Here is a 63372-nt window from a genome sequence, read left to right as displayed (position 1 = left end):
TATGTAACAGGGCTCACTTTTCAGTTAAAATTTAAACACCTAAGAATAATTGTGTGTTAATTACAGAGTTCAAACAATAGTACTAGAACAAAAAAAATACTATAATGGATAAAGTATTGCACTGTACATCAACAGTCAAGACAAGAGATGATCAAGTCACTGCTTCTCATAGCTTCCATAGCCTTGGCAACTCATGACTAGAGCCTAGGGAAATTACTGACGCCATAAACAAGAGTATCAAATTGTTAAGTCAACAACAGGAGTCACTGTGTACTTACGTCTCATGTGGGATCTGTCCTTAATGTGTTGTGCAATGTGAAGTAATGCTATAACTAGTACTGAAACAGTATTTTTACACTTTGTGTTTCTGTGTGGGCGCAAACTGATGAGATCTTTACTTAGTATATACTGAATCGATCTTCGGTATATAAAGATAAATGAAAATGAAAAAAAAAACTTGGTTTTAAATTGGACATTGCATAGAAAATTAATCAATTTTTAAAAAATATCATGTAGGGGCCGGCACCGTGGCTCAACAGGCTAATCCTCTGCCTTGCGGCGTCGGCACCCCGGGTTCTAGTCCTGGTTAGGGCACCAATCCTGTCCTGGTTGCCCCTCTTCCAGGCCAGCTCTCTGCTGTGGCCAGGGAGTGCAGTGGAGGATGGCCCAAGTGCTTGGGCCCTGCACCCCATGGGAGACCAGGAGAAGCACCTGGCTCCTGCCATCAGATCAGTGCAGTGCGCCAGCCGCAGCGCGCCTACCGCGGTGGCCATTGGAGGGTGAACCAACGGCAAAAAGGAAGACCTTTCTCTCTGTCTCTCTCTCTCACTGTCCACTCTGCCTGTCAAGAAAAAAAAATCATGTAGGATATCTGTCCTTAATGTGCTGTACATTGTGATTTAATGCTATAACTAGTACTCCAACAGTATTTTTCACTTTGTGTTGCTATGTGGGTGCAAATTGTTGAAATCTTTATTTAATATATACTAAACTGATCTTCTGTATATAAAGAGAATTGAAAATGAATCTTGATGTGAATGGAAGGGGAGAGGGAGCGGGAAAGAGGAAGGTTGCGGGTGGGAGGGAAGTTATGGGGTTGGGGGGGAAGCCATTGTAATCCATAAGCTGTACTTTGGAAATTTATATTCATTAAATAAAAGTTTAAAAAAAAGCCAGAGAGATTTGAACAGAAGGGAGATTTATGTTCCACTGTTGGCTTTCAGATCCCCAGAGGCCACACATAGTCCATATCATGTAGACTCTCCATCTTCAAAGCCATCTGCATTCTGCCTACAAACTGAATGAGCTTGGAAGGGGACCCTTCCCATGTGCTCTCAGGCAACAGCCCAGCCTTGCTGACTCCTTGACTTCAGCTTCATGAAAGCCTACATAGAGAACCCATAACAGCCCTCTGAACTCCTGGTTTATAGAAGTGGTGGATAATGTATTAGTGTTATTTTAAGCTGCTAGTTTGTGGTAATTTATCAAGTAGAAGGAAGGGCAGGCCAAGAGGGAGAGCTGGGAGACCAATGAAGAAGCTATGGTAGTAATCCAGAAAATAGAGCTCCAAAGATAGAGAGTAATCAGATTGTGGATATATTTTAAAGATGTGAGAAAAAAGTATTTTTAGCCTAAGAACAGGAAAGTCAGCTCAGACTGGGAAGACAAGGGAAGGGACACTTTTGTGGTGGGGAGAATTAGAAATTCCATTTGGGATCTGTGAGGTCTGAGGCAATTATTTAACAAATAGGTGGCATCAAAGCGATGAAACAAAATTAGATCACCAATGGCGTCAGTGTAGATAGACCAAGAAGAGGGACAAAGACTAAGCCCTGAGGCACTCCAGAATGAAGTGATGAGGAAAAGGAGCCACCGAAGGAGAATGAGAAGAAACCTCAGTTTCTTTATCTGTTTGATGGAGATACAAGTAGTACTTACTATAGAATCATAGACTAAGCAATGGGATTTTAAGTGATTCAAACATAGGATGCATTCAATAAATGCTAGCAATTATTTGGGAGGGGTAGAGAACACCTCTCACTCTAGCTTTTATCTTTGTCACCTCTACCACACTGCCACTTTCCTCACCCCCTCGCCAGCCACCAAACTTTGAGCTTTGCACATAACCATCACCAGATCAATATCTGCTGAAGCGAATTTAATTCTCCATCTTCGTTTTCTAAAGCCAGGATTATTTTTGCAGGCTGAGACAAATGAGAAAAATCCTTTTGGCCATTTGCAACTCCTGATTTGGGGAGCCAAGGACAAGGAGAAGGAGAGTCAAGAAACAAATTTCTTCATTTCGGCAAGCAGCTCCTGTGCTGAAGGCATAACCATTTTGAAGCCTCCACACATTTGCCTTTTCCTCCCCAACCTTACATTTTGAAGCAGTCAAAAGTGGAAACAGCACAGCAACAGAGAAAACCCCAATTTGCTGACAAGACAAGGCTGCAGATATTTAGTTTTCAAATGAAGCATCCCCATGGGTTTGCTGTTTGGAGTCATTTCTTCATGTTTTGGAAATATTCATAAATGCCCAACTCTGAAAAATACTGCCCATGGCAGGTCATACTTCTTTGACATGTGCCTGCTGGTTTCAAACACTGACCTGAACAGTGGCCACTGGGAATACATGTGCATTTGCCTAACTTCTCCTCTGAGACATATTTACTGAAATATTTTATTGCCTCTGTATGGAGAATAATTTAAAACTGCAGTTAAGCCTGTAGCGGTTAAGTAAAAGCATGCATCATTTGGATTGAATTTGTTGAGAAAGAATCAACTGTTCACTATCCACCATGAAATTTTGAAAATTCTAAGCAATTAGCTCCTTGAAAGGAAAAACTGTTCTAATTTACTCAGCTTCACAGAAATGCACTCAGAAGTGCTGTTCAAAGCTGCAACTTTTTCTGTGATTTAAGGTAACCGCTCAGTATCAGCAAAATATGTGAATTTAATTAATGGCACTGAAACAAAAGAAGCATTTCTAAAGTGCTAGAATCCAATATGTTGACTTGTTGATGTGAATTTAATTAGTGTCTTCAAGCGTAACTCCAAAAGCCCCTTTTATCTAATCATCACATTTATGTAAACCATTAGCACATAGTACTTGGTTTGAAATGTTTTGCTACATAATCCAAACTGTTGTCCTACCCTGAGAGAGCCCCTAATAGACTCAGTATGTTTTCACAGAGAAACTTTTGTATCCATATCAAGTAAATTTAGGCTCAACTATTGTGCATAAAGTAACTGAAAACCAGACTGTGAGCATGTGGAGTAGCAGTGATTTAGTGCTAATTCTACCTTTTCATCACTTTAAACATGAACAAAGGGAAGGGAATCAGGTTGTGCTGGACTAGCCAGTATCAGGAAGAATCCCAGTGAATGACTAAGCTGAGTCCCAGCGTTCCACAATGCAGGGAGTGATAGTGACTGAAGAAGCCAGTTTGTTGGGCAATATTGACTTGACAGCTTTAGGCTAAGAATTATTGTTCTTGGTGCCTCAGGAACAATTTCTCAGTACTAAGTGCATTTATCTCCAAGCTACTCCTTTTCTTTCTTTTTGTTTTCTATCCTTGGGTTTCATAGAAGACTTGTTTTTTTTTTTTTAACTTTTCTTTAATAAATATAAATTTCCAAAGTACAACTTCTGGATTATAGTGGCTTTTTACCCCGTAACCACCCTCCCACCCTCAACCATCCCATCTCCCACTCCCTCTCCCATCCCATTCTTCATTATGATTCATTTTCAATTATCTTTATATACAGAAGATCAATTTAGTATACATTAAGAAAAGGTTTCAACAGTTTGCACCCACACAGACACACAAAATATAGAGTACTGTTTGAGTACTAGTCATGCTGTTAATTCACATAGTACAACACGTTAAGGACAGAGATACTACATGGGGAGTAAGTGCTCAGTGACTCCTGTTGTAGATTTAACAATTGACGCTCTTGTTTATGGCGTCAGTAATCACCCTAGGCTCTTGTCATGAGTTGCCAAGGCTATGGAAGCCTTTGGAGTTCTCCGACTCTGATCTTATTTAGACAAGGTCATAGTCAAAGTGGAAGTTCTCTCCTCCCTTCAGAGAAAGGTACCTCCTTCTTTGATGGCCCGTTCTTTCTGCTGGGATCTCACTCACAGAGATCTTTCATTTCATTTAGGTTTTTTTTTTTTTTTTTTTGCCAGAGTGTCTTGGCTTTCCATCCAACTACTCCCTTTCCCTATCTCCCCAAAAAGAGTTTGGGTTCTAGTCTCGGTTGGGGTGCTGGTTCTGTCCCGGTTGCCCCTCTTCCAGTCCAGCTCTCTGCTGTGGCCCAGGAGGGCAGTGGAGGATGGCCCAAGTCCTTGGGCCCTGCACCCATATGGGAGACAAGGAGGAGGCACCTGGCTCCTGGCTTCGGATCGGCACAGTGTGCCGGCTGTGGCGGCCATTTTGGGGGTGAGCTAGTAGAGGGAAGACCTTTCTCTCTCACTCTCTCTCTCACTGTTTAACTCTGCCTGCCAAAAAGTAAATAAAAATAAATATAAAATGAATTTTCATGTGGTTTCAATTACTTTCGCATTGCTCTATAGGCCTGAATTTTGAGGAGGTACATTTTGGTGGTGATTTAATACTTTAGGACAGATGTGATAAGTCAGTCAGTCTTTCGAAAAGTAGGATGGGACCTTAGGCAAGTAGGTAACATGAAAACAGGGAGTGAGCCCTGGGAGCCGATAGAATTATGTTCAAATCCTAGCTTTGCCCTTACTGATTTTGTAGCCTTACACATATCACTTTCATTTCTGTACCTTGACTTACCCATCTGTAGTGTAGGGACAGTAATAGTACCCCATGTTTTAGTTTGCTAGGGATGCTATAGCAAAGTACCACAGACTGGTCTAGAGGGAGGCTTGAATGATATAAATATATTTTCTCATAACTCTAAGGGTGTCAGCATGGTTGGCTCTAAGGGTGGTGATAGAAGGAGCTGTTCCAGGCATCTCCTTTCAGCTTGTACATGGCTATCTCCCTGTTCACATGATATTCTCCCTGTATACATCTCTGTTTCCAAACTTCCTCTTTTTGTGAGGATACCAGTAATGTTGTATTAGGACCCACACTTAGGATTTTATTTTCCCTTCATTACCCCTATAAGGACCCTATCTCTAAATAAGGTCATAATCTGAAGTACTAGAGGTTAGAACTACACAATATGCATTTGGCAGGGATCACAATTTGACTCATAGCACCCCTCAAGTGGATACTATGAAGATGGTTATACATCCCTTAGCTTAGTGTTTGGCTCACCTAAGTATTCAATAAAAGGCAGCTAATATCAGTCACTGTGAATGTTCATACTTACTGTTTTTATGGTACAGATAAAATCAAGCCTGTCCACTATTCTTGGAGTCTATTTCCCTTGATAAGTAGAGATGGTCAAACTGAGAAAAGCTACATCATTGCAAATAAGAATTGAGGGGATGAAAATGAAAGCCTTGAGATAGCATAAGAGCAGAATTGCATTTCAATGGTAGGACACAGTAAAATTTTGTCATCTGCCAGTAAATAAGAACCAACTCTCAGCTTCTCAAGCAACCTTGTGATAGAGCAAAACACTTTCAAGGTAATGTAAATTCAAAAAATGTTTTAATATTGTGCTAAATAGAACTCCAGAATGACAGTTCTAGAGCCTTTCGTCACATGAACTATTTTGGGGAAGACTAGGGTTAAAATATAGCATGAAATATTCGCTCTGGCTAGAAGAACTGGCTCTGGGATGGCAAGTCTCTCAGGTTCTGCTTTCCAACAACCACAGACATAACTTGAATGCACCCTCGGAAATCAGAAAAAATAGGATATGAAAAGATCTCGGAATTCAAGAAATATAGCACAAAAATCTCACAATGGGAAAAAGGTGACTGCTATATAAGTATGAATAAATGCCCTTATACTTTTTGTTTTCAGAGATAATATTTTTTACCTACTTAAATTCTCTTTTGATACCTTCCAAGTTGGAGTCTCAAAAAATCACAAAAATATTTTTCAGTTATTTATGTATTCATAAATAAAAGACACATGGGCTGATCATAAGGAAATTAGATTGAATTTCTCATATATTTTCCAAGGACATAGTCAATTCTCATCCTATGTTTGAAAAATAAAAGAACTGTGTAGCAGACAGAATATCATCCTAGGAGTAAAGAGACTTTGGCATCTCAGCCTTGACCTGCGAATAACAAATTCCAAACTTGTGTAAATCATTTCTTCCTCTGGAATTTAGTAAAACAAAGAACTTGGTTTGAATGATTGCTATTTTATTTGATAATTAAGTCTTATATAATAGAATAAATAATACATCCTAAACTAGTAGCAGAGGCTGTGATAACTGCCAGCCTCACAGTGTAATTACATTTTTCTGTAACTTTTATGTACTACCAAATTCCACTGAAATTCATTTAGTTTTAGAAGGTTATTTTCTCTTGAAAATCTTTGTCAATCACCTTTTCTTCCCACATGGTAGATTTCCTGCTTATTCCCCATATATGTCTTTCCTAATAAATGGCTTCACCTTCCACCCCAATCTTTGTGACAGAAACCTTCAAGTAATCATTTGTTTCTCCCTCTCATAAACCCTATATCCAGTCAAATGCTAATTCCCATCCATTTCATTTGCTAAATATTTCACAGATTCATTTCTACAACTTCTACTGCCACTGACCTACTCTAAACCCCAGCACCTAAACTATCATAACAGTCTTCATTCATCCCTCCACTTCTACCCAGGCCTACCCTTTCAGTCTATCTTCCATGTTACACCTCAAGGGAACTTTTAAGAATGTAAATGTACATCTCTGCCTCAGCCCTCCAATTGTTTCCCATTGCACTCAGAATAAAATTAAAAATATATAGCTCAACTCTCTCTTTTCTCAGTTGTCTAGTTCACGTTGTCTCTCACCTTGACCTGCTTCTTCCCCTTCTCTGCTTCCTACCTCACAGACCATTCTTCATCTAGAACCAATGATTTCCTTTCAATATGCAGTGAATTTGTCAATGCCACAATTAAAATCCTTTAATATCTCCCTATTATCTACTGGGTTAAGTCCCAATTCCTTAAGTTAGCACTTAAGGACCTTTCATAGTTAGACATTCTACCTTTCCCCTAACTCATCAGCCTCAATTGTGAACACTCACTTTTACCTTTACTTTGTCCCAATGCCAGCAATTTTTTTAAAGTTTTGTTTTTGTCATGGGAACTTCCAGGCATACACAAAAGTAGAAATACTGAAATTAATCTCCCTACACTTATGAACCAATTTAAAAATATCTAATTTCTACCATTATTGTTTATCCCCTCTCCTCCCCATACCACACACCACTCTGCTTGGTGTTTACCAAACACCTTTCCACAGTCTACCCCTGCTCCATTTGGGCTAGGTTCCCTCACTTCCCAACCTGAAGTACCCTTCATGACCCATCCCAAATTTTACCTTGTCTGTGAAACTTTCCAAACCTCCCATCTGCTGTGCTCCCAGAGTATTTTGTGTATACCTCCACATATTTGTTTATAAAATAGAAATAGAAAAATGTAAATATAGCTGATATGAGATTAATATATCACACAATGTTATTGCATATTGTTTTTATAAAGTATTGACTACATAGTCTATGGTAACTAGTCTATACATGTATCTACATATACATATTCAAACTATTTGCTTCTATACCTGTCTCTCCCACTGAAGAGTAAGCTACTGGAGGCAGAGAAAGTTTTTGTCTTTTATCACTGCTTGAGTCCACTGCCTAATGTACATTTACATACTGCAGTCTCTGCCACAAAGCAACTGATCTAAAAACATTAGTTGAGTCAATACACTAATTAAGTGTAGTATCACAAGAAGCACATGGGATTTGCACTTGTACAGACCTAGATTTAAGTTGCTTTTCTAGCATTTATTTACAAGTTTTTGATGCCTCTGAGCCTCAGTTTCTTTATCTGCCAACTGGAATAGTAATGTGTAACTCCTTGGATTGTTGTGAGAGTAAAAAAATATAGTAAATGTAATCACCAAGCACAAAAGCTTGCAACATTGTAAGGTTTTGTGATCAACATCAACAAATATGCAATAGAACCTAAGGCACGAGAAATGCTTAGCACAATGCCTAGAACATTGTAAGTGCTCCATGATGGTGAGCCACCATTATTACTTTCAAAGACAAGATTGATGACAGTCATCCTGTTTTTACAAGCACCTGTGTGTATGAAAAGTGACTGATGAATGACCACACAGCCCAACCTACACAGCAGATGCTCTTCATCTGTTGCTTCCATGGCTACATGACTGTGCTGCTTACACACTCTACTGTCAGACCTGCCCAGCTGCTATGCTACTGCAGTTTAACAAGCATCTGAAACATCCCATGTTGCTGGATGCAGGATTCAGGGGAGCTTTAAAGCTTATCCAACACGTTGGTCAAGGTTAGAGGGACTCTACATCCCAAATTATATAAGGTAGTCCTAGCATCTGTTCACGATCCAGCATAATTATTAACAGTATCCTCTTTCATTTTCATAAGGGTCACAGTTTGGACAATGCAGTCATCCTGATCAATTGTATACTTACTATTCAAACTTTCTTGTTTTTGATCATGATAAAAAATCCAATATTAAAATCTTATTAGTGTCTTTTCAACAGTAATATCCTTTTCCTTCTATATTTCTTTTTTTTTTTTTTGTTAACTCCACATGGCATATGGAAGCAGACCATTAAGAAAATTAAAACTAGTACAAACAGTCTCATTTCAAGCCCCTGGGTTCATTTATATCAGGAACTAGTATGCGTTGGCGTCTGTTTCTGTAAGAGCATAAACATGATGTCTTTCTGGACTCAGGGCATTCTTCTAGGGACTCTACCACCTGCACTCTATTTGGCTACAGGCCATATGGCAAGATAGTACCTGTAGCCATAACCTGGCAGAGTCTCCATCCGCAGGCCTCTCCTGGACTGCAGTTTTAAGGAGGTAATTTTATTCTACAGCCACTGACTCCAGCTACCTGGCATCTTTTTGACAAGTCTCCAATCTCTGCTAGTTATCCTTGGGATTTTCAGGAGGTAATGATGAGAACCAAGGATCATAAACCATGTTGGCCAATTTACCTTTCTCTACTTAACCCCCTCTTAAGATGACCGTGTCTGTCTTTGGCAACAGTTTGACATGGTCTATTAAAAAGCATTCTGTCAGATTGGCCACAGATATTTACATCTCCTAGTTTAGTCCCTACTAAATCTTTTTTGGTTATTGTGTTTGTAGGCAAAATTTAATGTCTGCTGCTCATAGTCTAAAGGAGCAGCACTGTGTGTGATTATCCCAGCCATCATGAACTGTGCTTGATTTATGTTCACTCTGTGCCCAGCAAAGCAAAGGAGACAAAGAGTTGGAAGTCACAACTCTTACTTTCTGGTCTCAAATTCCCATTGGGAAAAGCAGAGCACAAACATATGGTGTAATAATTTATTCAGGTCAGGGGATTACTGCACCATTCACTGAATTCATGGATCACCAATACTGGGCACTAGGAGTGCAATGATAAAGTGAGCATCATGAGGCTTACAGCCAAGCATTTGAAATTTTTTATGGTTCTTTTTAAGGTAAAGTTTGCATAAGATATAAAGAAAAAAATCTTAAATGTACCATTTGATGAATTTTGACAAATGCATAAACCTGAATAAATCAAACATCTACCAAAATAGACTTCTTTTGTCATCCCATCAAGTTTCTTCATACTGTCCCCTCTTCTTATCAACTCATGCCCATCTACTAGAGGCCACCACTGTTTGCTTTTTTCACCACAGCTAAGTTTTCTTATTCTAGAACTTATAAGTGGAATTTCAAAGTCTATAATTTATGTCTTTCTACTTTCACTCAACATAGTTTTGAAATTCACTCATGCTATTGCATGTATCAGTAGTTCATTTATTTTTTATTGCTGAGCAGGTTCACCATGGTACAGAATATTTAACTTCCATTCTATAATTTTTAGAAATCCCATTGCTGATTTCAGCAAATTCCCAGGAAAAAATACCAAGTGCCAGGAGATTAAAAAAAAAGAATGAAGGTACAAGAGGGCAAGAAAACCTGGGGTCATGTCAGGAAATTGGCTGTAATAGTCAAGAGACCAGAAAGGTATAGCAGTGATGGCCCAGAGTAAACAGAAATTGGAAAATAAATGGAAGCAAGGCACGACCTTGAGGACAAACTTCAGGTTTGTTGAATTCCAACAATGTTTAACTTTGTTCCTGCTAAGATTTGTAAAGTATTTGGCTCCCCAACTCATAAAGATGCTTAAAACCCAAAGTCTTAAGTTAACAGTGAATTGGAGCCACTACTTCACCTCTACTTAGCTTGAAGAAGTCATAGCAGTTCTTGCCCTAAACCCTGACAACAGCCAGGGTTTTCATAAGCTGAGGGAGGAAATGAGGGAGCTGAGGACTAGAAGGGCAGACTAACTCCATTCCACATCTCCTTATCAGCAAGTGCACACTAAACAAAATGGTATCATTCTTTCTCTGTAGCAACCAGACACCCATCTGTCTTCCCACTAACTGGACAGGGACTTGTACTCTTTCTTTCCTATTTCCCCTTTCTCCTCCACATTTTGGAGAAATGTTCCTCTTCCTACCATGTATAACTAACATTTAAAATTTCTTACAGGAACGAATGACTGCTATATCCTGAGCCATCATGCAGGAACAGCACAAGACTGCTCTTCTTCAATCAATCTGATCTACCCCCCATCAACACCTCAAATCAGCAGGAAGTAGACAGAAAGAAACTAGAGCCACATCTCCTTATCTATACTCAGAGTCAGGATTGATGGAATAAGGACATAAGCCTCAGCCATTTTATCTCTTTGCCTGAAAGTAGATAATTTTACTTTTTACCCCTTATCCCTGCATTCTTTCAAGAGACCAGCTTACACTATGGAAGTCCGTTTAGAGATTCCTCAGAAACCTGAATATAACCCTACCATACAACCCAGAAATCTCAAATAATTGGCAAGTAAAAGAGCTGTCTGCACCTCAATGTTTATTGCAGTTCAATTCACAATAGCTAAGACATAGAATCAACCTAAATGCCCATCAACAGAAGACTGGATAAAGAAATGGGATATGTACTGTATAGAACACTTTACAGCAGTAAAAAAATAAAAGTAAAATCCGGTCACTTGCAACAAAGTGGAGGAATCTGGAAAACATCATGCAGAGTGAAATAAGCCAGTCCCAAAGGGACAAATTGGTGACAACTAACTGAGCACCTAAAAGGAAACCTGTTGAAGTGAAATGGACACTATGAGAAACAATGACTTGATCAGCCCTTGTCCTGGCTGATGAGGAACAACTTACTATTTTATTCCCATAAGTATTTTTTTTGTTCTACTTAATACCATTGTTTGAACTCTTAATTAACACACAATTATTCTTAGGTGTTTAAGTTTAACTGAAAAGTGATCCCTGTTAAATAGAAGAGTGGGAATAAGAGAGGGAGGAGATGTACAGTTCGGCACATGCTCAATCGGACTTGCCACAAATGGTAGAGTTAGAAACATGTCAGGGAATTCTAACTCAATCCCATCAAGGTGGCATGTACCAATGCCATCTCATTAGTCAGTGATCAGTTTCAGTTCGTAATTGATCATAATGATAGGATTAAGTGTTAAAGGGATCACATAAACAAGACTAGTACCTGCTAATACTAACTGATAGAATTAAAAAGGAGAGAATGATCCAACATGGGAAGCAGGATACACAGCAGACTCATAGAATGGCAGATATCCTAAACAGCACTCTGGCCTTAGAATCAGCCCTTAAGGCATTTGCATCTGGCTAAAAAGCCCATGAGAGTATTTCAGGCATGGAAAGCCAAGACACTCTGGCAAAAAAAAAAGGCCTTTAATGCTATAATTAGTACTCAAAAAGTATTTTACACTTTGTGTTCTGTGTGGGTGCAAACTGTTGAAATCTTTACTTAATATATACTAAATTGCTCTTCTGTATATAAAGATAATTGAAAACGAATCTGGATGTGAATGGAATGGGAGAGGGAGGAGCGGGAGTTGGGAGGGTTGTGGGTGGGAGGGAAGTTGGGGGGGGGAAGCCATTGTAATCCATAAGCTGTACTTTGGAAATTTATATTTACTAAATAAAAGTTTTTTTTTTTTAAAAGAAAGATCTCTGTGAGTGAGATCCCATCAGAAAGAATGGTCCATCAAAGAAGGAGGTACCTTTAACTGAAAGGAAGAGAGAACTTCCACTTTGACTATGGCCTTGTCCAAACAAGATCAGAGTTGGCGAACTCCAAAGGCTCCCATAGCCTTGGCAGCTCATGACAAGAGCCTCAGATGATTATTGACATCATAAATTAGCATCTCAATTGTTAAATCAACAACAGGAGTGACTGTGAGCTTACTCCCCATGTAGGATCTCTGTCCTTAATGTGTTGTACTATGTGAATTAATGGTGTAACTAGTACTAAAACAGTACTTTACACTTTGTGTTTCTGTGTGGTTGCAAACTGTTGAAATCCTTTTTTTATCTTTTATTTAATGAATATAAATTTCCAAAGTACAGCTTACGGATTACAATGGCTCCCCCCCCATAACTTCCCTCCCACCGGCAACCCTCCCCTTTCCCGCTCACTCTCCCCTTCCATTCACATCAAGATTCATTTTCAATTCTCTTTATATACAGAAAATCAGTTTAGTATATATAAAGTAAAGATTTCAACAGTTTGCCCTCACATAGCAACACAAAGTGAAAAAATACTGTTGGAGTACTAGTTATAGCATTAAATCACAATATACAGCACATTAATGACAGAGATCCTACATGATATATTTTTTAAAAAAATGATTAATTTTCTGTTTTTTTTGGGTTTATTAAACTTTTTTTTTTTGACAGGCAGAGTGGATAGTGAGAGAGTGAGACAGAGAGAAAGGTCTTCCTTTGCCGTTGGTTCACCATCCAATGGCCGCTGCGGCCGGCGCATCACGCTGATCCGAAGCCAGGAGCCAGGTGCTTCTCCTGGTCTCCCATGCGGGTGCAGGGCCCAAGGACTTGGGCCATCCTCCACTGCCTTCCCGGGCCATAGCAGAGAGCTGGCATGGAAGAGGGGCAACCGGGATAGAATCCGGCGCCCCAACCGGGACTAGAACCCGGTGTGCCGGTGCCGCAAGGCGGAGGATTAGCCTGTTAAGCCATGGCGCCGGCCGGGTTTATTAAACTTTTATTTAATGAATATAAATTTCCAAAGTACAGCTTATGGGTTACAATGGCTTCCCCCTCCCAAAACTTCCCTCCCACCCACAACCCTCCCCTTTTCCACTCCCTCTCCCCTTCCAATCACATCATGATTCATTTTCAATTCTCTTTATATACAGAAGATCAGTTTAGTATATATTAAGTAACGATTTCAACAGTTTGCCCCCATATAGCAACACAAAGTGAAAAAAAATACTGTTGGGGTACTAGTTATAGCATTAAATAAGAGTGTACAGCACATTAAAGAGAGAGATCCTACATAATGTTAAAAAAAATTAATTAATTTTCTATGCCATTTCCAATTTAACACCAGGTTGTTTTTTTTCATTTCCAATTGTCTTTATATACAGAAGATCGATTCAGTATATAATTAGTAAAGATCACATCAGTTTGTACCCACAGAGAAACACAAAGTGTAAAAAATACTGTTTCAGTACTAGTTATAGCATCACTACACATTAGACAACACATTAAGGACAGATCCCACATGGGATGTAAGCACACAGTGACTTCTGTTGCTGACTTAACAATTTGACACTCCTGTTCATGGCGTCAGTAATCTCCCTAGGCTCTAGTCATGAGTTGCCAGGGCTATGGAAGCCTTTAGAGTTCACCGACTTCGATCTTATTCTGACAGGGTCATAGTCAAAGTGGAAGTTCTCTCCTCCCTTCAGAGAAAGGTACCTCCTTCTTTGATGGCCCCATTCTTCCCACTGGGATCTCACTCACAGAGATCTTTCATTTAGGTCTTCTTCTTTTTTTTTCTTTTTCATGGTATCTTGGCTTTCCATGCCTACAATACTCTCATGGGCTCTTCAGCCAGATCCGAATGCCTTAAGGGCTGATTCTGAGGCCAGAGTGTTGTTTAGGACGTCTGCCATTCTATGAGTCTGCTGTGTATCCCGTTTCCCATGTTGGATCTTTCTCACCCTTTTTGATTCTATCAGTTAGTATTAGCAGACACTTGTCTTGTTTGTGTGATCCCTTTGATTCTTAGACCTATCAGAGCCATCGCATGTGAACTGAAATTGATCCCTTGGACTAGTGAGATGGCATTGGTACATGCCACCTTGATGGGATTGTGTTGGAATCCCCTGGTGCATTTCTAACTCCATCATTTGGTGCAAGTCTGATTGTGCATGTCCCAAAGTGTACATCTCCTCCCTCTCTTTTTCCACTCTTAAATTTAACAGGGATCACTTTTCAGTTAAAATTTTAACACCTAAGAATAATTTTGTGTTAATTACAGAGTTAAAATTGATTAATTTTCTATGTAATTTCCAATTTAACACCAGTTTTTTTTTTTCATTTTCAATTATCTTTATATACAGGAGATCGATTCAGTATATACTAAGTAAAGATTTCATCAGTTTGCACCCACACAGAAACACAAAGTGTAAAAATACTGTTTCAGTACTAGCTATATCATTACTTCACATTGGACAACACATTAAGGACAGATCCCGGCTCGCAGCCCCTCGTGGCTGCCATTTCGCCCGCTTCCAGCCTGGTTATGGCCCGGGCGCTGTGCTGAGAAGCCAGAGGGGAGGAAAACCTTCCCGAGCTGTGTCTTTACCAGAGTGGATAGTGAGAGAGAGAGAGACAGAGAGAAAGGTCTTCCTTTTGCCGTTGGTTCACCCTCCAATGGCCGCTGCTGCCGGCGCATCTCGCTGATCCGAAGCCAGGAGCCAGGGAGCCCATCACGTGGAAAACTAACAGAGACAAGCCGAGCGGCGGGAGACGAGCCAGAGCCACAGAATCTTGCCAGCGCAGAACAGAGGAGGGTAAGACAAAGACCTCAGAAACCCGAGACTTTGGGGGGGGGGAACAGAGGCCTCTCCCTTCACTCACCAAGCAAAACAAAGAGCACCATGATTTTACATATGTAAAGCGCAGCCAAACTCAGTAACTTTAACGAAACTGGAGAACACATTGAGGGCTGCATAAACTCTGTGTGTGGTCCCAGGGGTAGATCAAACGAATACTCACAGAGGCCAGATTTCAACTACCCTCAACTCCACTCCCAACTGAGTCAAAAAAAAAAAAAAAAAAGAGAAAGCGAGCCAGCAAGGAGCAAGTGAGTGAGCAATCTGGGACGCTCTTTGCACAGCCTTAAACCTGAAGAAACAAGCATAGCTCTCTGGCCACACCCATCACAGCCCCTAAGGCTCCAACAAAGCAGACAGCCCACTTAGAGGCATAGTATAACGAGAAAAAAAACACCACAGCAAAAAAAAAAAAAAAAACACCATAAATTATCTCCAACATGCCAAACAACAAACATAGAAGCCGAGGTAACAAGAGCAAGGAAGACACTATGATGCCCCCAAATGAACAAGGCATGCCAATGCAAGATTATGAAGATGAAGAGATAGAGGAAATGCAAGAAGCAGATCTCAAAAAATTGATAAGAACATTAAGAAGTTCTCAAAAACAAATTCTTTAACTACAGAAATCCTTAATGGACAAGATAGAAAATCTCTCTCGTGAAAATGAAATATTAAGGAGGAATCAAAATGAAATGAAACAACTAGTAGAACATGAAACTGTGATAGTGACAAAAAACCACAATGAAATGAAGAACTCAATAGATCAAATGACAAACACATTAGAGAGCCTTAAAAACAGATGGGTGAAGCAGAAGAGAGAATATCGGAATTAGAAGACAGAGAAAAGGAAAGGAAACAGTCAAATCAAAGAAAAGAAGAAGAAATCAGAAATCTAAAAAATACGGTCAGGAATCTACAGGATACTATTAAAAAACCCAACATTCGGGTTCTAGGAGTACCTGAAGGCATGGAGAGGGAGAAAGGATTAGAAGGCCTTTTTAGTGAGATACTAGCAGAAAATTTCCCAGGTTTGGAGAAGGACAGAGACATCCTAGTACAGGAAGCTCATAGAACCCCTAATAAACATGAGCAAAAGAGATCCTCACCATGACACATCGTAATCAAACCCACCACAGTGAAACATAAAGAAAAGATCCGAAAATGTGCAAGAGAGAAACGCCAGATTACTCTCAGAGGATCTCCAATTAGACTCACAGCTGACTTCTCATCAGAAACCCTACAAGCCAGGAGAGAATGGCCAGATATAGCCCAGGTACTAAGAGAGAAAAATTGCCAGCCCAGAATATTATATCCTGCAAAGCTCTCATTTGTGAATGAAGGTGAAATAAAGACCTTTCACAGCAAACAGAAATTGAAAGAATTTGTCGCCACTCGTCCAGCCCTGCAAAAGATGCTTAAAGATGTCTTACATACAGAAACACAGAAACACGGTCACCAATATGAAAGAAGGTAAAGGAAGGAAACCTCACAGCAAAAGATCACAGGAAGCTCAAACCAGATATGAGAAAATATCTTTGGCAAATGGCAGGGCAAAGTTACTCCTTCTCAATAGTCACATTGAATGTTAATGGCCTGAACTGTCCAGTTAAAAGACACCGATTGGCTGATTGGGTTAAGGAACAAAACCCATCTTTTTGCTGCTTACAAGAAACTCATCTTTCCAACAATGATCCATACAGACTGAAAGTGAAAGGCTGGAAAAAGATATACCATGCCAACAGAAATGAAAAAAGAGTGGGCGTAGCCATCTTAATATCAGACAACATAAACTTTACCACAAAAACTGTCAGGAGAGACAAAGAGGAGCACTATTTAATGATTAAGGGATCCATTCAACAGGAAGATATAACGATTATCAATGTATATGCACCTAATTACAGGGCACCAGCTTATTTAAAAGACTTGTTAAGGGACTTAAAGGGAGACTTAGACCCCAATACAATAGTACTGGGGGACTTCAATACTCCACTCTCAGAGATAGACAGATCAACAGGACAGAAGATCAACAAGGAGACAGCAGATTTAAATGACACTATAGCCCAAATGGATCTAACAGATAACTACAGAACATTTCATCCTACATCTAAGGACTTTACATTCTTCTCAGCAGTACATGGAACCTTCTCTAGGATTGACCACATACTAGGCCATAAAGGAAGTCTCAGCAAACTCAAGAGAATTAGAATCATACCATGCAGCTTCTCAGACCACAAAGGAATGAAATTGGAAATTAGCAACTCGGGAATCCCCAGAGCACGTGCAAAAACATGGAGATTGAACAACATGTTCCTGAATGAACAATGGGTCATAGAAGAAATTAAAAGCGAAATCAAAAATTTTCTGGAAGTAAATGAGGATAACAGCACAACATACCAAAACCTATGGGATACAACAAAAGCAGTGTCAAGAAGAAAGTTTATATCAATAGGTGCCTACATCAAGTAATTGGAAAGGCACCAAATAGATGAGCTTTCAAGTCATCTCAAGGATCTAGAAAATCTGCGGCAAACCAAACCCAAACCCAGTAGGAGAAGAGAAATAATTAAAATCAAAGAAGAAATCAACAGGATTGAATAAAAAAAATTACAAAAAATCAGCCAAACGAGGAGCTGATTTTTTGAAAAAATAAACAAAATTGACACCCCATTGGCCCAACTAACTAAAAAAAGAAAAGACCCAAATCAATAGGATCAGAGATGAAAAAGAAACATAACAACAGACACCACAGAAATAAAAAGTATCATCAGAAATTACTACAAGGACTTGTATGACAGCAAACAGGGAAATCTATCAGAAATGGACAGATTCTTGGACACATACAACCTACCTAAATTGAGCCAGGAAGACATAGAAAACCTAAACAGACCCATAACTGACACAGAAATTGAAACAGTAATAAAGGCCCTCCCAACTAAGAAAAGCCCAGGACCAGATGGATTCACTGCTGAGTTCTACCAGACATTTAGAGAAGAACTAACTCCAATTCTTCTCAAACTATTCAGAGCAATCGAAAAAGAGGGAATCCTCCCAAATTCTTTCTACGATCCAGCATCACCTTAATTCCTAAGCCAGAAAAAGATGCAGCATTGAAAGAGAATTATAGACCAATATCCCTGATGAACATAGACGCAAAAATCCTCAATAAAATTCTGGCCAATAGAATGCAACAACACATCAGAAAGATCATCCACCCAGACCAAGTGGGATTTATTCCTGGTATGCAAGGATGGTTCAATGTTTGCAAAACAATCAACATAATACACTACATTAACAGACTGCAGAAGAAAAACCATATGCTTCTCTCAATAGACGCAGAGAAAGCATTTGATAAAATACAACACCCTTTCATGATGAAAACTCTAAGCAAACTGGGTATGGAAGGAACATTCCTCAATACAATCAAAGCAATTTATGAAAAACCCACGGCCAACATCCTATTGAATGGGGAAAAGTTGGAAGCATTTCCGCTGAGATCTGGTACCAGACAGGGATGCCCACTCTCACCACTGCTATTCAATATAGTCCTGGAAGTTTTAGCCAGAGCTATTAGGCAAGAAAAAGAAATTCAAGGGATACCAATCGGGAAGGAAGAACTCAAACCATTCCTCTTTGCAGATGATATGATTGTTTATTTAGGGGACCCAAAGAACTCTACTAAGAGACTACTGGAACTCCTCGAAGAGTTTGGCAAAGTAGCAGGATATAAAATCAATGCACAAAAATCAAGAGCCTTTGTATACACAGGCAATGCCACGGCTGAGGAAGAACTTCAAAGATCAATCCCATTCACAATAGCTACAAAAACAATCAAATACCTTGGAATAAACTTAACCAAGGACGTTAAAGATCTCTACGATGAAAACTACAAAACCTTAAACAAAGAAATAGAAGAGGATACCAAAAAATGGAGAAATCTTCCATGCTCATGGATTGGAAGAATCAATATCATCAAAATGTCTATTCTCCCAAAAGCAATTTATACATTCAATGCAATACCAATCAAGATACCGAAGACATTCTTCTCAGATCTGGAAAAAATAATGCTGAAATTCATTTGGAGACACAGAAGACCTCGAATAGCCAAAGCAATCTTGTACAACAAAAACAAAGCCGGAGGCATCACAATACCAGATTTCAGGACATACTACAGGGCAGTTGTTATCAAAACAGCATGGTACTGGTACAGAAACAGATGGATAGACCAATGGAACAGAATAGAAACACCAGAAATCAATCCAAACATCTACAGCCAACTTATATTTGATCAAAGATCCAAAACTAATCCCTGGAATAAGGACAGCCTATTCAATAAATGGTGCTGGGAAAATTGGATTTTCATGTGCAGAAGCTTGAAGCAAGACCCATACCTTTCACCTTACACAAAAATTCACTCAACGTGGATTAAAGACTTAAATCTACGACCCGAAACCATCAAATTATTAGAGAGCATTGGAGAAACTCTGCAAGACATAGGTACAGGCAAAGACTTCTTGGAAAAGACCCCAGGAGCACAGGCAGTCAAAACCAAAATTAACATTTGGGATTGCATCAAATTGAGAAGTTTCTGTACTTCAAAAGAAACAGTCAGGAAAGTGAAGAGGCAACCGACAGAATGGGAAAAAATATTTGCAAACTATACTACAGATAAAGGGTTGATAACCAGAATCTACAAAGAAATCAAGAAAATCCACAACAACATAACAAACAACCCACTGAAGAGATGGGCCAAGGACCTCAATAGACATTTTTCTTTCTTTCTTTTTTTTTTTTTTGCTGTTCAAGCTGTGTCTTTATTTTTTTTATTAAACTTTTATTTAATGAATATAAATTTCCAAAGTATAGCTTATGGGTTACAATGGCTTCCCCCCTCCCATAACTTCCCTCCCGCCCGCAACCCTCCCCTTTCCCGCTCCCTTTCCCCTTCCATTCATGTTAAGATTCATTTTCAATTCTCTTTATATACAGAAGATCAGTTTAGTTTATATTAGTTAAAGATTTCAACATTTTGCCCATATAGCAACATAAAGTGAAAAAACTACCATTGGATTACTAATTATAGCATTAAATAGCAATGTACAGCACATTAAAGACAGAGATCCTACATAATTTTTTTTCAAATTAATTAATTTTCTATGCCATTTCCTTTTTAACTCCAGGTTGTATTTTTTCATTTCCAATTCTCTTTTTATACAGAAGATCAATTCAGTATATAATTAGTAAAGACCTCATCAGTTTGTGCCCACACAGAAACGCAAAGTATAAAAATACTGTTTCAGTACTAGTTATAGCATCACTTCGCTTTAGACGACACATTAGGGACAGATCCCACATGGGGTGTAAGTACACAGTGACTCCTGTTGCTGATTTAACAATTTGACACTCCTGTTCATGGCGTCAGTAATCTCCCTAGGCTCTAGTCATGAGTTGCCAGGGCTATGGAAGCCTTTAGGGTACGCCGGCTTCGATAATATTCCGACAGGGTCATAGTCAAAGTGGAAGTTCTCTCCTCCCTTCAGAGAAGGGTACCTCCTTCTTTGATGGCCCCGTTCTTTCCACTGGGATCTCACTCACAGTGATCATTCATTTAGGTCTTTTTTTTCTTTTTTCCATGATATCTTGGCTTTCCATGCCTGCTATACTCTCATGGGCTCTTTCGCCAGATCCGAATGCCTTGAGGGCTGATTCTGAGGCCAGAGTGTTGTTTAGGACATCTGCCATTCTATGAGTCTGCTGTGTATCCCGCTTCCCATGTTGGATCTTTCTCTCCCTTTTTGATTCTATCAGTTAGTATTAGCTGACACTTGTCTTGTTTGTGTGATCCCTTTGACTCTTAGACATTTTTCAAAAGAGGAAATCCAAATGGCCAACAGACACATGAAAAAATGTTCAAGATCACTAGCAATCAGAGAAATGCAAATCAAAACCACAATGAGGTTTCACCTCACCCCGGTGAGAATGGCTCACATTCAGAAATCTACCAACAATAGATGCTGGAGAGGATGTGGGGAAAAAGGGACACTAACCCACTGTTGGTGGGAATGCAAACTGGTAAAGCCACTATGGAAGTCAGTCTGGAGATTCCTCAGAAACCTTAAGATAACCCTACCATACAACCCAGCCATCCCACTCCTTGGAATTTACCCAAAGGAAATTAATTTGGCTAATAAAAAAGCCATCTGCACATTAATGTTTATTACAGCCCAATTCACAATAGCTAAGACCTGGAACCAACCCAAATGCCCATCAACAGTAGACTGGATAAAGAACTTATGGGACATGTACTCCATAGAATACTATACAGCAGTAAGGAACAATGAAACCCAGTCATTTGCAACAAGATGGAGGAATCTGGAAAGCATCATGCTAAGTGAATTAAGCCAATCCCAAAGGGACAAATATCATATGTTTTCCCTGATCGGTGACAACTAACTGAGCACCAAAGGGGAAACCTGTTGAAGTGAAATGGACACTATAAGAAACAATGACCTGATCAGCTTTTGTCCTGACTGTTGATGTGCAATGTAATACTTTATCCTTTTTAGTATTTGTTGTTGTTGTTGTTGTTCTAGTACTAGTGGTTGAACTCTGTAATTAACATACAATTATTCTTAGGTCTTTAAATCTTAACTGAAAAGTGATCCCTGTTAAATTTCAGAGTGGAAAAAGAGAGGGAGGAGATGCACAATTTGGGACATGCACAATCAGTCTTGCCCCAAATTATGGAGTTAGAAATGTGCCAGGGGATTCCAATACAATCCCATCAAGGTGGCACGTACCAATGCCATCTCACTAGTCCAAGTGATCAATTTCAGTTCACATTAGATTGCTTGGATAGGTCTAAGAAACAAAGGGATCACACAAACAAGACAAGTGTCTGCTAATACTAACTGATAGAATCAAAAAGGGTGAGAAAGATCCAGCATGGGAAGTGGGATACACAGCAGACTCATAGAATGGCAGACGTCCTAAACAACACTCTGGCCTCAGAATCAGCCCTTAAGGCATTCGGATCTGGCTGAAGAGCCCATGAGAGTATTGTAGGCATGGAAAGCCAAGATACCATGGAAAAGAAAAAAAAGAAGAAGACCTAAATGAAAGATCTCTGTGAGTGAGATCCCAGTGGGAAGAATGGGGCCATCAAAGAAGGAGGTACCTTTCTCTGAAGGGAGGAGAGAACTTCCACTTTGACTGTGACCCTATTGGAATAAGATCAAAGTCAGTGAACCCTAAAGGCTTCCATAGCCCTGGCAACTCATGACTAGAGCCTAGGGAGATTATGACGCCATGAACAGGAGTGTCAAATTGTTAAGTCAGCAACAGGAGTCACTGTGTACTTACATCCCATGTGGGATCTGTCCTTAATGTGTTGTCTAATGTGCAGTGATGCTATAACTAGTACTGAAACAGTATTTTCACACTTTGTGTTTCTGCGTGGGTACAAACTGATGAATTCTTTACTAATTATATACTGAATCGATCTTCTGTATATAAAGATAATTGGAAATGAAAAAAAACAACCTGGTGTTAAATTGGAAATGGCATAGAAAATTAATTTTTAAAAAAAAATTATGTAGGATCTCTGCCTTTAATGTGCTGTACACTCTTATTTAATGCTATAACTAGTACTCCAACAGTATTTTTTTTTTCACTTTGTGTTGCTATATGGGGGCAAACTGTTGAAATCATTACCTAATTTATACTAAACTGATCTTTTTTATATAAAGAGAATTGAAAATGAATCATGATGTGATTGGAAGGGGAGAGGGAGCGGGAAAGGGGAGGGTTGTGGGTGGGAGGGAAGTTTTGGGAGGGGGAAGCCATTGTAACCCATAAGCTGTACTTTGGAAATTTATATTCATTAAATAAAAGTTTAATAACAAAAAAAAGGACAGATCCCACATGGGACATAAGTACACAGTGAATCTTGATGTTGAATTAACAATATGACACTCTTGTTTTTGGCGTCAGTAATCTCCCTAGGCTCCAGTCATGAGTTGCCAAGGCTATGGAAACCTTTAGGGTTCACCAACTTCATCTTATTCTGACAGGGTCATAGGCAAAGTGGAAGTTCTCTCCTCCCTTCAGAGAAAGGTACCTCCTTCTTTGATGACCTGTTCTTTTCACTGGGATCTCATTCACGGAGATCTTTCATTTAGGTCATTTTTTTTTATGCCTGAGTGTCTTGGCTTTCCATGCCTAAAATACTCTCATAGGCTCTTCAGCCAGATCCAAATGCCTTAAGGGCTGATTCTGAGGCCAGAGTGCTATTTAGGACATCTGCCATTCTATGAGTCTGCTGTGTCTCCCCCTTCCCATGTTGGATCGTTCTCTCCCTTTTTGATTTTATCAGTTAGTATTAGTAGACACTAGTCTTGTTTGTGTGATCCCTTTGACTCTTAGATCTATCAGTGTGATCAATTGTGGACTGAAATTGATCACCTGGACTAGTGAGATGGCATTGGTACATGCCACCTTGATGGGATTGTATTGGAATCCCCTGGCACGTTTCTAACTCCATCATATGGGACAAGTCCGATTGAGCATATCCCAAATTGTACATCTCCTCCCTCTCTTTTTCTCATTCTTATTTTTAACTGGGATCACTTTTCAGTTAAGATTTAAAGACCTAAGAATAATTGTATGTTAATTACAGAGTTCAACCACTAGTACTAGAACAAAAAAATACTAAAATGGATAAAGTATTACATTGTACAACAACAGTCAGCACAAGAGCTGATCAAGTTACTGTTTCTCATAGTGTCCATTTCACTTCAACAGGATTCCCCTTTGTTGCTTAGTTAGTTGTCACCGATCAGGGAAAACAAATGATATTTGTCTCTTTGGGACTGGCTTAATTCACTCAGCATGATGTTTTCCAGATTGCTCCATCTTGTTGCAAATGACCGAGTTTCGTTGTTTCTTACTGCTTTATAGTATTCTATAGAGTACATGTCCCATAAGTTCTTTATCCAGTCTACTTTTGATGGGCATTTGGGTTGGTTCCAGGTCTTAGCTATTGTGAATTGAGCTGCAATAAACATTAATGTGCAGATGGCTTTTTTGTTTGCCAATTTAATATTCTTTGGGTAAATTCCAAGGAGTGGGATGGCTGGGTTGAATGGTAGGGTTATATTCAGGTTTCTGAGGAATCTCCAGACTGACTTTCATAGTGGCTTAAATAGCAAACTGTTGAAATCTTTACTTAGTATATACTAAATTGATCTTCTGTATATAAAAATAATTGAAAATGAATCTTAATGAAGAATTTGATGGGAGAGGGATTGGGAGATGGGATGGTCGTGGGTGGGAGGCAGGTTATTGGGGGGGGGAAAATCCACTATAATCCAAAAGTTGTACTTTGGAAATTTATATTTATAAAAGAAAAGTTTAAAAAATAGCTATTTCAACTAAAAAAAAGAGACCCGCTTAGTGTGTTGCAGTAGGTTAATCCTCCACATCCCATATGGGCGCTGTTTCTAGTCTCAGCTGCTCCTCTTCTAATCCAGCTGTCTGCTGTGGCCTGGGAAAGCAGTAGAAGATGGCTCAAGTGCTTGGGCCCCTGCACCTGCCTGGGAGACTGGGAACAAGCACCTGGCTCCTGGCTTTGGATCGATGCAGTGCCAGCCGTTGGCTATTTGGGGAGTGAAACAATGGAAAGAAGACCTTTCTCTCCGTTTCTCCCTCTCACTGTCTGTAATTCTACCTCTCAAATAAATAAAATAAATCTTTTTTTAAAAAAAGAGAGAGACCAGTTTAGCACCATTCCCTGTATTGTTCCCCACCCCAACTCCACATTCTTTTCCAAGTTTGAAAGCCCCAAAAAACCTGTATGGAAATACTCAATTCTGCCTACTGCCCCCCACCCCCAGGGACCCTTAGCCCACCTTAAGATATATAAGGCCCAGCCTACTGTGTATGTTCCAGCAGTTGGGCACCTACCTTGAAAACTTATTTTTCTTGAATAAATTTGTTCTGGCTACAGAAAACAAAAAAGTGACTGAATTAATATTAATGGTTGCTGGATTAAGGGTGGAGACCTGTCCTAATTAGGATATCTGGGAGGTGGGCCTAGTAGGAGGTCCTTAGGTCAATTGTGTCTTACTCTCAGAAGGTGGTTCTTATAAGAGGGTTGGTCATATGAACCAAGTTTGACCTAGGTTCCCTCTTTGTGGCTCTCCACACGACCCTCTGTGTCACCCACCAGTGTCATCCACCAGTGTCACCCTCCAGCCTTACTAGATGGCTGAACTGCCTGATCTTGGACTGAAAACCTCCAAAACTGTAAGCAAATATAAACCTTTTTTCTTCCTAGATACATCTTTACAGGCATTTTAGTTGTAGTAACAAAAAACTTACTAATAAAAGCTTAAAATTCAAAATCTGCTAGATATCAAGGTAGACAGGACAGGCAGTGATCAGATTCATCCGATGGTAAAATGAAAACAGCAAGAAGGGCTTTAATTATGTGGAGTGGACAAGAAAGACTTCTCTCATGAAGCAGTTTGTCAACTGAGATCTAAAAATAAAGAGCCTGACATGCAAAAAGCCCAGGAAAGAGTATTCTAGGAATTTGCTAGAGCGTAGGCTGTAAGATGAAAAATAGATGGAGGAAATTAGAGTGTAGGGAATGATAGGGAGACTGAAATGAGATAAAGCTGATCAGAGTAGATATAGTATGGGGTTCTTGTAGGCAATAGAAATTTTATCTTTATCCTCATAAAAATAGGACTCTTTAGAGGATCTTAAGGGGAAGTGAAGCGATGTCTGCATTTGTAAAGGCCACAGTGCAGAAAATTAGTTGGAAAAGGAATGGATGGAATCAGGGATCCTAGTTACAAAATTATTGCAGTTGTTCAAGTTAGGAAAGATAATGGATCATGGTAGTAACAGTGAAAGTAGAAATACAATTTAAACATAAATTTAAGTAAAATTGATAGTGCTTAACAATGGATAGTTATTTGTGTATGCTGTGTCAAGAAGAATGCTGGGAAAATGATCACAAAAATCTTAGCAAGGTCAATATCTAAATTGGGGGCGTATTAGAACAGTTCTTTTCTTCATTGTGAAAATGTTTTTCTAAAATTTCTACAATGAGCATGGGCTATGTTTATAATAGCAAAAAAGTAATAATTACATTTTTAAAATCCCTAAGGGAGATGATATCAAACGTTAATTATCAATTTGAGGATGCTTTGTGCTACGGCAATCCCCTTGGGAAGCGCTCCATGCTTCGGAGAAGATCTAAAAAATAAAAAGTGCCTTGAGAACCCTCCAAGTGATATCCTCAATGGCTGAACAACTTCATTGCCTGATAATACGTTTAAGTTTTTGAAAACAGTCATAAGTTATTTGATACCACATCTGTTGGGGACTCCCAGGGTGGGGTTTGAGCGGATGGCTGAATGCACTATTTTCATCAGCATAAGGACCAACTATGACTCTGAAGTGATTAAACATGATTTTCTTTTTCTGGTTTGTAAACAGGCACTGAAGGGAAAGGTAAATTCTAAAGAAATTTTAATTCTAGGTGGCTTTTGACAAAATCCTTCGATGTAACCTATACAGCCTCCCCAGTTTGAATAATAAGAATCACTCCTTATATATTACAGGCAAACTCCTTATATATTACACTCCTTATATATTACAGGCAAAACATATATTACAGGCAAACTTATATTGTCACTCCTTATATATTACAGGCAAACTCTCCTTTCTGAACACCAACAGGAAATACCTCCATCCAGTTCCTCCAACCAAAGACCTAGGTTTTAGGCAGGGTTTCCAAATTGTACCCATTTAATGTTCAGAGATAATATCCAGGAATGTTATTAAGCACATGAATCAGAAACAAAAAAGACAAGATCCTGCTGGGGAAGCAGAAGGCTACAAAGCTTCCAGCACAGATGACCACAGACATATTCTATGACTAAAGGATAATATAGAAAAGTTATTGAAAAAATTACAAAACAAGAGTTGGGGCCTTTGTCCAGTTCCTTCACTTCAAAACCAAATGCCAATTCCAGTCAATAAGACCAGATTTTCAATCATAGGCAGCAGCTGTTTGGGTTCTAAAAGCATAATAACAAAAAGGTTCAGTCATCTAACTTTCTAACCAATTTATTTTAAATGTTTAAAAACTTACCTCTTGTCAGTGATATATTAGATGACTCTTGGTATTTTATGGTGATGCATAAAAGTAATGTAATTATGAATGTGCCATTTGCAGAACAAAGTATCTTGGGGAAAATTGCGATTGTAATTGGCTACACTAGCTATCTGGGTTTAAGGATCTGAAATGTGTGATCTTCATGCAGAAAAAATGAGTAAAGTTGAAATAAGGACTTTGGTGTTAAGTACTTAACTTTTCCAAGGATCTTAGTGTCTGGCTGCCCTCCACTGGCTCTAACCAAAGAGAAGGAAGACACCTGGCTGCCCATCCCTCACATCCTCTGCTTGAAAATGCTGAAGAAGGGGGCCGGCACTGTGGTGCAGCGGGTTAACGCCCTGGCCTGAAGCACTGGCATCCCATATGAGCACCAGTTCTAGTCCCAGATGCTCCTCTTCCTATCCAGATCTCTGCTATAGCCTGGGAAAGCAGTAGAAGATGGCCCAAATCCTTGGGCCCCTGCACCTGCGTGGGAGACCCAGAAGAAGCTCTGGCTCCTTGCTTCAGATGGGCGCAGCTCTGGCTGTTGCGGCCAATTGGGGAGTGAAGACCTCTCTCTCTCTCTCTGCCTCTCCTCTCTCTGTGTAACTCAGACTTTCGAATAAATAAATAAAATCTTTTTTAAAAAAAAAGAAAAGAAAATGCTGAAGGATCAGGATGCATGCAGCACTCACCTAAGGCCAGAGTCATCCCACAGCATGGCAGAATGGTGAAAGGATAAGATCCCACTTGTTCCGACAAGTATATGATCTGTGTTTTCAGTGAAACTCTATTTTATCTGTCCAAATGGCAGGGAAATTTTTAATGCATTACTCTCTTCAAAGAGAAAGATAAGCTCTCACAGCCGGCAGATATGTCCTCCAAAACTGTGGGTCTGAGAATGCCATCTCCAAAACTGTAAGCTTGAATGTGCTCTCACGCTGCCCACAAAATAAAATACCTTAGCCCACTAACCAATGCCTTCTACCATCTGTTTCACAATCCATACTTCCAATCTTATTACTAATAGACTGCATGCCCTCCACATATGATACTCTAAAGGTAAAAATAATTCCCATTCCTTTTATGTGTTCCAGGCTTTTTTGCTTATTGTATACATTCATGTTTTTTTTCTCTCTAGCCCTGCTGTTTTTGATCCAATGGTCAATTTTCAGTACACATCATATACAACACCTCGGCAGCAGTTGACCCAGTGACTGTTCCCTCATTCTCGAAATTCTCTCTTCCTTTGGTTTCTGAAACCTCCCTCCTTAGTTTTCTTCTACTTCTACTTTTTCGTTGTCAGTCTCACTCTTCTCTATCCAACCTATAAATACTGGAGTGATTTAGTGCTGAGCCCAAGACACTCCGCTTTTTCTTACATTTTTTCCATAGATGATCCCATCTAGTCCCTTGATTTGTTTTAAAAAAAAAAACTATAAGGCCGGCGCCGTGGCTCAACAGGCTAATCCTCCGCCTTGCGGCGCCGGCACACCGGGTTCTAGTCCCGGTTGGGGCACCGATCCTGTCCCGGTTGCCCCTCTTCCAGGCCAGCTCTCTGCTGTGGCTAGGGAGTGCAGTGGAGGATGGCCCAAGTCCTTGGGTCCTGCACCCTATGGGAGACCAGGAGAAGCACCTGGCTCGTGGCTTCGGATCAGCGTGATGCGCCGGCCGCAGCGCGCTACCGCGGCGGCCATTGGAGGGTGAACCAACGGCAAAAGGAAGACCTTTCTCTCTGTCTCTCTCTCTCACTGTCCACTCTGCCTGTCAAAAAAAAAAACTATAAAAAGATGATTCTCTAATTTATATCCCAAGTTCATGTATCCAATTGTCTACTTGACATCTTCACTTGCATCTTAAATTCTCCATTTCTTCCACTCACATACGTTAGTTAATAAACCTGCCTCTCCCCTAATTTTCCCCATAACACTCAATGGCAACTCGAAGCTAGAAACCTGGATCTTACTCTTGTGTCCCCCTTGTCCTCATCCCTTAGACCCAGGTATTAAATAGAGATGCAAGTTTATGAGGGGATAAATGGAAAGTTCTGTTTTGACTTGCTACATTTGGGGTACCTGTTGGTAGCCAAGGTGGAAATGTTAAATAGCAGCTATATTTATGGATTTGAAGCTGAGGAATGAGATCTGAGTCATGTATTTGGGAATCATCTCAAATTCAAAGAAGTGGGAGATGAGTTGCAGGGAAGTCTGAAATCTCAGATTTTTAGTTGGAGTCATTGAGTAGAAGATAACATCATTCACTGTGATAGAGAACACAGGAAAAGAAACGGTTTTCTAGAAACATGATGGAATCAATTTTAGATGTGTTGAGTTTGAGGTGCCCACAAGAGATCCAAATGGATACATGAAGTAGGCAGTTGCCTATGTAGTTTAGAACTCAAGAGAAGGTCATAGATAGCATAAAGCCATAGGAAATAATAATATTTAAGAAATGACTGCAGGAAAGGGGGCCCAATAAGAAGTCTGAGAAGGAAGAATTAAAGAGGCCCTAGGAAATCTACTTCATGCTGCCACCATGCAAGACACATCAAAGTATTAGAAATACAGCAGTCCACTTTCTTTGCTTTCTTCAAACTTTAAGCCCACAGTTACATGTAGCTTGGAAACTTGTAGAAGCTGAATGCCAGACAGATTTCAGAAGCCATCTAATCCATAGTATGGGAATGAAGTGTGCAGACATTGTAGCCAGGATACCTGTTCCACCTTAAACTGGAAATTTGTCCCTCAGTTTACTCACCTGTAAAGTGATGATAGTACATTCTTCAAAAAGCTATAATGAAGATTAACCAAGTTAATATTTGTAAAGCGTTTAGAACAGTATCTGGGAATAAGCGAACACAATATTAATGCTTATTAAAATAAAATACAAGGCTGGCGCTGTGACTCACTTGGTTAATCTTCTGCCTGCAGCACCAGCATCCCATATGGGCACTGGGTTCTAGTCCCAGTTGGGGCGCTGGGTTCTAGTCCCGGTTGCTCCTCTTCCAGTTCAGCTCTCTGCTGTGGTCCGGGAGGACAGTGGAGGATGGCCCAACTGCTTGGGCCCCTGCACCTGCATGGGAGACCAGGAAGAAGCACCTGGCTCCTGGCTTCGCATCGGCGAAGCGCCGGCCATAGTGGCCATTTGGGGAGTGAACCAACGGAAGGAAGACCTTTATCTCTCTCTCTCTCTCTCTCTCTCTCTCTCACTGTCTATAACTCTACCTGTCAAATAAAAAAATAAAATAAAATAGATTCATCTGGGAGAGTCTGGCTTAATTTATATCAGCTGGGACAAGGCATCATCATTTACTAAAACTCCTTCGGTTATTTTAATGTGAAACCAGGGATAAGACCCTATGATCCAGTCCTGGGCTTCATAACATTTACATGCATAGGATTCACTTGCAGATCTTGTTAAGTTGCAAATTCTGGTTCAGCTTTGGGGTAGAGGTCGTGTTTTAAACAAGTAACCATGTGATGCAGATTCTGCAGGCCCATGTACCACACTTTGAGTAGCAAGGGTGTAATCCAATTCCCTTCATTTTCCAATTTAGATTAATAATTTTCCCAAGGTCACACAACTAGTCAGTAGAACTGAATCAGGGCTCTGACTTTTAACTCTGCATACCCTCCTTTTTTCTACCTCCATCTTTACTGCTAATTCACATTAAGCAAAATGTATCTTTGATGTTCAAGAGCAGCAGCTCCCTGTTTTATCTTTACTGCTAGCATTAATTGTGAGAATGCCCTATACATAAAAGGCATAGGCAACACTGAAATGCTTGGAGTTTCCACATCTCTAGCTGTACCTCTGCAATGCAATTCCAAGTAATATGTCCACACGAGAGTGACATCAATGTGTGGGGGAGTCAACTCTGAATGTGCATGAACTGCTTGAGTCATCTGAAACTTGGGTCCACTACAAGTAACATGACCACCTCATCTTACCATCAGTTTTGTGGTATGCATCAACCACAGTGGTACTAATGTCTTAGAACCTTGTGTTAGTCTGCTTTCCACTACTACCATGAAATACCTGATACAATATACTTTATACAGAGAAAAGTTTGATTTATCTCACAGTTTTGGAGGCTTAAGGGTATGATGCTGGCATTGCTTCAGTTCTGGTGAGGGCCTCATAGTGAACATGGTACATGATGGCGAGCATGCAGAAGAAGGATCCCAAAATGAACCTGGAAGCAGAAAGAGCTAGGTGAGACAAGGTTTGCTCCTTTTATACCAACGAGAACTACCAAGAGAGCTACTTCATGCCCCTAATGAAGTAAGGACCTTCTACTAGGCCACGCCCTTTAAGTTCCCCTGCACCTCGCAATAGCACCACCCTGAAGACCAAGCCTCCTAGTCACATGTACCTTTGTTGGGACACAGTGAAATCATATTCAAGCCATAGAAAACTTTACATTTAAAAGGATTCCTCATGGTGTCCCCTCCTCTTTCAAAGCAAATTATCTTTCAGAAAAGAAAAATTTCTCCTCTAATAACTTCTGTGGAAATTTGGGCTTTCGTATCTCAAGGTTGCTTGAAATGGGTTGTGCCAATGATGTTTGGTGTCCTTAGATTGTAAGGAATGCTGAAGGAATCTGGATGGCTGCTTGAGCACCAAGTCCTGGCAGTGAGGGGGATGGAGGGAGTGCTTTCCTCTTCCTTGTTAGCAGTGTTTGGAAGACTCAGGCTTCACAAGGTTCTCCCCCCGCCAGCAGCCACATCTCTGGCTTTACCAGAGATCTTGTCTCCCATCAGCTGCTCCACCTGCTACTCAACTCGTTTAAATGTCAAAGCAGCTGTGCCAATTAGCACTGACCCAAGCATCCAAAGCCTGAAAAGAAATGAGGTGTAAATGCAAAAGTCAAGATGAAGAAGCCCTTACAAAATGCTCCCCCCCATGCCTCAGACCTGCTCATATTTTTTCAAGGAAGGGAGGCTTTTTCAGAAGGTGCTGTGGGAGCAGGAAAGGCAACACACATGCAACAGAAAGCAAACAGGGCCAGGAAAGACCTTAGTGAGCTGATCTTTTCAGGTTCTGTTTGTAGAACTGTATTGAACTTTCTTTGGAAACCTTATGATATTTGACAGACAGAAATAACAGTACCTCTGTGAAGTGTTCAAAAGGGGATTGTTAATAAGCAGTATACTCAACCGTGTGTATGGATTAATCATACTCGTTAGAAGAAAAATGTTGATAATTGTGTCCAAATGTGCTTAGGTTCTGTGACAGATACAAGAGTCCTTTGGGACTTCCCTGAGACAGCCATATGCACCCCTATTTGGACTGAAGACTATATTTAAATAGGCTCTAGGATCAAATGGCTGCTTACGACAAACAATAGCCTACACCTTCTTCAATTTTTCAATTGAGTTAAATTGATAATGCCCTGTCAACACAGCAAAATGCTAATTGTAATTAGAACTACTACTTTGGATTCCAGTTCCTGAATGTTAGCTCAGAAAAACAGCCTTCCCTTCTTTATGCCCTCAATTGTAATGAACTGCAGAAGCACCTAGTTGAAGCTCTCAGGGGTCATGCCATCAATTTTTGTCACTAGCAATAATACTTAAGAAAGAAGGAATGCCTAAAGGCAAAGTCAGGCAGCATGCTCCAACACACAGGATTCAGAGCTGGTAGAGGCAGAGTCAAGTCTGTGATCTCCCTCTAACTCACCTCGCCACCCCTCTGGCACCTTCTCAGTCTCAGTTTTGTCATCAATAAAATGAAGAGAGAAAATGAGGTCAGATCAAAGATGACTTCCAAGTCCTACCTACTAAGATTTCTCCAGAACCTGTTTTCTTTCATGTAGCTGTCACTGCACAACCATTGAAGTATCTGTTTGTGCTTGGATTCCTGCCTTCCACCAAAGGGTCAAGGTCCCCAAAGCTGGAAGGAGGCTGATAATCATCTGTAGGTTAGTTTAAGCCTTTCCAAGCCAACTCTCCACGAACCCCAGAACTTCTGTTCTAGGCATGATTACAAGGAATAACCTTTACATGACTTCGATGAAAAAGTTTTAGTACTTAACATGAGGGTTAGAAATTTGGTTAAAAAAAAAATTCCAAGATGTCAGGTCCAGCAAAGCAGATAGACCTGGGTTTGCATCCAAACTCCACCCCTTCCTAATGATGCAGCACTACATTTCATAAGTTCTCAGAATTCCATCTTCCTCATCTGTAAAATGGAAATACTAATAGTATTACCTATCCCATTGGGTTCTACTGGGGTGCCAAGAGACAAGACACATGCCTTTCCCAGGGCATGGTAACCATTCAATAAAGGGTATTGCCCTTCTTTTCCTCGGCATTGCCTCTGGAGGTGGCTGCCTTCCCCTCGAGGCACCATGGCCACCCTGATGAAGACCAAGATCGTCAAAAAGAGGACCAAGTTCATCTACCACCAGTTGGACTGTTATGTCAAGATTAAGCGTAACTGGTGGAAACCCAGAGGTATTGACAAGAGGGTGCGGAGAAGATTCATGGGCCAGATCTTGATGCCCAACATTGGTTACGGGAGCAACAAGAAGACCAAGCACATGCTGCCCAGCGGCTTCCGGAAGTTCCTGGTCCACAACGTCAAGGAGCTGGAGGTGCTGCTGATGGGCAACAAATCCTACTGTGCAGAGATTGCTCACAACGTCTCCTCCAAGAACTGCAAGGCCATTGTGGAGAGAGCGGCCCAGCTGGCCATCAGGGTCACCAACCCCAATGCCAGGCTGCGCAGTGAAGAAAATGAGTAGGCGGTTTGGGTGCGCATTTTATTTGTTTTTAAATAAAACCTTGAAAACCACAAAAAAAAAAAAAAGGATATTGCCCTCTTGCAATGCAACATTGGGAAGAGCAGATGTCTCCATGTCTGCTCTAATTTCTTAAACACCTAAGCTCCTCATATGCAAATTACAGCAATCCTGGTGGATACAGAATGTGAATGAATGGGACAAACTAACATGTAGAAAAAAAGAGAAAAGAGAGGAAGGAAAGAAGAAAGGAAAGAAGGAAAGAGGCACATTTCATAGGATTTCAGGTAATACTTTGACTACCTATATCTTTATATCTCCTGTTTTGAGGTTATGGTTGTGGCTGTGGCTGTGGCTATGAATGTGGTTGTTTCCAAATGGAACTTCTTTCATCAGCCTTTAAGGCATTCAGGTCTGGCTATAAAGACTATGAGAGTATTTCAGGCATGGAAAGCCAAGACACTCTGGCAAAAAATGACCTACATGAAAGAGCTCTGTGAGTGAGATCCTGGTGGAAAGAAGGGGCCATCAGAGAAGGAGGTACCTTTCTCTGAAGGGAGGAAAGAACTTCCACTTTGCTTATGGCCCTGTTTAACAACGGAGTTTGTGGACTCAAAAGGCTTCCATAGCCTTGGCAGCTCATGTCAAGAGCCTCAGGTGATCACTGATGTCATAAATAATAATGTCAGGAGTCTTTCAAGATGGCGGAATAGGAAGGGAGCACATTGATAGTTCAGCAAGACACACAGGTTAATAAAAGTGGAGATACTGCAGGGTCAAGGAAGAGTAGGGGAAGAAACAGCAGCAGAAACTCTTCCGGAACTAGTGATTCACAGTGGACCTGCGTGGAGAGCGTGGAAGCCCTAGTTTGGGACACCAGCGGCAGACTCAACACATCAGCGCTGGAACGCGAGGTGAGCCGAACCAAAATAGCCCAAGACACCAGCGGGCAAGCGGAAAGAGGAGGCTAGAGGGAACAAAGCTTGAAACTCCGTGGGGAAAAGTTCACCAGGCTAACTAGAAGAGAGAGAGGGAAAAAAAAAAGTGACCGATACGGACACGAGTTTCTATCTTCTCTCTCTCCGCTCACCCCTCAAAGGCGAGCAAGATAAAGAGCAGGCACCATTTTGGACATACGTCATAAGCAGGGTGACCTCAGGTCTGCACCGGCCCTGAGCTAGCAGAAAAACCTGACTCTGGGGGGAGGGGTGAAATAACAGGAGATTAGCATCTAACTTGGCAACCCAGTGGGAGACTGCAGGAGAACTGGTGCCCACACTGAGGGCAGCAGAGAGTCCCTGTGTGGTCCTTGGGAAAGAGCTTCCAATCTGTGGCTCCTGTGGGTATATCATTTGCCTGCTAACTACCTCCAATTACGTTCAGCTGTGCGGAATTACTTCCCTTTTGAATCAAAAAAAGAAAGAAAGAGATTTACCACACCTAACCTGGGAGTGTCATCTTTGACACACCCTCAACCCTGAGGAACCAAACACAGCTCTCAGTCCACACTTATCTCAAGCCTCTAAGGCTCCACTGAAAGCAGACAGTCCACTTAATATAGAGCCATAGTGTAACAAGAAAAAACACCACAGTGAAGAAACCAAATATCTCCAACATGCCAAACAACAAACGCAAAAACCAAGCTAACAAGAACAAGGAAGACACTATGACGCCCCCAAATGAAAAAGACACCCCAATTCAAGATTATGAAGATGAGGAGATTGAAGAAATACAAGAAGCAGATCTCAAAAAATTGATAAGAACATTAAGAAGTTCTCAAAAACAAATTCTTGAACTACAGAAATCCTTAATGGACAAGATAGAACATCTCTCTCGTGAAAATGAAATATTAAGGAGGAATCAAAATGAAATGAAACAACTAGTAGAACATGAAACTCTTATAGTGACAAGAAACCATAATGAAATGAAGAACTCAATAGATCAAATGACAAACACATTAGAGAGCCTTAAAAACAGAATGGGCGAAGCAGAAGAGAGAATATTGGAATTAGAAGACAGAGAACAGGAAAGGAAACAGGCAAACCAAAGAAAAGAAGAAGAAATTAGAAATCTAAAAAATACTGTCGGGAATCTATAGGATACTATTAAAAAACCCAACATTCGGGTTCTAGGAGTTCCTGAAGGCATGGAGAGGGAGAAAGGATTAGAAGGCCTTTTTAGTGAGATACTAGCAGAAAATTTCCCAGGTTTGGAAAAGGACAGAGGCATCTTAGTACAGGAAGCTTATAGAACCCCTAATAAACATGACTAAAAGAGATCCTCACCACGACACATTGTAATCAAACTCACCACAGTGAAACATAAAGAAAAGATTCTAAAAGGTGCAAGAGAGAAACGTCAGATTACTCTTAGAGGATCTCCAATTAGACTCACAGCTGACTTCTCACCAGAAACCCTACAAGCTAGAAGGGAATGGCGAGACATAGCCCAGGTACTAAGAGAGAAAAACTGCCAGCCCAGAATATTATATCCTACAAAGCTCTCATTTGTGAATGAAGGTGAAATTAAGACTTTTCATAGCAAACAGAAACTGAAAGAATTTGTTGCCACTCATCCTGCCCTGCAAAAGATGCTTAAAGATGTCTTACACACAGAAACACAGAAACATGGTCATCAATATGAAAGAAGGTAAAGGAAGGAAACCTCACAGCAAAAGATCACAGGAAGCTCAATTTCTCTTTGCCATAGAATTAAACTCTGATGCTCTGTTAAAGCAATGTGTTAAAGTAATCTAAAAACAAAAAGCAATTCAAATCAATTGGCAATCTACAAAAAGAGTTAAAGATTTTAAAAGTTATTATTAAAATTGCTATATTGGTCTATTATGCTATGTTATATGTGTGTACATATTGTATGTCCACATAGGAAATTTTATTAAGAGTTTTATTTTAAATGGCTTATAGATAAGATTGTCCATAAATTTAAGCTGCTAAAATTAATCAAAGATACATTTTAATTTGTGGGACCTGAATCTGTGTATCATATGTTTTAAACTTGTTGGTAGAAAGAAACTAAAAACATTTTATATGGTTGTGCTTAAGTTTACTGGCTAAACAAACTACACCATGTTAGATATTTAAGAGGTGTTTTCAAATACATGATTCTTAAAATTTATAGAAGTCATTGGACCCTCTGGTAAATGTTTTCCTAAGTTGTTATCTAATGGTTGAAACGGTTTGCTAAGTATTCATGTAATATTGCTATTGTCAGCAAGCGATCTAGGACTTGCTCCCTCATTTCTCTATTCTAAGCCCAACTTGTTCTTTCATTTCTCTATTCTCTTCAAGGTAGGAAACTAATTCTATTATGAAGGAATCTGTAGGACGTACAATTTAATCTTTAGACCTTATAAAAGAGATGGCTAACATTTTTCTGTAATAGCATAGCCAAAATAAGAACTTAACTAATAATCTCATAGCTAGATTCACTTCGCCATCAGCGAAGTATGCAGTAAGTAGAAAAAACCTCCCTTTCAGACCAAAGGGAAAGAAAGTTTTAAAGTGAGAATATAATTTTCCTCATGGGCATTGTCTACCTTAGAAAAACTACTACAGAACATGCCTGTGACTATAGACTTGTAGTTCAGGCCACCGAAGATTAGAGATGGGATATGGGCACTCCCTTGACTTGCATCCTCTGGTCTGCTTTAACACAAACCAGGAGGAAAAGAAAGCTCGGCATCAGAAGCAATGGGTGGCAGGCCTATTAATGGCTGATCTGTACAGTGATCTGCCCTCAAGGAGACCCAACAGGCCAGTCCACTGCAGTGGCTTTCAATGTGGTAAGCATGGGCTTCAGCAGAAGTCAGCTTGTGAAAAGCCCTGGCAGCTCTGCCAAGAGTTGGATCACTGGAAATGGACCTGCCCTGGAGTCGAAGGATGCCCAGGTCAGAGCCACAGATCTTATTGGCTCTAAGCTGAAAAGCCCTTCACTCAGCCCAACTTCCAAAGTGACCACTGCAGCTGAGGGTATGGTCAAATAGGGTCAGCAACATTGCAGGCAGAACTGTAAATTTCTTGTTAGAGATGCCCCCTACCTTCACCTGGCCAGCTCTCCTCCCAGCCCAGCCAAGTAATGAAAGTCAACAGAGTGCCTTCCCCTAGGAGGTTCACACCTCCCTTAGGATATACCCCATGTGAAGAGATAGGTCTGGGCCTCTGAATTTACAAGGCCTAAAGCCCAACAGATTATTATCAAGCCCCTTCTATCAGGTTCTATTTGCCTCTCAATCAGAAAACTTAATTGTAGCTTAGACAGCACCTTTCTTAGCTCCTCTAATAATGACTCTGTCCTTTGTTCTAGACCCTGTCTAGCACACTTGGGCCCCATTCCTTTGTAATCATAACCTCTACTCTACCACCAATGGCTCTACTCCCAACCTGTGTGTACTGATGGTCCTCTTCCCCACTTAATGCTGTATAATTGTTCAAACCTGGTAAATGCCACTCTTAGAATCATTGGTTACTATCCTCACTCTGTCTTTTATGACCTTGTCTAAATATGATCAGAGTCGGCAAACTTGGAAGGCCTCCATAGCCTTGGCAACTCATGACGACAGCCTAGGGTGGTTACTGGCGCCATAAACTAGATTGTCAATTTGTTGGTTCAACAACAGGAGTCACTGTGCACTTGCTCCTCATGTGGGATCTCTGTCCTTAATGTGCTGTACATTGTGATTTAATGCTATAACTAGTACTCAAACAGTATGTTTCACTTTGTGTTTCTATGTGGGTGCAAACTGTTGAAATCTTTATACTAAATTGATCTTCTGTATATAAAGAGAATTGAAAATGAATCTTGATGTGAATGGAAGGGGAGAGGGAGCGGGAGAGGGGAGGGTTGTGGGTGGGAGGGAAGTTATGGGAGGGGGAAGCCATTGTAATCCATAAGCTGTACACTGGAAATTTATATTCATTAAATAAAAGTTAAAAAAAAATAATGTCAATTGTTAAATCAATAACAGGAGTCACTGTGCACTTACTCCCCATGTAGGACTTCGGTCCTTAATGAGTTGTACTATGAGAATTAACAGTAAAACTTGTCTTCAAACAGTACTTTATACTTTGTGTGTGTGTGTGTGGGGGTGCAAACTGTTGAAATCTTTACTTAGTATAGAGTTAGTCTTTTGTACATAAAGATAATTAAAAATGAATCTTGACCATACCCTCAGCTGCAGTGGTCACTTTGGAAGTTGGGCTGAGTGAAGGGCTTTTCAGCTTAGAGCCATTAAGATCTGTCAAGTAGGGTCAGCAACATTGAAGGCAGAACTGTAAATTTCTTGTTAGAGATGCCACCTGCCTTTACCTGGCCTGCTCTCCTCCCAGCCCAGCCAAGTAATGAAAGTCAACAGAGTGCCTTCCCCTAGGAGGTTCACACCTCCCTTAGGATATACCCCATGTGAAGAGATAGGTAGGTCTGGGCCTCTTAACTTACAAGGCCTAAAGCCCAACAGATTATTATCAAGCCCCTTCTATCAGGTTCTATTTGCCTCTCAATCAGAAAACTTAATTGTAGTTTAGACAGAACCTTTCTTAGTTCCTCTAATAATGACTCTGTCCTTTGTTCTAGACCCTGTCTAACGTACTTGGGCCTCATTCCTGTGTAATCATAACCTCTACTCTACCACCAATGGCTCTACTCCCAACCTGTGTGTACTGACGGTCCTCTTCCCCACTTAATGCTGTATAATTGTTCAGACCTGGTTAATGCCACTCTTAGGATCATTGGTTACTATCCTCACTCTGTCTTTTATGACCTTGTCTAAATATGATCAGAGTCGGCAAACTCAAAAGGCTTCCATAGCCTTGGCAACTCATGACGACAGCCTAGGGTGGTTACTGGCACCATAAACTAGATTGTCAATTTGTTGGGTCAACAACAGGAGCCACTGTGCACTTGCTCCTCATGTGGGATCTCTGTCCTTAATGTGCTGTACATTGTGATTTAATGCTATAACTAGTACTCAAACAGTATGTTTCACTTTGTGTTTCTATGTGGGTGCAAACTGTTGAAATCGTTATACTAAATTGATCTTCTGTATATAAAGAGAATTGAAAATGAATCTTGATGCAAATGGAAGGGGAGAGGGAGCGGGAGAGGGGAGGGTTGCGGGTGGGAGGGAAGTAATGGGAGGGGGAAGCCATTGTAATCCATAAGCTGTACACTGGAAATTTATATTCATTAAATAAAAGTTAAAAAAATAAAAAAATAAAAAAATGAATCTTAATGAAGAATGGGATAAGAGAGGGAGTAGGAGATGGGATGGAAGTGGGGGTGGGAGGGTGGGTATGGGGGGAAGAACGGCTATATTCCAAAAGCTGTACCTATGAAATTTATATTTATTGAAATAAAAGCTTTCTAAAAAATAGAACTCCATTCCTTTTCAGCACTTTTTTTATTTTCAAAGATTTTTTGCTACAATTAGTGTCTTGTAAAACTTTGTTTTATACCTTTGTGAAACTAATGGTTAAGAATGTTATATTATTATAGTTTTAATAATCTGTGCTTTTTAAAACTTTTATTTAATAAATATAAATTTCCAAAGTACAACTTTTGCACTACAGTGGCTTCCCCCCCATAACCTCCCTCCCACCCACAACCATCCCATCTTCTGCTCCCTCTCCCATCCCATTCTTCATCGAGATTCATTTTCAATTCTCTTTATATACAGAAGATCAACTTAGCATATACTAAGTCAAGATTTCAATAGACTGCACCCACACAGACACACAAAGAATAGAGTACTGTTTGAATACTAGTTATACTGTTAATTCGCATAGTACAACACATTAAGGACAGAGATCCTACATGGGGAGTAAGTGTACAGTGACTTCTGTTGTTGATTTAACAATTTACACTCTTGTTTATGGCATCAGAAATCACCCTAGGTTCTTGTCATGAGTTGCCAAGGCCCCTGAAGCCTCTTGAGTTCAAAAACTCTGATCTTATTTCGACAAGGTAATAGTCAAAGTGGAAGTTCTCTTCTCCCTTCAGAGAAAGGTACCTCCTTCTTTGATGGCCCGTTCTTTCTGCTGGGATCTCACTCACAGAGATCTTTCATTTCATTTAGGGTTTTTTTTTTTGACACAGTGTCTTGGCTTTCCATGCCTGAAATACTCTCATGGGCTTTTTAGCCTGATATGTGGTTATTTTAAAATTTACTGTGTATGGGTAAACTCATCACTTTTCGATTCAATTATTATTTGTAATCATTGTTTGTATTTTCAGTGAACTAGGGCCTTTTTACTTTTTACTTATTAAACTTCTATTTGGTGAAGTATTAAGCCTCTTTACTATAAACTTAAAATATTCTATCTCAAAAACTAAAAAAAAGAAAGGAGGTGGGAGGGAGGAAGAAAATATCATTATGTTCTTAGAATTCCATCTACAAAGCACATTGAATTTCTTAGAAAAAATAGTTAAAATTAAAATTAAAGCTATTTTTTTAAAAATAAAAGGTGAAGGTAAACATTTATTTATTTATTTGAAAGGGAGAGTTACAGAGTTACACAGATCTTCCATCCACTGGTTCACTCCCCAAATGTCCACAGCAGCCAGAGCTGGGCCAAAGCCAAAACCAGGAATCAGGAACTTCTACCAGGTCTTCCACATGGGTACAGGGGCCCATGGACTGGGCCATCTTCTGCTGCTTTCTCAGGTTCATTAACAGGAAGCTGATCAGAAGTGGAGCAGCCAGGACTCGAACCTGCACTCATATGGGATGCCAGCATCGTCGCAGGCAGCAGCTTTATCTGCTACACCATAACATCAGCACCCAGTACCTGTTAAAGTACATGCAACTGGGTCTTAGGAATGTGAGAGGCAGGAATTTCCTGGGAAAGGCTCCCTATTGGGGTTTAGGGTCCTACCTTTGTCTGTTTTCTCTTGCTATAACAAAACACCAGAGGCTGGGTCATTAATAAAGAAAAGAGTTTTTTTCTGGCTCACAGTTCTATCCAAGATCAAGAAGCTGCATCTGATTGGATTTTGGTGAGGGTCCTGTGCTATATTCTATCATGGAGGAGAAGTGGAACGCAGAAGCAAGCACCTTTGGAAGAAATACCTTTGCCAGAGAAACAGAGGGAAGGTGCCAGGCAGGCTGTAGGACAACCTGCTTCCGTAGTAACTAATCCAGTCCCAAGAGACTTACTCCAGTACTGAGAGAACAAACCCAGTTTCTCAAGAAAAAAAATGTTAATTTACTCACGAGGGTGATGTTTTCATGACTGAATTAATTCCCCAAAGCCCCGCTGCTGACAATGCTGCAATAAGGACTTAAGCTTCACCAGAGGTGTTAGTGGGGACAAACCATGTTCAAAGCATAGCAGACTAACCTGAAGTTAGCAGAATTACTTTGAACAATGCTATTATACCTTCTCATCCATCAAATCCAAAATCAAGATAATCTAAGCTTTGCTTAGATGCCTAAGAGCTGCCCAAGCTCTTTCTTCACTGGCCTGACAATATTTCTTCCAATCTCTTGAGACTCCTGAGAAATGATACTGCAGATAATTGATGCTGAGAAGCATTTTACTCTGCAATTGTTTTCATTTTCCCCTTTAGAAGAAATATCAATTGAAGAAAAATAAAATTGGATAAAATTAAGATGGAAAAATTGACCAAATCAAGAAAAACAACAAAATGTTCCTCTTTTTAAGGCTTCCATAGCCTTGGCAGCTCATGACAAGAACCTCAGCTGATTACTAACATCATAAATAAGAGTTTAAATTGTTAAATCAACAACAGAAGTCACTGTGCACTTGCTCCCCATGTAGGATCTCTGTCCTTAATGCGTTGTACTATGTGAATTAACAGTAAAACTACTACTCAAACAGTACTCTATACTTTGTGTGTCTGTGTGGGTGCAGTCTATTGAAATCTTTACTTAGTATATACTAAGTTGATCTTCTGTATATAAAGAGAATTGAAAATGAATCTTGATGAAGAATGGGATGTGAGAGGGAGTGGGAGTTGGGATGGTTGTGGGTGGGAAGGGGGTTATTGGGGGAAAAAGCCGCTATAATCCAAAAGTTGTACTTTGGAAATTTATATTTATTAAATAAAATTTGAGGCCGGCGCCGTGGCTTAACAGGCTAATCCTCCGCCTTGCGGTGCCGGCACACCGGGTTCTAGTCCCGGTTGGGGCGCCGGATTCTGTCCCGGTTGCTCCTCTTCCAGGCCAGCTCTCTGCTGTGGCCCAGGAAGGCAGTGGAGGATGGCCCAAGTCCTTGGGCCCTGCACCCGCGTGGGAGACCAGGAGAAGCACCTGGCTCCTGGCTTCGGATCAGCGAGATGCGCCGGCCGCAGCGGCCATTGGAGGGTGAACCAACGGCAAAAAGGAAGACCTTTCTCTCTGTCTCTCTCTCGCTATCCACTCTGCCTGTCAAAAAAAAAAGTTGAAAAAAAGTTCCTCTTTTTAATGGAAAATACAAAACTATTATTTCTTCTTTCTTCAGATTCTATACTACATATGGGATTGAGGCATTTAATAAATATTGTTTAATTGAATGATGATGAAGATTATTATTTTAATGATAAAAATGTCTCCATATCATGCACATGTCTTAGCCTCTTCTGTAAAAGAATAGATATCCTGGGACTGGCGCTGTGGTATAGCGGGTGAAGTGGCTGCCTGCAGTGCCGTCATCGCATATGGATGCCAGTTCGTGTCCTGGCTGCTCCACTTCCAATCTAGCTCTCTGCTATGGCCTGGGAAAGCAGTGGAGGATGGCACAAGTCCTTGGGCCCCTGCACCTGCGTGGGAGACCTGGAGGAAGCTCCTGGCTCCTGGCTTTGGATCAGCACAGCTCCAGCCATTGCAGCCAATTGGGAAGTGAGCCATCAGATGCAGGATCTCTCTCTCTCTCTCTCTCTCTGCCTCTCCTTCTCTCTGTGTGTAACTGACTTTCAAATAAATAAAATAATTTTTTTAAAAAAAGAATAGATATCCTTCCTTTCTCAAATTTCCCTATAGATCACCTTTTACAGGGAATATTGCAGAAGGGTTCAGGGAGGGGAATACAAGTCTTGACCCTGCTACTTACTAACTGGGTTTTCAGAGAAGTTATTTAAGCCCTCTGTGCTCTGCTTCCTCATTTTATTTTTTAAAGATTTGTTTATTTATTTGAAAGGCAGAGTTACAGAGAGGGAGAGACAGAGAGGAAAGTCTTCCATCTGCTGGTTCACTTCCCGGATAGCCGTAACAGCCAGAGCTGGGCTGATCTGAAGCCAGGAGCCAGGAGCTTCTTCTGGGTCTTCCACGTGGGTGCAGAGGCCCAAGGACTTGGATCATCCTCTGCTGCTTTTGCAGACACATTATCAGGGAGCTGGATTGGAAGTGGAGTAGCCGGGACACTAACCAATACCCATATGGGATGCTGGGGTTGCAGACAGTGGCTTAACCCCCCATGCCACAACTCCTGTTTCCTCATTTTAAAACAATAAGAATGGCACCTTTCTATCCCAGTTTGGTTGTGCTTATTTGAATGATTTATTTTTTTAATTTTATTTAAGGTATATAAATTTCATTTGTTTCATGTATACAGATTTGTGAACATAGTGATACTTCCCACTCTACCCTCCTGCCCATCCATGCTCCATACCTGACACATGTGAAGTGCTTGAGAGCTGCTTGCTAAGGCAGCCCTCCAATACAACGACCATGATAACAATTTTAGCACAAAAATACACTCCATCAAACCTATTTGTTCTGAGAAATGACTAGAGAATCCCCTACCCTTAACACTGAACAATAGCTCATCTTGTGAAATATTCACATACTGCTTGTTTGCTCCCTTGCAGCCAACCAAAGACTGCCGAATAGACCTGAAGACAAAATTGAAAGTCTCTCCTCCTTCCAAGATTCCCGTCCTGATAGAATACTTTACAATCAGTGGCTGTCTCAGTATTTCCTTTTTCATATTTCACAAAACTTACTCTCTGTTTTAATGCTTTTGAATCCCTGCTGAAATGAAAGTGACAGCCACAAGTTTATGAACAAACAGCATTTGTCAATTTTGCCTCAAACTTTCTTTTGTCTTTGACATGTGAAAGAAATACAAGCTATGTTGATTCACAATGTTACACTGCCACTTGCCAACTGTTTTGTATTGAATGCTCAGAGGGGCATTGCACATAGAAGGCATACAATCCATATTCATGGAATCATTAAGTGTATGTTAACTATTATTTTAATCAATATTTATCGAGCCTCCCATATCAGTAGCCACTGTGTTAGATATTTCCGCACACACTTTCTCTTTTTATCACATTATCGAACAACTAAACCTTAAACAGATTGAAAATCTGTTCACTATTTTCTAGAAGTTTGGGTCACAACAAAGAAGGGCTCTGGTGTCTATGAAAATTGAGATTTGGAGAAAACTCAAGACCTAAGACATTTATGACTTACATTTCACCTAGCAGGCTTCCATCAGCATGCAGGAATCATGACAAATTAAATAAAGAATGTTTTTCTGTCATTTTCCAATGCTGACAATGCTTTCCACAATTGTCTTCAGGATCTTCTTTTGCTTTGACACTATGAAGTGTGTAGGAGTGTAGGGTAGAGAAAGTAGAGGGATGTTTCCCTTAAAATTAGGAGATGAACCCAGTGTTTATTGATGGAGGAATGGATAAGCAAAATGCAGTCTATTCACACAATGAAATAGTATGCAGCCTTAAAAAGCAAAGAAATCCTGTCACATGCTACAGTTTGAATGAACTTAGAGGACATGATCCTGAATGAAATAAAGCAGTCACAGAAAGACAAGTACTGTGTGATTCCATGTATATTAGGTACACAGAATAGTGAAATTCATGGAGACAAAAAGCAGAATGAAGGTTGCCAGGGGCCAGAGGGAAGGAGAAGTTGTTATTGCTATTGAATGGGTCTAGAGTTTCAGTTTGGGGAAATGAAAAAGTTTTGGAAATCTGTTGCATAACAATGTAAATAAACAATTTTGGGATACATGAATTTAGTTAATGACAGACTGCATATATATGACAGTGGTGCCATAGATTATAATGGAGCTTAAAAATTATATAGACTCAGAGAAAGTATTTGATAAAATACAACACCCTTTCATGATGAAAACTCTAAGCAAGCTGGGTATGGAAGGAACATTCCTCAATACAATCAAAGCAATTTATGAAAAGCCCACGGCCAACATCCTATTGAATGGGGAAAAGTTGGAAGCATTTCCGCTGAGATCTGGTACCAGACAGGGATGCCCACTCTCACCACTGCTATTCAATATAGTTCTGGAAGTTTTGGCCAGAGCTATTAGGCAAGAAAAAGAAATTAAAGGGATACAAATCGGGAAGGAAGAACTCAAGCTATCCCTCTTTGCAGATGATAGGAGTCTTTATTTAGGGGACCCAAAGAACTCTACTAAGAGACTGCTAGAACTCATCGAAGAGTTTGGCAAAGTAGCAGGATATAAAATCAATGCACAAAAATCAACAGCCTTTGTATACACAGGCAATGCCACAGCTGAGGAAGAACTTCTAAGATCAATCCCATTCACAATAGCTACAAAAACAATCAAATACCTTGGAATAAACTTAACCAAAGACGTTAAAGATCTCTACAATGAAAACTACAAAACCTTACAGAAAGAAATAGAAGAGGATATCAAAAAATGGAGAAATCTTCCATGCTCATGGATTGGAAGAATCAATATCATCAAAATGTCTATTCTCCCAAAAGCAATTTATACATTCAATGCAATACCAATCAAGATACCAAAGACCTTCTTCTCAGATCTGGAAAAAATGATGCTGAAATTCATATGGAGACACAGAAGACCTCGAATAGCCAAAGCAATCTTGTACAACAAAAACAAAGCCGGAGGCATCACAATACCTGATTTCAGGACATACTACAGAGAAGTTGTTATCAAAACAACATGGTACTGGTACAGAAACAGATGGGTAGACCAATGGAACAGAATAGAAACACCAGAAATCAATCCAAACATCTACAGCCAACTTATATTTGAACAAAGATCCAAATCTAATCCCTGGAATAAGGACAGTCTATTCAAGAATTAGTGCTGGAAAAATTGGATTTCCACGTGCAGAAGCTTGAAGCAAGACCCATACCTATCACCTTACACAAAAATTCACTCAACATGGATTAAAGACTTAAATCTACAACCCAAAACCATCAAATTATTAGAGAGCATTGGGAAAACCCTGCAAGATATAGGCACAGGCAAAGACTTCTTGGAAAATACTCCAGCAGCACAGGCAGTCAAAACCAAAATTAACCTTTGGGATTGCATCAAATTGAGAAGTTTCTGTACTTCAAAAGAAACAGTCAGGAAAGTGAAGAGGCAACCAACAGAATGGGAAAAAATATTCACAAACTATACTACAGATAAAGGATTGATAACCAGAATCTACAAAGAAATCAAGAAAACAAACAACCCACTTAAGAGGTGGGCCAAGTACCTCAATAGACATTTTTCGAAAGAGGAAATCCAAATGGCCAACAGACACATGAAAAAATGTTCAGGATCACTAGCAATCAGGGAAATGCAAATCACAACCACAACGAGGTTCCATCTCACCCCGGCGAGAATGGCTCACATTCAGAAATCTACCAACAGCAGATGCTGGAGAGGATGTGGGGAAAAAGGGACACTAACCCACTGTTGGTGGGAATGCAAACTGGTAAAGCCACTATGGAAGTCAGCCTGGAGATTCCTCAGAAACCTGAATATAACCCTACCATACAACCCAGCCATACCACTCCTGGGAATTTACCCAAAGGAAATTAAATTGGCAAACAAAAAAGCCATCTGCACATTAATGTTTATTGCAGCTCAATTCACAATAGCTAAGACCTGGAACCAACCCAAATGCCCATCAAAAGTAGACTGGATAAAGAAATTATGGGACATGTACTCCATAGAATACTATACAGCAGTAAGGAACAATGAAACCCGGTCATTTGCAACAAGATGGAGCAATCTGGAAAACATCATGCTGAGTGAATTAAGCCAGTCCCAAAGAGACAAATATCATTTGTTTTCCCTGATCGGCGACAACTGAGCACCAAAGGGGAAACCTGTTAAGTGAAATGGACACTATAAGAAATAATGACCTGATCAGCTCTTGTCCCGACTCTAGATGTACAATGTAATACTTTATCCTTTTTAGTATTTGTTGTTGTTGTTGTTGTTCTAGTACTAGTGGTTGAACTCTGTAATTAACACACAATTATTCTTAGGTGTTTAAATTTTAACTGAAAAGTGATCCCTGTTAAATTTCAGAGTGGAAAAAGAGAGGGAGGAGATGTACAATTTGGGACATGCTCAATCGGACTTGCCGCAAATGGTGGAGTTAGAAATGTGCCAGGGGATTCCAACACAATCCCATCAAAGTGGCATGTACCAATGCCATCTCACTAGTCCAAGGGATCAATTTCAGCTCACAGTTGATGGCTCTGATAGGTCTAAGAGTCAAAGGGATCACACAAACAAGACAAGTGTCAGCTAATACTAACTGATAGAATCAAAAAGGGAGAGAAGGATCCAACATGGGAAGCGGGATACACAGCAGACTCATAGAAGGGCAGATATCCTAAACAACACTCTGGCCTCAGAATCAGCCCTTAAGGCATTCGGATCTGGCTGAAGAGCCCATGAGAGTATTGTAGGCATGGAAAGCCAAGATATCATGGAAAAGAAAAAGACCTAAATGAAAGATCTCTGTGAGTGAGATCCCAGTGGGAAGAATGGGGCCATCAAAGAAGGAGGTACCTTTCTCTGAAGGGAGGAGAGAACTTCCACTTTGACTATGACCCTATCGGAATAAGATCAAAGTCAGCGAACTCTAAAGGCTTCCATAGCCCTGGCAACTCATGACTAGAGCCTAGGGAGATTACTGACGCCATGAACAGGAGTGTCAAATTGTTAAGTCAGCAACAGGAGTCACTGTGTACTTACACCCCATGTGGGATCTGTCCTTAATGTGTTGTCTAATGTGAAGTGATGCTATAACTAGTACTGAAACAGTATTTTTATACTTTGTGTTTCTCTGTGGGTACAAACTGATGAGTTCTTTACTAATTATATACTGAATTGATCTTCTGTATATAAAGATAATTGGAAATGAAAAAAAAAACCTGGTGTTAAATTGGAAATAGCATAGAAAATTAATTAATTTTAAAAAACTATTATGTAGGATCTCTGTCTTTAATGTGCTGTGCACTGTTATTTAATTCTATAACTAGTACTCCAACGGTAGTTTTTTCACTTTGTGTTGCTATATGGGGCAAACTGTTGAAATCTTTACCTAATATATGCTAAACTGATGTTCGGTATATAAAGAGAATTGAAAATGAATCTTGATGTGAATGGAAGGGGAGAGTGAGCCGGAAAGGGGAGGGTTGCGGGTGGGAGGGAAGTTATAGGAGGGGGGAAGCCATTGTAACCCATAAGCTGTACTTTGGAAATTTATATTCATTAAAAAAAAATAAATAAAGTAACTCTCACAGACCACACAATCTGTGAACATTATCTAAGATACTTCTGTGGGTTAAGATGAAGTCTATATGACTGTCTTAAACCTGTGTTTACCTTTGTGAAGTAACAAAATCAAGTGCAACCAGCTGAGATACCTAACTGAGGATTCGGTGTGAAAAGCACATTATACCCTAAATGTGTCTATAATATTCTTATTAGTGAGTGAAATTCCCTTTCCTACATGCACTGGAAATGCTCAATTTCTTCTCCTGGGTTTTGCCTCTTGTTAGACTGCCTTCATCAGCATTAAGGTGCAGTAAAATACCCTTTATATGTGCTTGCAAGTATGCACACTTGTAATAAGTCTTTAGTCATTCTCCCCCTTAGTCTGGCATTTAATATTCCTCTAGGGGAAGAGTTTGTTTCACATGTAACCTGAGCACACCACAATGTCCAAATCATTCTTGTAAGCCAGCAAAATGTTGTAATAAGAATTGCTAGAAAGTTAGCAATGTTTGTAAACATCACTCGTGATTGTTACACGTTTGCCCCCTCCACAGGGTCCATCAGCATCAAGAAGTAATTCAGCAATACTAATATGCAATTGATTCTTGGGGTCTGTGAATAGAAACAAGAAGTCCAGGGCTATAAGGCTGAATGTCTGGTGGGGAAAGCAGATCCATTTTCTTTCCGCCATATGATTTCCCTCCCTAGAGACTCTTGATTCTTTGTGGCTCTGCTTCTTGGTGGGCCCCATGAGAATTCAGACTAATAATGAGGGATTCGCATTTTCCCTGCTCTCCCAGGTCTGCCAGCCACATAAAGAACATTCCCAATTTGCCATCTTTCCCAGCATGGTACGTTGCCTGCCACTGAGTGAATCACAGAGCATGAACACAATCCCTCTCCAAGGCTGCTTTTGCTGCTGCTAAAGTCTGTAGAAACGTTGCGTTTGACAAAAAGCAATTTTACATAAGCTTGTCTGGTATCACATTAGAACAGATTCTTTTTCCAGCACCTTTCTTCAAAATGTATCATATTACTTTAAAAATCCAAGTGGTGAAACAGTTTCTAATGACATTTCCATACCTTTCAGCAACTCCAAAGTAAAGTCATAAGAGCCGCTCATCACACTTGCAGACTTGGTTAAAGAATTCCTTTTCTTTGTTGTATAGCAGAGAGCTAATCCCCTCTTAAGTGCAATGCTTCACCAGTTCAATATCCTACATGGATATTGCTGCAAATTCCCCATGTGCCATTCCTTATGCAGAATAAAAAACTGCATATCAGCCAGTAACCATTTGAAGCATGAATTACTGAAAGACTTTGTGAGCAATGCACAGCTATGTATACATACTGAACATATACTTTGACTTGATGTATTTATGGTTATAAGTCAAATAAGAAGCCTATATCCGGCCTGAAACTTATTTGAAACCACAGAGCAAGTGTATGTACATCTTCAGTAAAGTTGGTATGAACTGAATGAAGTATGCTATTTTGTCATTGCTAAGAGATTTCTCAGCCTGATGACATTACCAATGCTATCATTCTTATCAATTCAGAAAGATACTCAGAAAACATCCCCCCCCCCTTACTTGCACAGGAAGCATTCAAGTATTTCTTGAAAATGAAACTCATGGGCAAAAGAAGACTTCAATTTGGCTTCTTTTTGTTCTCTCATTTGTGGGACAATCCCAAATGCCTTGTGGACCAGTATAAGCAGTTGCCTGCAGCTATAATCAGTTTTTCTCAAATGATACCACACCTACTTCCACTCTTAGAGAAGATGGGTCTGAGCAGGAAGGCAGAAAGGGAGAAGGAAATAAGGAATTTAGTGACTCAGGTTATTACTGCATTTTAGTAATAGAGTAGGAATGAGAAGCTTAGTTAAATCCCTAGAAATAATGTAATAGTACATATTAACCACTAGTGTTGGCCCAAATGTAAAACTAAAAAGAACTGGGGGCCAGCATTGTGGTGCAGTGAGTTAAGCCACCACCTGCAATGCCAGCATCCCACATCAGAGTGCTGGCTCAAGTCTCAGCTGTTCGACTTCTGATCCAGGTTCTGCTGATGCACCTAGGAAAGCTGCAGAAAGTGGCCCAAGTGCTTGTGTCTCTTCCACCCATGTAGGAGACCCAGATGGAGTTCCAGGTTCCTTGATTCATCCTGGCCCAGCCCATGCCATTGGAAGCTCGCTCTCTCTCTCTCTCTCTATCTGATTTTCAAATAAATAAATTACGTAAAGAAGAATAATTGATTATTACTTTAGTTCTTTAGGAAATGTGTTCTCTTAAAATACTGATATATCTTTTCTAGCCTGCAGAAATGTAGCTGAAATTGGCTTATTTATTTATTTACTTTGGAAGACAGAGAAACACACAGAGCTCCCATCTTCTGGCTCACTCCCCAAATGCCTGTAACAGTCAGGTTGGGCCAGGCCAAAACTGGAGTTAGGAACTCCATCTGGGTCTCCCATGCAGGTAGCAGGGAACCAATCTCTTGAACCATTACTTGTTGCCTCCCACTGTGGAGATCAGCAGGAAACTGAAATTGAGAACAAAGCTAGGATTTGAATTGAGGCATTCTGATATAGGGATGTGGGTGTGCCAAGAAGAATTTTAACCAGTAGGCCAAATGTCCACCCCTGAAATTGACTAATTCTCCATATTATCCCCCAAGACTCTTGTCACTGCCATGTCACCTGAGTTAGAGTCTTAAATCTCCTTTCTAGCTGTGTGACCCTGAAGCGACTTCTCTGAATAGTTTCCCACCAGCAGAATGTAGAAAATCATAGTACGTACTGCACAGGGATATTGTGACATTCAAAGTCAACATGAAATATGAGTATTTGGCACAGCAGTTAAGTCACCACTTGGAATACTTGCATCCCACATCAGAGAGCCTGATTTGAGTCCTGGCTCCTCTGACTCCAATCTACCTTTCAGCTTGCACATCCTGGGAAATAGCAGATAATGGATCAAGGATCTCTGCCACCCATATGGGAAACCAAGATGGAGTTCTGGCTCCTGGCTTCAGCATGGCCTATCCCCAGCTGTGTTGGGCATGGAAGACAATAAACGGAAGATCTCCTTTTCTGCCCTCTCCCCTTTCTCTATTTGTCACTCTGTCTTCCAAGTAAAATGAAAATAAATAAATTTTAAAAGTCAACATGAAAGGAGGGGACAATGTAAAGTGCTCTACATTGTAGGCAGACTCTGAAGCAGTCCATATATTGAAGGAGTGCAGTGCATACTGTGGTGCATCATGTTTAAGCTGCCACTTGAGACACCTGCATTCCAAATCAGAGCACCTGGCTTGAGTCCTGGATAGTTTTCCCTTCCAATCCAGCTTCCTGCTAATGCATCTAGTAAGTTAGTAGACACTGGATGGCTCAAGTACTTGAGTCCCTACAATTCACAAGGGAGAACTAAGGTCTTAGTTCTCCCCAGATGGAGTTCTTGGCTCTTGGCTTCAGCCAGGCCCAGTTCTGCCTGTTGCAGGCATTTGGGGAGTGAGCCAGTGGATGGAAAATCTCTCTCCCCTCTCTCTCTTCTTAACTCTCTCTCTCATTCTGCCTTTCAAATTAAAAAAATAAATCTTGTTTTAAAAGGGGAGGCAATGTTATCTACAATGTAGAGATAACCTAAGTTCATGTGATTGCTGAGAGAAGCTGCAAGATCTCAAAATTCTTCTTAAATCAACTAAGATACATTTGACACATTTGATTGTATAGAGTATAATTTAGCAGTAAGGAGAATTTACTGTGTTCTCATCTCTTAAGCATGTGTCAGCCATGCATATGGTACCTATCTGTTAGGCAAAGCAGCTAGTTAATGAGCAACCCCATTTCCCAACCAAGATGTGTACAAAGGTTAAAAAATTCTGACACAAAGCTAAGTGCACCTCCCCCATCTCATTGTCTTACTCCTCTCCACAAATCAGACACCTTCAGTTCAGCTTACAAGTTTCTGCATGTAGCCTCCCATTCCCAGGAGGAAATTACATTTTGACCAACATGCTCAGGAGGGATGGACTTGAATAAGGATGTAGCATGACTCCTTTGCTATGTGCAAACAACCAACTGGCAGTTACTTGGCTGTTGGCCATTCAAATCCTAGAGACCATCTGGCAATGGGATTGCAACTACACCTCCTGGGACTCACAGATAAGTACAGCATGACAATTAGTTCAAGCCATTGGTAAAAAAATTTTATTCCAACTATTCTTTATAAAAATATTCACTCCTGGGGCCAGCACTGTGGAGTAGTGGGTTAAGCCGCAGCCTGCAGTGCTAGCATCCCATATAGGCACTGGTTCAAGACCTGGGTGCTCTACTTCTGATTCAGCTCTCTGCTATATCCTGGAAAAGCAGTAGAAGATGGCCCAAGTCCTTGGGCACCTGCACCCACGTGGGGGACCCAGAAGATGCTCCTGGCTTCAGATTGGTGCAGCTCTGGCTGTTGCCACCAACTAGGGAATGAACCAGCAGATGAATGACCTCTCTCTCTCTCTCTCTCTCTCTCTCTCTCTTTGCCTCTCCTACTCTCTGTGTATAACTCTGACTTTCAAATAAATGAATAAATCTTTAAAAAATATTCACACTCAATTCCAGTGTAAATAAACAAATAATAACCTGTTGTCACTGGCTGTTCATGTATGTATTTGTGTATGAGACAAGCATTTCATATAGATCATACCAGCTTGCATATAGATCATACCAGCTTGCATCATACCAGCATTTCATATAGATCATAACAGCTTGTGTTAAAGAAGAGCACTTCAAAAAGTTCATGGGAAATGGAATTAAAGTATAAGTTAATTTTGGTGCAAAAATATTTTAAATCCATGTGTTACTTTTTCATTTACCATTTTCATAATATATATTTACCATTACTATTGTTGATGGTCCTTTGAAGCATGGATTTCAAAAAAATTACATGAAAATATGCTATTCTTTTAAATCTCTTTTTCCACAAACATCTTTAAGTACCCTCTTATGCCCATGAAGTTCTTTTTCACATATTATCCCATGTTTTTCTTTACGATCACCCTGGGGGAGGGGGTTAGTCAAAATAGATGCTACACTCTCCCCTTTCCAAATGACAAGGTTAGGATTTAGAATGTTGGATGACTGTATTCACATAATACAGCTGGTTAGTGAGAGTCTTAGACCTTGAACCTAGGCTTCCCAATTCCCTGCGCTCTGTATGGATACTAATGTGTAAATATTTGTTATCAAATGGCTGAAGAACCAATAGAATTGTCAGTGTTGGTGATGAGGGACAGAAGAGCAATCTGAAAAGCTACATCAGGACTACCACTTACACTGTCTCATCAACACACAGCATTTCCAAAGTAAGATTTCAATCTTCTCAATGCAAATATTGAGTGTCCTGCTATAACAGGCACATTCCTTTGCATTCCTCAAAAGCACACTGCCAATAACCCAACATGTCCCTTGCTCCAGACACTCAGCTTCTGCTCACTCCCACCTGAAACTCACTAGCCATACTTCCAGCATCATATTGGTGCTACTTCTACAACACTGCAGTGACATCAGCCAATTACTTGGCTTATTGGCATCCCTTCAGGAAAACACAGAAGAAAAATCATACTGCAAAGGAAACATCTTGGATCATTCACCAGCAGCTACAGAGTGAAGGGGTGGCATGAGAAAAACCTCAAAGATAAACAGGGATGCCCTTAAACAGGTTGTATTTTCCTGGATTTCCCCTGGGCTACATTTCTTCCCAACCTGCCTATTTGTCAGAAAGATATTTTTGTTTTTATTTAATAAGTGTTCCTGCAGGACTATGACCTTTTGCACTGGAGAGGAGTTGCAAATAAAGCAGAGTCGTGCTCTTAAGCTACAAACACTGCAAGTCATTTTCATATTCCCCAGCTCTACTAATTACTGAAAATAATTACGCAACAGTAAGAGCTTTCTTCATTGTTGTGTTTGGACTGATCATAATAAAAAACCTTCAGGCAAATTTGAAGTCTAACAACTGCTCTGTTCCAAGTGGGAGAAAGCAGTAAACTAGGAGGAGGGAACATAGCCACAGAGCCAAGAAGTGCAGTGATCTGGGTTCACTCAGGAAATTTCCCACCTCAGAAATAGCCAATTTTGTTATGGTTCTTCCCATATTTTAAGAGCAAAGCCAGAAAAACTGCTCCTGCACATCACAGTGGAATCTCAGGGAATCTCCCTGAGCTGAAAGAGGTAGCTCAGGTCAATTAAGCTGACCTGAAAAACTACTTTCTTCAGTTCCAATTTCCAGGCCAGTGTTTTAGCACAGTGGGTTGAACAGCCACTGTGAAGCCAGCATCCCATAAAAGCACCAGTTCATGTTCCTACTTCTCCATTTCTGATCCAGCTTCCTGTTAATGCACCTGGGAAAGCAGCAGAAGTTGGCCCAAATACACGGGAGGCCCTGATGGAGTTCCAGGCATCCGGCTTTGGCCAGGCCTATCCCTGGCTATTGCAGCCATATAGGAAGTGCACCAGAGGATGAAATATTCTCTCTCTCTCACTCACTCTCTCGCTCTCTCACACACACTCTCTCTGCCTCTCCCTCTCCAACTCTGCCTTTCAAATAAAAATAAATAAATCTTTAAAAAAATGGCAATTCCCAACAAGGGATCCCAGAGTTCCATTGCAACCAGGGAATCCAAGCTGCTGCTTTCAAAGAAGGGCTTACTTACCCAGGCTCCACCATGACTGACTCATTACAATTGCTCATGATATATCTCATCCCTTGCACTTGTAACCTATCCATTGCTTGTTTCAGACTTTTATAAGCAAATCAAATTTTATATAAGGAAATCTTATGTTTTTGATGAGTTTTGACAAAACCGCATATGTGGATAAAAAAATCTCCTATCAAGATACAGAATATTTCTATCACCCCACAACATTATTTCATACCCTATTATGGTGAGTACACACATGCACACATGTGTAACTGTGCATGCACATATACAAATACACACTCACTACCCTCAGAGGCAACCCAGTAGTCTGATGGTTTTCACTATGCCTTATTCTAGTGCCTCATGTAAATGGAATCATATAGCACTGTACTCTTTTGGATAAGACTTCTTCCACTGCCATAGAGATTTAAGATGTAATTATTTATTTGAAAGGCAAGGTGAGAGAGAACGAGAGAGAGAGAGAAAGTGAGTGAAAGGAGAGACAGGGAGATCTTCCATCTGCTGGTTCACTCCCTAAATGGCCCCAATGGCTGGGGCTTGACCAGGCCGAAACCAGGAGCCAGGAGTTTCTTCTGGGTCTCCCACATGAGTGCAGGTGCCCAATGACTTGCGCCATCCTCTGCTTCTTTCCCAGGGACATTAGAAGGAAGCTGGATTGGAAGTGGAGCATCCGGGACTCGAACCAGCTCCCATATGGGATGCTGGCACTGCAGAGTGGCTTAAGCCACTGAGTCACAATGCCTGCTTCTGTTCACTCCTTTTATTCATTTTTTTTATTTGACAGGTAGAGTTATAGACAATATGAGAGAGAGAGAGAGAGAGAGAGAGAGAGAGAGAGAAAGCTCTTTTTTTTCTGTTGGTTTACTTCCCAAATGGCTGGTGCTGCACCGATCCGAAGCCAGAAGCCAGGTGCTTCTTCCTGGTCTCCCAAGCGGGTGCAGGGGCCCAAGCACTTGGGCCATCCTCCACTGCCCTCCTGGGCCACAGAAGAGAGCTGGACTGGAAGAGGAGCAACCAGGACTAAAACCCGGTGCCCATATGGGATGCCGGTGCCGCAGCCGGAGGATTAACCAAGTGAGCCAAGGCACTGGACCCCTGTTCACTCCTTTTAATTGTGATGTAGAACTCCATGACCACATGGCTATACCACAATTTGTTTATCCCTTCAACATTTGATGGACATGTGGGTTATTTCCCATGGGGATTATTATGAATAAAGTTTTGGCAAGCATTCTTTTGTTAAGTGTTTATTGTGGATGCAAGATTCCATTCCATTTCTTTTTTTTTTAACTTTTATTTAGTAAATATAAGTTTCCAAAGTATAGTTTATGGATTACAATGACTTCTTTCTCTCTCCCTAACCCCTGCAGCCAACCCATCACTAAATCCTTTTGGTTTAACTTCTTACCTATCTCTAAATTTTATGTGCTTTTCCTCATTTTCTCTTTACACAGCCTTCACCCAAGCCACCCTGACTATAGCAGCACTCTTTTTTTTTTTGGTTTGAAAAGGAAGGTTTTATTTATTTTTTTATTTAATTTTTTTTATTTAGTGAATATAAATTTCCAAAGTACAGCTTATGGATTACAAAGGCTTCCCCACCCACAACTTCCCCTCCACCCGCAACCCTCCCCTTTCCCACTCGCTCTCCCCTTCCATTCCCATCAAGATTCATTTTCAATTCTCTTTATATACAGAAAATCAGTTTAGTATATATGTAGATTTCAACAGTTTGTCCTCCCATAGCAACACAAAGTGAAAAAATACTGTTGGAGTACTAGTTATAGCATTAAATAACAGTGTACATCACATTAATGACTGAGATTCTACAAGATATTTTTTTAAGAAAAAGATTGATTCTTTTTCTATGTAATTTCCAATTTAAAACAAAGGTTTTTTTTCATTTTCAATTATCTTTATATACAGAAGATCGCTTCAGTATATACTAAGTAAAGATTTCATCAGTTTGCACCCACACATAACCACAAAGTGTAAAAATACTGTTTTAGTACTAGCTATATCATTACTTCACCTTTGACTACCTATTAAGGAGAGGTCCCACATGGGATGTAAGTACACAGTGACTCCTGATGTTGATTTAACAATTTAACACTCTTGTTTATGGCATCAGTAATCTCCCTAGGCTCTAGCCATGAGTTGCCGGGGCTATGGAAGCCTTTAGGGTTCGCCGACTTCGATCCTATTCCGACAAGGCCATAGTCAAAGTGGAAGTTCTCTCCTCCCTTCAGAGAAAGGTACCTCCTACTTTGATGGCCCCGTTCTTTCCACTGGGATCACACTTGCTGAGATCCTTCATTTAGGTCTTCTTCTTCTTCTTCATTTTTTTTTTCCCCAGCGTGTCTTGGCTTTCCATGCCTAAAATACTCTCATAGGCTCTTCAGCCAGACCCAATTGCCTTAAGGGCTGATTCTGAGGCCAGAGTATAGCAGCACTCTTAATTAGTCTGCATTTTGACTTTTACTCTGCAATCCATTCTCCATTGAGAAGCCAGAGTGACTTTTCCAGGTATCTATTGCTACATAAGAAAACATTCCATACTGGTATATACTCAAGAAATTAACTCATTGTATCAAAGAGATACTTGCATCAGCATGTTTATAGAAGCCCTATTCACAACAACCAAGGTGTTCATCATCAAGTGAATGGATAAGGAAAACATGGTGTATAGGCATAATGGAATACTGTGGAGCTATAAAAAATATTGAGATTTTGTCATTTGTAACAAAATGGTTCAAATTAGAAGCCATCATGTTGAGTAAAATAAACCAGACACAGAAAGACAAACACCACATCTTCTTCATTATATTGAGGAGATAAATTAAAATTTTTAAAAGAAAGAAAAAAATACCCCAAAAAGTCAGCAGTGTAATGCAACTACCATTGCATTGTGTCCATGGATTCCAGGGGTCAGAAATTAAGAAAGGCTCCTTGACATTTGGGGTCTCAGCTGAGGAGACTTAAAGAGTCATATGTCACACCCATATGTCATACCCTGGCCTGGGATGACCAGAGCTGGATTCAGTTGTCCATCAGAGTGTCTATGTGTGGCATCTCCATGGGGCTTGGACTTCCTCACAAGTAGGTAACCTCAGGATAGTCAGAATTCCTATATAGTGGTCCTGTTTCCAAGAATGAGTGTTCAAATGAACAAATGAGTAGTGCACACTGAATAGCCTTGTATGCAGAGCTTTGTGAGTCACATAGGCTCACATTCCTTGGAATTTACTGATCAAACAGTCACCACACCCAGATTTAGTGGGAGGCAATAGAGTTTCCATCTCTCAAAGAGAAGTATACCAGAATATTTTCAGGCATATCTTAAAACACTACAATGCCCATTCTGAACCACTAAAAAGATGATTGCATTGTCTAGCAGAGGTTTCTAATTGCCTTAGTACTGACTCTCTAGTTGGAACATCCTGTCTAGAGGGTGGCTCAGGATCTCCTGAGGAGCAGCCCAGCCCTCTAGCAGTTTGTGTGCTCTAGAACTTATGGGCTTGTCTAACCAGTTAATTCTCTGTGATGGTGGGAAACAAAGTATCAATATAAAGAGAATTAATTTCACGTATTTCATTGATACAATTCTAAGAACATAATGACACTTTCCAATCACCTTCATTCCATCCTTTCATTATTTTAATTTTTGTGTTGATATACTTTCTTTGTGTGTGTGGATTCAAGTCTTTTTTTTAACTTTTATTTAATAAATGTAAATTTCCAAAGTACAACTTTTGGATTATAGAGGATTCCCCCCCCCAAAAAAAACCTCCCTCCCACTCCCTCTCCCATCCCATTTTTCATCAAGATTCATTTTCAATTATCTTTATATACAGAAGATCAATTTAGTATGTACTAAGTAAAGATTTCAACAGTTTGCACCGACACAGACACACAAAGTATAAAGTAATGCCTGAGTACTAGTTATACTGTTAATTCGCATAGTACAACACATTAAGGACAGAGATCCTACATGGGGAGTAAGCTCACAGCCACTCCTGTTGTTGATTTAACAATTGACACTCTTATTTATGATGTCAATAATCACCCGAGGCTCTTGTCATGAGTTGCCAAGGCTATGGAAACCTTTTGAATTTGCCAACTTCAATCTTATTTATAGTAAGTGCACAGTGACGCCTGTTGTTAATTTAATAATTGACACTCTTATTTATGGCGTCAGTAATCACCCTAGGCTCTTGTCATGAGTTGCCAAGGCTATGGAAGCCTCTTGAGTTTACCAACTCTGACCTTATTTAGACAAGGCCATAGTCAAAGCGGAAGTTCTCTCCTCCCTTCAGAGAAAAGTACCTCCTTCTTTGATGGCCTGTTCTATCTGCTGGGATCTCACTCACAGAGATCTTTCATTTAGGTCATTTTTTTTTGCCACAGTGTCTTGGCTTTAGATGACTGAAATACTCTCCTTGGCTTTTTTAACCAGATGCGAATGCCTTAAGGGCTGATTCTGAGGCCAGAGTGCTGTTTAGGACATCTGCCATTCTATGAGTCTGCTGTGTATCCCACTTCCCATGTTGGATCGTACTCTCCTTTTTAATTCTATAGGAATTGTATAGGAAGACACTTGTCTTGTTTAAGTGATTCCTTTGACAATTATTCCTTTCATTATGATCAATTATGAACTGAAACTGATCACTTTGACTAGTGAGAGGGCATTGATACATGCCTCCTTGAAAGGATTAAATTAGAATGCTCTGGCACATTTCTAATGCTACCATTAGGGGTAAGTCTGATTGAGCATGTGCAAAACTGTACATCTCCTCCCTCTCTTATTCCCACTCTTCTATTTAACAGGGATCACTTTTCAGTTAACTTTAAACACCTATGAATAATTGTGTGTTAACTAAAAATTAAGGTATTAAGTAGAACAAAAAGTACTAGAAGGAATAAAATAGTAAGTTGTTCCTCAACAGTCAGGACAAGGGCTGATCAAGTCATTGTTTCTCATAGTGTCCATTTCACTTCAACAGGTTTCCTTTTAGGTGCTCAGTTAGTTGTCACCAATCAGGGAGAACATATGATATTTGTCCCTTTGGGACTGGCTTATTTCACTTAGCATGATGCTTTCCAGATTCCTCCATTTTGATGCAAAAGACCGGATTTCATTTTTTTTTTTTACTGCTGTATACTGCTCTATAGAGCACATATCCCATAATTTCTTTATCCAGTCTTCTGTTAATGGGCATTTAGATTGATTTCAGATCTTAGCCATTGTGAACTGAGCTGCGATAAACATTAATGTTTTGACAGATTTTTAATTTTCCAATTTAATTTCCTTTGGGTAAATTCCCAGGAGTGGTATGGCTGGGTTGTATGGTAGGGTTATATTCAGGTTTCTGAGGAATCTCCAGGCTGACTTCCATAGTGGCTTTACCAGTTTGCATTCCCACCAACAGTGGGTTAGTGTCCCTTTTTCCCCACATCCTCTCCAGCATCTGTTGTTGGTAGATTTCTGAATGTGAGCCATTCTATCCAGGTGAGGTGAAACCTCATTGTGATTTTGATTTGCATTTCCCTGATGGCCAGTGATCCTGAATATTTTTTCATGTGTCTGTTGGCCATTTGGATTTCCTCTTTTGAAAAATGTCTGTTGAGGTCCTTGGCCCATCTCTTGAGTGGGTTGGTTGATTTGTTGTTGTGGATTTTCTTGATCTCTTTGTAGATTCTGGTTATTAGACCTTTATCTGTTGCATAGTTTGCAAATATTTTTTCCCATTCTGTTAGTTGCCTCTTCACTTTCCTGGCTGTTTCTTTTACTGTACAGAAACTTCTCAATTTGATGCAATCCCAATTGTTAATTTTTGCTTTGACTGCCTGTGCTTCCTGGGTCCTTTCCAAGAAGTCTTTGCCTTTGCCTATATCTTGCAGGGTTTCTCCAATGTTCTCTAATAATTTGATGGTGTCAGGTCATAGATTTAATTCTTTAATCCATGTTGAGTGGATTTTTGTGTAAGGTGATAGGTATGGGTCTTGCTTCAAGCTTCTGCACGTGGAAATCCACTTTTCCCAGCACCATTTGTTGAATAGAATGTCCATACTCCAGGGTATGGCTGTAGATGTTTGGATTGATTTCTGGTGTTTCTATTCTGTTCCACTGGTCTATCCATCTGTTTCTGTACCAGTACCAGGCTGTTTTGATTATAATTGCCCTGTAGTATATCCTGAAATCTGGTATTGTGATGCCTCCGGATTTGCTTTTGTGGTACAAGATTGCTTTAGCTATTCGAGGTCTCCTGTGTCTCCTATGAATTTCAGCATCATTTTTTCCAGATCTGAGGTGAATGTCTGGTATTTTGATTGGTATCTCACTGAATGTATAAATTGCTTTTGGGAGAATGGATATTTTCATTTATTTTTTTTCTTTTTTTAAAATTTTATTTAATGAATATAAATTTCCAATGTACAGCTTATGGATTATAACGGCTTCCCCCTCCCATAACTTCCCTCCCACCCGCAACCCTCCCCTCTCCCGCTCACTCTCCCCTTCTATTCACATCAAGATTCATTTTCAATTCTCTTTATATACAGAAGATCTATTTTGTATATATTAAGTAAAGATTTCAACAGTTTGCACCCACATAGAAACACAAAGTGAAACATACTGTTTGAGTACTAGTTATAGCATTAAATCAAAATGTACAGCACATTAAGGACAGAGATCCCACATGAGGAGCAAGTGCACAGTGGCTCCTGCTGTTGACCCAACAAATTGACACTCTAGTTTATGGCGCCAGTAACCACCCTAGGCTGTCGTCATGAGTAGCCAAGGCTATGGAAGCCTTTTGAGTTTGCCGACTCTGATCATATTTAGACAAGGTCATAAAAGACAGGGTGAGGATAGTAACCAATGATCCTAAGAGTGGCATTTACCAGGTTTGAACAATTGTACAGCATTAAGTGGGGAAGAGGACCATCAGTACACACAGGTTGGGAGTAGAGCCATTGGTGGTAGAGTAGAGGTTATGATTACGAAAGAATGAGGCCCAAGAGGACTAGACAGGGTCTAGAACAAAGGACAGAGTCATTATTAGAGGAGCTAAGAAAGGTGCTGTCTAAGCTACAATGAAGTTTTCTGATTGAGA

At 40.2% G+C, this 63372-nt stretch overlaps 1 protein-coding gene across 1 annotated transcript; it reads left to right on the top strand.

The window, feature by feature from the left end:
- Positions 1-33650: 33650 nt before the first annotated feature.
- On the top strand, positions 33651-34091 carry LOC133752493 (large ribosomal subunit protein eL32-like). Its single transcript, XM_062182997.1, has one exon. It carries the CDS (start codon positions 33651-33653, stop codon positions 34044-34046), a length of 396 nt encoding a protein of 131 aa, XP_062038981.1. The 3' UTR covers positions 34047-34091.
- Positions 34092-63372: the final 29281 nt, after the last annotated feature.

Source organism: Lepus europaeus, chromosome X (assembly GCF_033115175.1).
Source record: "Lepus europaeus isolate LE1 chromosome X, mLepTim1.pri, whole genome shotgun sequence".
Lineage (NCBI taxonomy): Eukaryota > Metazoa > Chordata > Mammalia > Lagomorpha > Leporidae > Lepus > Lepus europaeus.
This window is presented reverse-complemented; position numbering and strand designations above follow the sequence as displayed.

Excerpts from the sequence above, each read along its gene's own strand:
- LOC133752493 (XM_062182997.1), top strand. The coding sequence starts at position 33,651 with ATGGCCACCCTGATGAAGACCAAGATCGTCAAAAAGAGGACCAAGTTC.